This window comes from Hibiscus syriacus, unplaced genomic scaffold (genome assembly GCF_006381635.1).
Source record: "Hibiscus syriacus cultivar Baekdansim isolate YM2019G1 unplaced genomic scaffold, ASM638163v2 tig00000329_pilon, whole genome shotgun sequence".
NCBI lineage: Eukaryota > Viridiplantae > Streptophyta > Magnoliopsida > Malvales > Malvaceae > Hibiscus > Hibiscus syriacus.
In genome coordinates this window covers 1,314,613-1,386,701 of record NW_024061782.1, presented here as the reverse complement: position 1 = coordinate 1,386,701, position 72,089 = coordinate 1,314,613, and the positions used below count along the sequence as shown (strand labels likewise).

At 36.6% G+C, this 72,089-nt stretch overlaps 1 protein-coding gene, 2 long non-coding RNA genes and 3 pseudogenes across 3 annotated transcripts; 2 read left to right on the top strand and 4 right to left on the bottom strand.

Moving 5' to 3' along the window:
* The first annotated feature begins 214 nt into the window (after nt 1-214).
* LOC120170732 lies at nt 215-2,046 on the top strand (annotated as a pseudogene).
* An 854-nt stretch (nt 2,047-2,900) lies between these two features.
* Nucleotides 2,901-3,237, bottom strand: LOC120168084. The gene is made up of 2 exons (XR_005520098.1): nt 3,122-3,237; nt 2,901-2,992 (listed from the first exon to the last, which is right to left on the bottom strand). It is a non-coding gene; the product is annotated as an uncharacterized LOC120168084 (long non-coding RNA).
* A 16,843-nt stretch (nt 3,238-20,080) lies between these two features.
* On the bottom strand, nt 20,081-22,767 carry LOC120170630 (annotated as a pseudogene).
* Nucleotides 22,768-23,368: 601 nt separating this feature from the next.
* On the bottom strand, nt 23,369-23,802 carry LOC120170565. Its single transcript, XR_005520795.1, has 2 exons — nt 23,754-23,802; nt 23,369-23,610 (listed from the first exon to the last, which is right to left on the bottom strand). It is a non-coding gene; the product is annotated as an uncharacterized LOC120170565 (long non-coding RNA).
* A 7,357-nt stretch (nt 23,803-31,159) lies between these two features.
* LOC120170476 lies at nt 31,160-44,014 on the top strand (annotated as a pseudogene).
* Nucleotides 44,015-45,635: 1,621 nt separating this feature from the next.
* Nucleotides 45,636-46,413, bottom strand: LOC120165826 (actin-103-like). Its single transcript, XM_039175296.1, has one exon. The coding sequence runs from the start codon at nt 46,411-46,413 to the stop codon at nt 45,751-45,753; it is 663 nt and encodes a 220-aa protein (XP_039031227.1). The 3' UTR covers nt 45,636-45,750.
* Nucleotides 46,414-72,089: the final 25,676 nt, after the last annotated feature.

The window sequence follows — 72,089 nt, the reverse complement described above, 5'->3', positions numbered from 1 at the left end:
TCCTTTTACTAATTTCGTCCTTAAAATTTGAATCTAATCTTTCTTACTCATCTTAATGATTATTTTTTCACTGTGATAAGCATTTAATGATAATTCATCATAATAATTTGACAAATTTGCGTTTAACCATGATCACCAATTAGGTAGCTTATGAACTGTCATTGTTCAATTGTATACTCAATGAAATATCTTGCTTTTAGAGGCTTCTTCCCCCATGAATTTCCATCTCATTTCATTTCCCAATGGAAAAAACTCTCAACAAAACAGTTTCCATCAACATTTTCATCTTAACTCTTTCACTGATTCTCATCAGCTCAATCACTTTAAGCTTTCTGAAAAGTTCCCATTTGCATTTGCCTCTTCCCAGTATCCCCAGAAGCTCAGACAAGAGTTGTGATGTTTTCAAGGGAAAATGGGTGCCTTATCCACAAGGTCCTCCTTATTACAGCAATGAAACGTGTCGGATGATCATTGACCAGCAGAACTGCATGAAGTTTGGGAGACCAGACACAGAGTTCATGAAGTGGAGATGGAAACCAGATGAGTGCCAGTTGCCTCTGTTTGATGCAGCTCAGTTCTTGGAGATTGTTAAAGGGAAATCAATGGCTTTTGTCGGTGATTCAGTAGGAAGGAACCAGATGGAATCATTGCTCTGCCTCTTAGCTCATGTGAGTTCTAACCAGGAATTTAAATTGCGGTTGTGATTGCTTTTTTGGTTGCGTTTATCCTGATTGTGGTAATAGCAGGACTATTACTGTCTTTATGAATATTTTAATTATAAAAATGATGGTTTTGAATTGTACCCTTCCCGTTATATAACAATAGCTATTCCGATAATGAAATTCTATTTAAATCACTGTTTATAACTCATGTAATTATCAGTGTGCCTCTTAGCTCATGTAAGTTCTAACCAGATAAATAGTCGCGTTTTTATTTGCTTTATGTTTATCGTAGCAGTAATAACGGATGCTATTTCGATCATTATGAGTATCACAATTATGAAATAATGGTTTCGAATGGTACTTTTACCTTTATATAACGGCTGCTATTGACCGTTATTTAAATCCCCGGTTCTAACTAAGAATTGGAAATCGGATTTTGATTTCTTGCTCTTAAAGAAATGGAGAAACTTTGATGTATGCATGTGTTTTATTTCAGGAAGCAGATCCAGAGGATATAACTCAGAACAAATCAGCAGAAAAAAACTACTTCCAGCGTTGGTTCTATGCCGATTACAACTTCACCTTAGCAGCATTTTGGTCACCATTTCTGGTTAAATCTGAGCTGCAGACATCAATGGTCTCATCAACATTTACCTCGATGAAGCCGACGAAGCATGGACAAACGAGATCGAGAAATTCAACTATGTGATCATTTCAGTCGGACAATGGTTCTTCCGGCCACTGTTATTCTACGAGAGCAGTCAGCTCATCGGATGTCATATTTGTAATCAGAACGTTACAAGCATTTCCAAGTACTATGCATACAAGATGGCCTTCAGAACAGCTTTCAAAACTCTTCTAAGCCTTAAAAACTACTCCGGTACCACAATTTTACGGACGTTTTTGGCGTCACATTTCGAGAACGGAGATTGGGATAAAGGAGGAAACTGCGGTAGGACGAGGCCTTTTACAAGCAATGAAATGAAGTTGCAAGAGTTCAACAAGGAGTTTTACTGGGTTCAAGTTAAGGAACTGAGAAGAGCAGAGGAAGAAGGGAAGAAAATGGGGTTAAGATTTGAAGTGGTAAACGCCACTGAAATCATGTGGCAGAGACCAGATGGACATCCAAATGGATATGGACACTCCTTGCATAAGAATGAGACAGTGTATGATTGTGTTCATTGGTGTTTGCCAGGTCCAATTGACACATTGAATGAGTTTCTGTTTTATTTGATGAAGAAGAAGGAAGCCATTCCAAAGTTAAAAGCAAAGTTGATGAGAAATGTTTGATCAAAATTGTTTGAAATATTTGATTTGAGATTTTGTTTGAAATGATGTATGTCAAAGCATGCAATGTACAACAATGAGTTCTATCTATATACAGTATTATATTACAATCGAAAAGAATACATCCTTTTTTTGTATGCGTTTCAATAACAATTAGAGTATTCCAGATGATGTTCTTCAAAACGAGATCCTGATGAAAACCAAGATGTGTAAAGCTAAAATGTAGAGCACGAAAGCCGACCTGCGTAGCATGAGGCTCTGTTGATTCTCATTCCGGCCGCTGGTGGAATAAGAAAGTTTGGGATGATAATCAGCAGAAAAGTCCGAGGAAGATCCTTACCACAAAAACGAAAATGTTAACTTGATGGAGAATACACATTACAGGAAAAGCACCTCAGTTAACATCAGAACACCATTTAAAACAGCTTTTCTTTTGGGCAATGGCAATAGAGAAGTTTAACTTCAATGGAGAACAAGTAAAGAGAAAGATAAGCAGACAGAGTAACATTTTATGCATATAGTCCGGTCCACTTTAAACTTATAGGACAAATCAATTAACTAACTTGTTTTGCAGGTAGTTGCTCAATTAGGCTGTGAAGCTGTTTGTCCAGTGCTTTCTCTCTTTGTGCTGCATGACAGGAATAGATTAATGAAAACCTATGTTACTCGAAGTTGTGAATATGAAACGTATGTTCAATTTTTTCTAAGTTTTTACTTTTCTTGCATGAACACAAGGACACCAGAAAAACAATTTTTGCAACTTCATTTTTTTTCTTTGTCTTACTTCAGATGTCTAATCAAAGATCTGATTTTAATTTTCACAAGGAACATCAAAGCTTTATCCTTTTAAGAACAATTGGAAGCGGGGAAGGAAATAATAACAGAAAAGAAAGACCATATTTGTCAACGAGTGACTGTGAGCTCATAAAACAAGCACTAAAAGACAGCATACTGTGGGTACGAGGAGAAGGCTGCTCCAATGCTTTATTCTGAATATTTTCCCATTTATTCTCTAAATCATTAACTGACTCTTCAATTGAGCTCTGAGAATATAAAGATATTTCATCAGCAAAATAAAAAGCCACAGCAGCAGCAAGTCGACTAATTTTGAGAGAAGAATATATATATATATATAATGCATAACATGAAATCAGAAGAGAGATAAAAAGGACCAATTCTTTTGACTTCTTCTCTACCTTGTCTAGTAAGGCAGATTTTTTTGAAGCTACTCCGGTGGATTCATCTTCAACAATTATTGTGGATTCAACCACAGCATTTTTCGAATGGCCGACATCCAAGGCAGTCTTTGCATTTTCCTGTTCAGCTCTCAGATTTCTCCTGATTTCATCCATCTCCTATAAAAAAATGCAAAGAAGATCCAAATATCTCATAAGAAAATAAACGGATGGAGGATTTAAGTGTAAGGTTTTATGCTCATATTCCGGTATTCTTCATCTTACTGGAATTTTAGGTTTAGTTATCGGTAGATATCAATGTTATTTTAGTTTTAAGGGGGCTTGGAATTATAAATTATGGTTTTCTTGGACACTTCACACTTGAGTATTTGTTATTGATGTTTGAGAATTTGAATTATTTTTAGTGTTTTTAAGTTTTAAACTATTTGCTCTACATTACTCGCGAGTCATGACCATGGCTTCATTTTCATCAATAATTAGTTGTAAAGCCATGTAATAACTAGGGAAACTTTATAAACTAAAGATACTTTAGCATAACTAATCCTACAATATTGTTAAAAAAGGTGTCGAGTATAATTTGAAGAATGAAACAGCAGTCACGAAAGAAGCATGAAGAACAAGTTTTGGGACCTTGGACTTCAAATGAAGCATATTTGCTTCTTGCACTTTTTCATGTACAGAGAATGACATATGCATAGTTCATGGATGTCAGACACCAGTATCCGGGAAGAATCTAAAATACAATTTATTAATGTAAGATTAAAAAGAAAGTCATAAATCAATTGTAATTGAAAATGTTATCAAAATGTTATTTCTCTTTCTAACATTTTCACTTACAATCGAAAATGTTATAAATTTATATAATTTTTCCGAATATAAACTCTATTTTCTTAAACTATCGAATGTAAAATCTAAAACTACGGTAATGTAACACTTCAATTATAACAAAAAATGTTATAAATTTATATAACATTTTAAGCTGAACAAACAACATGGACAGCAAATGCAATTAAAAATACCTCAAAGAATCACAACCTAAGGCTTAATACATAAATACGAGTTCAAATTATAACTTGAAAAACGTTTGTGTCTAAATTTTTTTTCGTTAAAATAGGTGTCTAACATTTTTTTCATCTATATTTTTAGATGTATGCCGTTATATTTTTTATTTCTTTTATTTTTATGAATAAAAATATTTTTTAAAAAAACTTAATTTATTTATAAAAAACCTTTTTTTTAATTTATGTCACGAATGGAGGATAGGGGTTAGGGTTAGAAGGTGATGAATTGTGAATTGGTTATAATAAATTACGAATTGTTGATGTCGGAACCGTCTTTCAGTTGGGCCCCGAATTGGGCTTCGATGTGAATTAATTGGGTTAGAGTCGCCACCGACCATTTAAAACGAATTTAGGTAGGCCGGACACCATCTTACTTGATCTGCGTTGTACCAGAAACGTGTCGGGTTCGGGAGTCGGTTACGGTTAAGGAAGGATTAGCACCCTTGAACTGCCCTTTCGGTACCAATTAATTCATCGGTTGTCTTAATCGCAAAAATTAAAATTTAAATTAAAATTTAAAAATTCAATTCGAATCAATTATTTTGATCGATTGAAAGTATCCCTAAAAAGTCAAAAGTGTTGGATTGTAAAAATGAAAATAAACATGAGAAAAGAATAATAAAAATATTAATATAATAATATTAATAAAAAATGAAAAAAATAAATGTATATATATATAAAACAATGTAAAAAGAACATAAAATATTAAAATTAGGAGAAAATGAAAAATATATAAAGTAAATAAATAAAAAATGAAATAAAAAGAATAAGTTAAAAGTTGTTACATCTTCTATGTTTTGCGTGTAGAGAAACTGGATTTGCAATGAAAATGCTCTGCCACTCCTCGTGCTTTTAGATACTGGCTTTGGATCATCAACGCTTATTTTTTTCATTTTCTTCCCTCAGTTTTTCAAATCGTTGTCCATTCCTCTGATTTTGGTTCCACGTTTTTCTCTGTGTCCTTTCCTCTTGATGCATGAGTCTATTTATAGTCTAAAGAAACCTATTTTTAGCTCAGATTTAGAGTCCTACTTGGACTCAAAATGCTTCGGTTTTAGTGTTTTAATAGGACTCAAATACGTTGGTTTTAGTGTTTCAATAGGACTCAAATACGTTGATTTATTTTCTGAATCTCACTAAATCGAGGTTGTTGAGTGTGGGGCCTGCAAAAATAATAAAATAAAAATATAATAATAATAATATATATATAATATAATAAAATATTTTTGTAGACCCGGACAAAAACATGTGTCTACAGCTGCCCCTCTTTGCACATTTTTGTGTTAATAAGAATAGGGCAAAGATGAAAAAGACAACCCATTTTTGTCTGGTTCTCTTTGATTTGAGACTTGATAGTGTTTGTTGTGACACTAAGTCTATCCATTGGGCACGATATCCTTCTTCTTGAAGTTGAAATAGTGGGGAATCGAAAAGTGACTCTTTGTTGCTAATCTTGGTCGACATTGGTCTTCTTCTCGATTTAGAGACCTAGGTGTAAAAATTTGATCGAAAAGTAGTTCCTTGCTTATGCAACGCGGTTGATACGCCCTCGAGCTGAATGGAATCAAACTCTAAGGTCTTTGGCAGATAACTCTTCTTGCCTTAAGCTATGCTGCAAATGATGTGCCTTGGATCTGAGCGTAGTCGAACTCGAAGGTCTTTGGTTGGTAGATAACCCTTCTTGACTTAAGTTATGCTGCAAATGATATGCCTTGGAGCTGAGTGTAGTCGAACTCGAATGTCTTTTGGTCACAGATAACCCTTCTAGCCTTGAGTTATGCTGTAAATGATGTGCCCTCGAAGCTGAGTGTAATCAAACTCGAGGGTCTTTGACAGATAGCCCTTCTCAACTTAAGTTATGCTGAAAATGATGTGCCTTGGAGTCGAGCGTAATCGAACTCGAAGGTCTTTGGTTGGCAGATAACCTTTCTCGACTTAAGTTATGTTGCAAATGATATGCCTTGAGTTAAGCGTAGTCGAACTCAAAGGTCTTTTGGTCACAGATAACCCTTTTAGCCTTGAGTTATGCTGTAAATGATGTGCCCTCGAAGCTGAGTGTAATCGAACTTAAGGGTCTTTGGAAGATAGCCCTTCTCGACTTAAGCTATGCTGCAAATGATGTGCCTTAGAGATGAGCGTAGTCGAACTCAAAGGTCTTTGGTTGACAGATAACCCTTCTCGACTTATGTTATGCTGCAAATGATATGCCTTGAGTTAAGCGTAGTCTAACTCGAAGGTCTTTTGGTTACAGATAACCCTTTAGCCTTGAGTTATGTTGTAAATGATGTGCCCTCGAAGCTGAGTGTAATCGAACTAGAGGGTCTTTGCCAGATAGCCCTTCTCGACTTAAGCTATGCTGCAAATGATGTGCCTTGGAGCTGAGCGTAGTCGAACTCGAAGGTCTTTGGTTGGCAGATAACCCTTCTCAACTTAAGTTATGCTGTAAATGATATGCCTTGGAGTTGAGTGTAGTCAAACTCGAAGGTCTTTTGGTCACAGATAACCCTTCTAGCCTTGAGTTATGTTGTAAATGATGTGCCCTCGAAGCTGAGTGTAATCGAACTCGAGGGTCTTCGATTAGCAGATAACCCTTCTTGACTTAAGTTATGCTGCAAATGATGTGCCTTAGAGTTGAGCGTAGTCGAACTCGAAGGCCTTTGGTGGGCATGATTCCCTTCATCGTGAAGTTGAAACCGTGGATGGCCCCTTCGTTGTGAAGTTGAGCCTAGAATTGGATATCCTTCGTCATGAAGTTGAAATCCAAATATTTGTGTTGTTTCAAGGCTAATATCCTTCGCCGTGAAGTTTAAATTGACTCTGAAACTGAAAAGTTGTTTGTTGACAGCCAGCCGCCCATTCGTTGTGAAGTTGAGCTTGTATTGTCTCGAGTCCAATATCTTTCACTGTGAAGTTGAAATTGACTCTGAATGAAACTGAAAAGTTGTTTGTTAATAGTCAGTCGCCCCTTCGCTGTGAAGTTGAGCTTGTGTTGTCTCGAGTCTAATATCCTTCACTGTGAAGTTGGAATTGACTCTGAATGAAACTAAAAAGTTGTTTGTTGACAGTCAGTCGCCCCTTCGCTGTGAAGTTGTGCTTGTGTTGTCTCGAGTCCAATATCCTTCGCTGTGAAATTGAAATTGACTCTGAATGAAACTAAAAAGTTATTTGTTGACAGTCAGTCGCCCCTTCGCTTTGAAGTTGAGCTTGTGTTATCTCGAGTCCAATATCCTTCGCTGTGAAGTTGAAATTGACTCTGAATGAAACTGAAAAGTTATTTGTTGACAGTCAATCGCCCCTTCACTGTGAAGTTGAGATTGTGTTGTCTCGAGTCCAATATCATTCGTTGTGAAGTTGAAATTGACTCTGAATGAAACTGAAAAGTTGTTTGTTGACCGTCAGTTGCCCCTTCGCTGTGAAGTTGAGCAACCACCATAAATTTCCGAATGCACTTTTTGAATCGATTATCTTTCATCTTGAAGTTGAAATTTGACTCTAAAAGCTATAAAAAAAAATATGTGTGCTAAAAATGATAAATGTGATGCTCTTAAGTGTGTCTAATATGCATGTAACTGAATTAATTCCGTTTTGTCTCTTGGATGGAGCCTCATTTTTTTCTACTGGTCTTGTCGTTGGAATCGACCATGCCCCATTTCAAGCTTTGACTTTACAGACCTTTCATATTTGAGATTGTCCTGTTTGAAAATGTTTTTCTCCTTTTTCTTGTTTTAGGAGGAAAAAGAATAACAATTTTGTAAAATATTGTTCGCAATTGAATCAAATTATAAACATGAGTTCAAAGTATATCAAAGGAGTCAATAGCTCTTTTAATGCTTTCAGAGTTACAGTTCTTTGATAAATGTTCAAATTGATGAGTTGGCTTTAGGATGACCTAATGTTTCAGCTATAAAAAGGTCATTTTTTTTTGTTATTGCAACGTGCTTTTTTTTGGTTTGACATTTTAATTGGGTGCGAACAAAATGACGCAACTAGCATGATCAATTACTAGACCTTTTATTTCAGTCCTCTGAAATCTTCCATTTGTTCAAGCCTCGTAAGCTCCTTTAACAAAGGTAGTGTAGAAATATCGGTCTAAAAATGAAATTCCTGAGTGCTCGTGTGAAGTTGACTATAACAGATATTCCTTAACTCCCTCAGTCCATCATTACCGAAAATTTCTTGATTAGATAAATTTGATTTAATTTGTCGTTATCTGGCTAGCTGAATCCAGAAAACCGGGGCGTTTAACCAATTGCTTTAGAGGGACAACTTAACATTATAATCAGTTTTATCAAGTTAACTAAAGGGTTCATCTCATCACAAAGTCTTCGGTCGGACAATAGCAGTGGAGCAAACACCGAATTGCCAAGTGTTCAAGCAATGTCATGGTTTAAATGTAATCTATTCATAAGGCCAGGGCTTTTAAGTTTCCTCTATAACCAATTGCCTTAGTGGAATAGCTCAGCTTTACGGATTTAATTTCTTAAGTTTGTCAAGAAGAACCTGTTATAGTCTAGGTGTTATTGAAAGTCAATGAATCTCATTTTTAGAGTTCAATTTCCAAGCAACTGACCTAAACTAGATTTACCTACTCGACTATTCCATCTGTAAAGATAATGATCATCATTGAACGTCTTAAATAAAAAGTATAGTAATGTCATATTCAAAAGGATGTCCCATGTTGTCTGTACCTTATGAAAGGAAAATGTTATATTGGTTTATTACAGGAGCAGGGTATGGTATTTGAGTGTATATTCTGGGTAAAGTCAAATTCCTTGTTTTAAATCATGTTACTTCGTCAAAGATCTGTAACTTTGAACCAGTTACAGAGTTTTCTTAATTCAGATGATATTCAAAGAATTGCAAGTTTGCAAATGTGATTCATTGCTTAACATCTTTAAAGTAATATAAATTTATTTAAAAGTCCTTACAAAAACTTGAGAAAAAAATGAAAAACAAATTCAAACAGAATGTCTCAAATGATGAAATGATCTTCCTCACTTGGATGCCCCCAAGTTGTTAAAGTCAATCCAGTTATGGTTACGCGTCTTCTGCACGACTCTCTTGAATGCGTAATAATTCTCAATTGTGTGCTCTAAGACACCGCTGTGATATTCAAAATGAGCATTCTCGTCATACCACTTGGGGTATGGGGACTTCATGGTTTCCACCAGGTATGGTGACATTACATGGGTGTCAAGAAGTTGCTGGTAAAGCTCTTTGTAGGTCCTGGGAATAGAATCATAATGTTCCCATTTTTGATGAGACATGTGAATGTAATAAAAAAGAAAAATAATGTGAAATATGCAGGAATGCATGATGCATGCAATGTTCGAGGCATTGATAAAAACATGTGTCTATTATTAGAAATAATCCTTATTGGAGGCAAAAGTGTTTTATATTTTAAGAGACAAAAATATCCTGACAGCTTCTGACATGTTGATTAGTCTTCTGCCTTCGTCTGTCACCGATTGAATAACATGTCAAACCGTTCTGGCTTCTCTGGATGAACCGTGAAAATGTTGAGTTGTTTTTTTGTACTGGCCCAAAAAGTCTCGAATGACTGCATCTCTGGCATTTATCTTTTGTTGAACCTATTCCCAACGAATACATCATTGGAGCCCTTAATTGATAGGAACTATGTGAAGTTCATTTGTCTGTTTCTTGAATTCATCAACAAGGGTCTCCAATTTCAGTTATCGTTTTGCCATTGTTATCTTACAACCTCTGTCAGTCAGTTATTCAAATATATACTTTCATTGTGTTCGATGTAGACCCATTCATTCTGAGTCCTTTATAATGTAGCAGAGTGATACACTCTTCAATTATGGGCACCACGTCTTCTGGATTGAATGCGACACATAGTCACCTTGTAGACTGTCCTCTGTATTTTCATCTCTTGTATTACAACCCCTTTGTCCATTAATGCAGATTATTCATGTTTAACAAACACAGTTTTTGTGGATCAACACCTGTTTTAAATGATGCAAGTGATGAAAATAAAATAAAATAAAATAAAAATGAAAAGAGTTAGTGAAGTGAAAATAATAAAATATAATTGTGAAAAATAAAAGTGCTACCCTACATGATGTTTACCCCACATGCTTTAATTCCTACCCGGACATGATCTCTATCCCACATGCTAATTTCAAACAAATTCTAACCGCATATTTGTCTAATTCGCATGCTTTGAATAGAAAGTAAAGCAAAAAATAAAATCAAAGCAGCCTAGGGTTTGGAATGAGGTTTTGGGGTGGGCTCTAATTCCTTGTAATCTCCCGATTTAGGTTCTAAAAAAGTACCCGAGTTCTCCTTGTTGGTGCCCCCTTGGGCTTGACAGACCCTTAGTCCTAAGCCCATTACAAGCTTGTGTGGACTAAGTTAAACTCGAGATGAAACATTCCCTTATGTCCGCACGGTGAATAAATTCACACGAAGACATAAGGTATATGAATCTCGAAGGCTACTTGCTAGGCCTGTGTTGTGAATAAATTCACACTAAGGTGTCGCTTTCACCCCCACTTAACTAGGGTTTGGAACTCGGGTTTAGAGCCTTAAGTGAGAAAAAAGCTTTGAAGGCTGAAATCATTAGAAAACGGTTAGTACAACTATTTACTCGAAAATATAATCAAAAGTAAGCAATAAAGATCGAAATGCTACCTTAAAATTTAAACTTACCCTTTTCGTTAAAAAAACAACTTGAAATTACCTTAGCATGACTCACTTACCGATCCCCAGCGGAGTCGCCAAGCTGTCGGAATCGTCTTTCGGCTAGGCCCCGAATTGGGCTTTGACGTGAATTGATTGGGTTAGAGTCGCCACCAACCATTTAAAACGAATTTAGGTAGGTCGGACACCATCTTACCTAATCTGCGTTGTACTAGAAACGTGTCGGGTTCGAGAGTCAGTTACCGTCAAGGAAGGATTAGCACCCTTGAACCACCCTTTCAGTACCAATTAATTCATCGGTTGTCTTAATCGCGAAAATCAAAATTTAAATCGAAATTTAAAAATTCAATTCGAATTAATTATCTTTGATCGATTGAAAGTATCCCTAAAAAATCAAAAGTGTTAGATTATAAAAATGAAAATAAACATGAAAAAAGAATAAAAAAATATAATAATATAATAATATATATATATAAAATATATATATATATATATATATATATATATATATATATATATATAACAATGTAAAAAGAAATAAAAATATAAAAATTAGGAGAAAATAAAAAATATATATAAAGTAAATAAATAAATAAATGAAATAAAAAGAATAAGTCAAAAGTTGTTATATCTTCCATGTTTTGCACTGGATTTGCAATGAAAATATTCTGCTACTCCTCGTGCTTTTAGATATTGGCTTTGGATCTTCCACGCTTATTTTTTGTCCTTTTCTTCCCTCGGTTTTTCCAAATCGTTGTCCCTTCCTCTAATTTTAGTGCCACGTTTTTCTATGTGTCATTTTCTCTTGATTCATGAGTCTATTTATAGTCTAAAGAAACCTATTTTTAGCTCAGATTTAGAGTCTTACTTGGACTCAAAATGTTTCGGTTTTAGTGTTTTAATAGGACTCAAATACATTGGTTTTAGTGTTTCAATAAGACTAAAAAACGGATGTCTACAGTTGAGAAAAGGGAATTAAATTAGGAATTTCATTTGGTAAAATAGGATTAATGGGTTAGAGGCAGATAAGGTGAGTGAGTTTGGGTTCCGAGGTAAACCTGCAAATGACCATTACAATTAGTTACAATAAGGACAACCAGTTGTAGAATCATCTAGTTGAATAGTACCGTGTAAACAAACAAAACGAAGATACTGGGTATATAGAGAATCATCTGAATATTGAATGAAATTGAAATCTCTCTTCCTTCTCTAAGTCTTCTTCTCTTAACCTCTACTTTTATTTTCTTTGATCATCGTTCTTATATTCTCCTAGGTTCATAACAAATTGATAATCAGAACTGCACCGATTTCATCCAAACAGGAAGGCACAAAGAATTTTCAAAGATAATTGCCAACGGGTGAGAGGCAACAATGGATAAATAGAGTCTAAGCTTATAGAACAAAACAAGTGCCTCGCTAAAATTTAGGATATTTTATTGCAAAAGGGAGTTAGATCTTCCTACCCAGATGTTGATTATGTGATTCAAGCTCAAACAAAAATCAACATTGTTCATCCTGCATCTATACAACAGAAACAAACCACAGAAGATGACACAAAGACAGTTATGATGGATGATAATTATGGTAAGAACAACTACACTGTCTGTACACTTGAAGAAACTAGTCTTTTGTCCAAGATTAACTTAGAGAGCAATGACCAATCACCTAGATCAGCACATGGTGACTCCACCAATGAATTTACAGCCAATGGTATTATGATTCTTCGCAACAAAGGGCATAAATTGTTTGAGAAAATGTCGAAGCTAAAGATTCAGAACTGGGCAGATCATAACAGTGATGATAAACTGTTACAAAATATTCACTTGTGGTGCTGATAAGTTCATCAAATGTGAGTTCAATGTCAAGGGGATAGGAATCTACTGGTTAAACCAATATCAAAGGATGAAGTTTTACCTTTACATTGATGGAAAAAAATATTGTATGAGTTGAATTTTGGACAGGGACTTCTACTTTAAAATCAAATGAAGATTCTAGAAGAATTGAGAAAGTGAACCGCCATTTATTATGATATGGGATGGAGGGTGGACCATTATCAATTGAGCAATGCAAGTCTTGGATTAATTTTGTTTCATCAAATGCATATTCAAGACATTCACCATATCATCTGCAGAATTGATGGTCATTATCCTCAAATGCTCTTAATTAAGATCAAAGATCTAAGTAAAAAAAATTGTCAGATTGTATAACTTGGAGTGGAGCTAACTTTTGCACTTTTATTTGTGAAATTTAATGAAATTAATGAGAATATTCACGGTAGAAATCTAGTCATTGGTGAACGTGAGACTATGAGACAATTTTTTTGCATTGAATATTCTTGTTACTAGAATACAAGATCTTGAACTTGAGATTACAAAATATTTAGTTCTTATGAGTGTCAAGCATGTGACCTTGCATGAGGAAAGAGGTGGGAAGTTGTGAGAATTCTTTAAAAACCTTATGTTTTGCAAGGGTGATGGAAAATCAACAAAGTGAAAAAGTGTAAAATTAGAATCATTTATTCTAATTGTTTTGAAATGTTCAGAAATTCAAGAAGTTGAAGCGGTAAAGAAGTGCAGTGGAAAAATAGCAAGCAAATCATTTTAGTTCTATGAATGTGAATGGAATAGTAGACAAATTAAGTATTTTGAATCTTCTCTAGAGGATTGGGAAACCTACACTCACCGTGTAACAAGTAATTCGAATGATGCCAACAAACGAGGGTTGAAATTAGGACAAACTTTCTCACAGTGTGTGTTTGATCATTGGGAACATGTCTATTGTGGTTTTGAACAAACTTCATTAGAGATTTATAAAGACTTAGAGAATAATGGTTTTCTAATTAAGTATGCACTTGCACCCTTTATTGATGGCAAAACTTTCAAAAGTTTTAACTATAATACTTTGGCTGCAAGCATTGCTTTTGCTCTTAAGGATACTGATTTTATATCCATTTACCAGATGCAAAAAGGGAGGACAAATCATGATGCTAAAATAACTGGTCTTGACGAGCTTTATATCAAGTACGGAAAACCTATTAAAGTCTTACTTGAGGAGGTAAGAACTACAAATAAACAAGGTTGTACATTCGGCATAGATGATAACCTTTTGTGGTGGAAGATAACAAGCTTATGTGATTACGGTGTGAAATACGGTGCGTTTGGTTCACGAAATATAAGATTACCAATGGGAATAGGTTTACCGTAATGTAACATTACCTAAACCATAAATTATTTATATAAAAATTCATCGATAATATATTTAAATAAAAATTATTTATATAAAAATTCATCGATAATATATTTAAATAAAAAATATTTATATAAAAATTCATCGATAATATATTATTTTATTATTTAAATATACATGTATTATTTTTATTTTAATTAATATTAAATTTTACATAATTTATTTAAAAATATATTAAAATTTTACTTCAACATTTAACTAAATGTTCGGATTTTTAACTTTCACTATGATATTGAATTGACCATGACAATGATTCCGTTGGGTAATGTTTTACACACAACATAGCTATTACCATTAAAAATAAGTTTTCCATTCTTGTTGTCGAGGATTTATTAGATGAATTATTAGGGGTTAAATATTTTTCAAAAATCGATTTAAGGTCTGACTATTAGCAGATCCAAATCAAGGAGGATGATATACAAAAAAACTGCTTTTAGAACTCACCATACCCATTTTGAATTCAAAGTCATGCCAATTGGTCTTACAAATGCCCAACCACATTTCAATCTCTAATGAATGAGCTTTTTGGACCATATTTGAGGAGGTTTGTTTTGGTTTTCTTTGATGATATATTAATTTACTCTGACAGTTAGGACTTACATTTACAACACTTAGAAATAGTATTACAATTACTACAAACTAACTTATTATTTGTCAAAAAGAGTATTTTTTTTAACACGAAACGGTTGAATGTATGGGACACATTATTTTTGTCAAAGGAGTTGCAATGGATCCTAGAAAACACTGTCTGAGTACCAGCCAAACACTGTCTGAATCCATCCTTTTTATCTTGATGCTATTTTAACAAGTCATGGTTCTACTAGAGAAAGTATCAACTCCGCTCCCCTTCCCTTTTTCATGTATCAAGCTGAAACACTGTCCGAATCCAGCAATTTAGGCAGTTGAATTTTACGATTACAATAGTTAGCCAAAAGGAATATGAATGTTTTATTCATGGTCCAAAGAAACTCGGGAATTCAGATTTAAAACACACCAATGAAATTGAATCAATAGCACCCACAAGAGCAGAAGTTAGCCACAAAGCAAACAAGGTACCACTTCCATATAATATGATTGAATATGCATCTTCATTGTCAAGCTACAGGTGTTTAGTATTCCAATCATCAGAATTGATTCAGAAACCATTACAAATGGAAAGTACTTGTAAGAAAAGAAGCAAACTATAAATAAAGCTCTCAAAGTATGATGAATTGAATGTGAGCAAACTTACAACACCGTTTGAAATTGAATTCTTTTTAAATTAACTATAGAAACAGGGATAAAGAGGGACAAACAAAACAATATGATCGGCCAAAATTAAGGGGAAAGCTATCTATAAGAATTGAAGAAAGAAGAAAATGAATTGGAACTAATCATCACAGCAACCAAATTGCAAATTCATTAAAGAAGTTAACTAATACATAACGAACAAAATCTAAGCAAGCCAAAGAACAGAAAAGAAATTACTTGCCAATGCTAATTACTTGCCAACGCTAATCACAGCAACCAAATTGCAAATTCATTAAAGAAGCATTTCATGTATCAAATGGACTCCGGAATGGATAGCATTTTTGTACTTACATGATGCTACAGGAAATTCGTTGAAAACTACGGAGCTATAAGTCGACCATTACTAATATGCTGAAGATTGACAGCTTCAAATGGACTCCGGAATCGATAGCAGTTTTTGTCAGTTTGAAATCAACTATGTGTAAAGCACCGGTTTTGGCGCTACCAAATTTTTCACAATTTTTTTGCCTAAAAATATATGCAAGCTCGAGAGGTATTTGGGTTCTGCTGTCCCAAGGAGAAAGACCTATAGCCTTTTTAAGCAACACCCTCAGTTCTAAACATTCTAATTTATCCATCTACGAACGGGAGTATCTAGCCATTTTAATGGCTTTCACAAAGTGGAGACATTATTTGGAGGGGGCGTATTCGTTATCATGACAGACCATTAATCTTTAAAACACCTACTGAAACAAAAAAATTACTACTGTAATACAGAATAAAAAAAACTAATAAAATTGTTGGGTTTAGATTACGTTATTCAATATAAGAAAGGGAAGAGTAATTTGACTGCTGATGCATTATCGAGATAAATTGAAATCGAGTCAGAATTCTCCCAACTTGCAATGACATCTATCACCCCATTTTGGGTTCAGGAAGTGAAGAAAAGCTATATAGGGGACGAATAGGTTAAGAAAAAGATTATTAGTGTATCATTGAAGAATGATGAGGATGGAAAGTGAGCTTTTGGTGAGGAATATTGAGATACAGAAAACAAGTTTACATTGGAACAAATAATAATCTACGACAACAAATAGTGATTCTTCTCTATGATTCTTTAGTAGGAGGGCATTCAGGGTTGCAAGCGACTTACTACATGGTCAAACAATACTTTTATTGGCAAGGAATAAAAACAACAACAAAAGATCATATTATGCAATGTGATACGTGTCAGAAGACGAAATCAAAACACATTTCTAAGCCATGATTACTACACTCGATCCCAACTCCAACTAATGCGTGGGAAATTATATGTATGGATTTCATAGAAGGTCTTCCCTCTTCAAACAAGTTTGATTGCATACTTATTATCTAGACAAGTACACAAAGTATGGACATTTTATTCCCTTAGCTCATCCTTACACTGTTAAAGAGGTTGCTAAGGCTTACTTAAAACAAGTTTTCAAATTACATGGAACGCCTAAAAGAGCTATTTCAGACAGGGATAAAGTATTCACAAGCCTTTTCTGGAAGAAACTCATGAAGTAAATGGGAGCTGAAAACTTATATAGTATCCTGAAACGGACGGACAAATCGAGCGGTTAAACCGATGTTTAAAGTAACATTTGAGAAGCATTTGCTTTCTCAAGGCCACTACTTAGGTGAAATGGTTGCCCCAAGCCAAATGGTGGTACAACATAAATTTTTATACCGTTTTAGGAAAAACATCGTTTGAGGCCTTTATGATTATAAACCATAACTTCTAGCATGAAGAGAGGAATCAACAGTACTGAGTGTGACAAAATTAATGTCTAATTGTGATTAGTTGTACAAATTATTACAAGATCAATTATAGAAGGCACAAGCTCAGATGAAGAAGTATATAGATAAAAATAGAAAGGAGAGAGAGTTCCAAGTGAGAGATGAGGTTTAATTTAAGCTTCAACCATATCGACAGAGTTTCATTGCCTTGAGAAAACATCTCAAGCTGGCTACACGTTACTACGGTCCTTACAAAATCATCAAACGTATAGGGTCAGTGGCTTATCTAGTTGTCTGAATCTTCTAAAATTCATCTGATTTTTCATGTAAGCCTTTTAAAGAAAAAGGTCGGGGAAAAAGTGTGTTTTTTTTCAATCGATCATTCAGAACTCGATCAGGATGGGAGCTTAAAAATTTACCTTGAATAAATGCTTGACAAACACATGGTGAAGAGAAATAACCAAGTGATAACTATTGATACAGTGGACAAACATGGTGCCTTGATTCCAATCCCAATTATCGGTAATGCATAAATTAAGTTTGTTTCACCACCAAACATAAAAGATAAAATAAATTATAGCAGAAAATTTCATAAAATAGTTAAAAAAAGTACCCATCAAAACCATCAATTATAGCTAAGTTCAAGCAAAATAACATGCGTCAAGCAAGAAACAAAACCCAGACCAGCAAATCAACTAAGGATGAAGATAAACAAGTAAAAAAGAAAAATATAGAGAGCAAAACAATTGATCATCAATAAGGGGGGAAAACCCAGGAACAAAACTGAATGATAATCAGAAAATGAACAGATATTGGGGAAGATGACTTGACCTGCAAAGGCTAGACATATGCAGAAGGAATTGTCGGAGAGAACAATTAAGAAGAGAGGGAGAGAGCTCAAAGTACATGGAAGAAGGTGAGAGTATTATGCTTCTTTATTTGTGTTAGGTGTAGGTTGTTGCCCAAAATTGACTCGTCAAGTCATGATTTTTTTTGGTTAATTCATTTACGATTTCATTAATGGAAAGAGTTTCAACGATTACCTTTTTCCTTAAAATTTTCAAGTATGAAACAGAGAAGAATCATCAAAGAAATTGAAGATTAAACAAAGGAAAAGTAGATATGTAAACTCACATCCTTGCTTGATCGCTTTCAGCTTTTCAGAGAATCAGTTTTTCAGGGGAGCAGCGACGAAAGGCGGACGAAAATCACGCACGACGGAAATTTCACATAATCAGCCAGAACGAAATTTCACATAATCAGCCAGAACGAAGGGAAAAGGCTATATTAGACAAGGAGGACGGGAATAATGAAATACCTAAAGGAGACGAGGGATAGATATTCCGGGAAAACAGTAAAAAAAATTACTGTTGGTATTACTTTTTAACTAACACTTGGTAATGTGCCCCTATCCAAATGTGGATATATTCATCCGATAAAAAAATATTTCTCCCATAAATGATTATACCCTGAACCAAATGGGGCCTTAGTTACAGCAAGGACAACCAACTATAGGATCATCTAGCTGAATAGTCCCGTGTAAGCAAATAAAACAAGGGTACCGGGCATGTAGAAAATCATTTCAATATTGAATGAGGTTGCTCTTTTCTGAAATTTCTCTTCCTTCTCTAAATCTTCTTTTCTCATTCTTTACTTCTATTTTCTTCGATCATCGTTCTTCGATTCTCTTAAGTTCATAACAACTTAAAAAATAACCCAGGTTGAGTTTTCACCGAAGCTTTGACGACTTCCTCTACGGAAACGACGACGCTATTCGACAAGGGGACGGTTGAGTTTTTCTCAGCGTGAGACGACGCTCTCATTGGTGGAAGTGATGACGGTCACGACTGACCAGAGAAGGGTTCTATGGTGAGGGGAAACAAACAATTTCTTATTGTTTTGTGATGATCAACGGTCGATTTGGGTGATTGATGATCGAGGTTGGGGTCGTGAGGCACCAATGAAACTGTTGGTAGTGGCAGTGTACGCCACCAGCTGGTGGTGGTGGCGGCATCGGAGAAGGGGGAAGGGAGAAGGGAGGGGAAATTTGTTTTCAAAAAAAGATTTTTTTTAAAAATAATATATATATTTTTTAATAAAATAAATATTTTTAAATAAATATTTAAAAGTATTAGAACGACATGTGTTACTTAACGGAGATTTTAACGGCAGTTAACGTTTGAACATCTAAAAATATAACGTTGGAAAACATTATATATCTAATTCTTACGAAAAAATTTTAAATACTAAAATGTTTTTAAAGACAAAATTGAATCATTTATTTTTGTATTAATCCGTCAAAAAAATAGTTGCTCACGAGTAGAAGAGTAAGCGTTGAGTAGATTTTAAATTAACACCCAAACAACACCGATTCAGAAATGATAGTGTTTTTTACCATCCTTAAAATATAAAGATTAAACTTTTCCACATTGAAAAATATTACTTATAGTTTTCTTCTTAACAACCTTATCATAAATTATTTTTATTTTTATTTTAATATCGTATAATGAAAATGATTCTTATACATTAATAGTTAAATCATTCATCATTAATGAAAAATTCAATATCATATTCTATTTTTATAAATTATACAATGCCATTAAAAGAATAAGTTTTACTTTATAATTGATCTATAATCTAATATCTATAAATATATGAGTTATATATCTAACGTATCAATCACCAACTTACTACCTTAAAACAATCTGTTCTTAGTAATTACACATGTCACATGTCACATTTCACATTCGATCAAAATGCATGTAACATATTAGACACACAGTACAAGCAGCATTTTGATTGAAATTATTGATTGTAAATGTGTTAAATCTTATTAATAATTAAATAAACAAAATAATAATTAACAATATAATCAACAACGGGTATTTGATCAAATAAAAAAAAAGAAACCACATTCGTAAAATATAATGAAATAAATAAACCGAAGCCAAAGTTGTTCATTAAACATCTGTAATATGGAAGCAATAATTGGAATAAAACTATATGAGTTGCAAAACATCCGATCCGCAAAGCTAAGCAAAGATTATCAAATTCTCTACAATAAGCAGTAGTGTTAAATAATTCCCAGAAACACAAACAAAAACATTATTATCAGTCTAAAAATTAGAGATTAAACCAAATGCAATGTCTGTCACAGATCTTGAAAGTGTTCCTTTGCCATGTTTTTCAAGGTACAATGACAAATAGAGGCTGCAAAATTCAGAAATATAAAGGAGATTTCAGACAAATATAATGAAAAGAATACGAGAGACTTGATAGAGAAAACAGGGTTTTACCATGTCCACACTAACTGGCTTCCCATCCTCTGCCAGTATCTCGGTTATGGTTCCGGATTGGTCCGCCTGATTCAAAACCGAATGTTACGAATCAAAAACGAATAGCAAGACATTCGAGAAGAAAGGGCAATGAAGAACCATTCATTTTTTATATATGAAGAATATTCTCTCATTGTCTGAGCGCTAAATTAAGTAGGAAAGGGTATGAACATACTTCGATTTCGTTCATCAGTTTCATTGCCTCGATGATGCAGATAACTTGGCCCTTCTGTACTTTATCACCCACCTAAAAAAAGAGGAACAACCCCCATTTGAATGAGTATCTGATTATCATTTGAGGAAAAATTCCGATTAAGTTGCAAGCAAGCTGCGAGCACTTACCTTGACGAATGGTGGTTCACCTGGTGCTGGACTCTTGTAGAAGGTTCCAGCCATGGGGCATTTGAGGGGAGGATGGGATGAATTGCCAGTTTTAGCAGGGGGAGCAGAGGGCGGTGGTAGTGCAGGAGGGGCAGGGTTTGAAGGAGCTGGAACAGCTGCTGGGGCTGCTGCCGGGGGTGGAGTTTGAAACATCGCATGAGGCATGTATTGTGGCATGAAAACAGGGGACGCTGGTTCCAGTGGCTGTAAAGCTTCCTTCTTTCTTATTACAAGCTCACAATCCGATGCTTCAGTTGCAACTCCGTAATATCTCTCGAATCAACAAGTCTATCCATGAAACATAACACCAACATCGCTTACTGATCCTTTGTGTAACGAAGACTTTTATGTAATTGTACTCTAAAGATAAAGAAGCTTCTTCAACTTACTTAACAAGGTCCGATACTTGTGTCATGAATGCTGAGATTGCAGCAACATTCGGTATCGCCTTCTTGGCAGATTTGTCATCTTCCTTTGGCAATGTAGTTTTATGCTTCTTGTCAACTACCGGTACAGAATTCGATGATTTCTCTACAGCAATCTAAAAGTTTACAAAATTCATTTAGTAGAACATCAATACAATCTCATTTAATCAAGGCAAAATTATAACTTTGACATGAAAACACACCTCGTTAAGCTTTGCCTGCGTTCTGAAGGCCATAGTCTTCTTCCCATTATCCCACTGCAAATCACAGCCAGATCAAGAAACAATATAAACAAATTTAAACATTTATGAAGATGAACAATTTTGTCCCTGCACATCACAAAACTGTCTCAGAGCAATGAATACGAAACCGACATCCCACTCATGCATACATGATTTTCCTATTCGGGATATCAAATCTATTCAGGGTTTCAAATTGTGGTCCGAAAACGTGTTAGCGCCCACGAAATAGCGGTAGCGCCGCCGTCCGAATTACCCGCTACACCCGCAATAGCACCCGTTACGGCCACAATAGCGGTAAACACGAAATGACCGAAATCGCGACTGCCATTTGAAACCCTGAATCTATTGACAAGTATGTGTTATAGAAACCTTCAATATTCAACCATGTTGATGGAACGCGGGTATGAATGCTAAACACATACGGGATTTAAATTATGGTTGCAATCGCATTTTCGGCTGCGTTTACTGCAACTGTAGCAATAACATGTGCTATTGCAGTCATTGCGGCTATCACAGTTGTGCAATAATGGTTTCAAACGGAACCTTTACCGCTATTCAAATCCCTGGACACAGGTATGTTGCTAACTCAACAATGCTTTCATATGGCTAAAAACAATAATTTCCAAAATTAAACTACAAATTAAACACTTGAAACCCAAAATGATAAGCAATCCATTCATTCTTATTAAAATTAAATAAAAAGAAGGATCTCCAGCTACAATCATTAACCATATAATTAAAAACCCACATCCTAAAACCCATAATTTTCCAAACGGAACAAAAGATTCAGCTTTAAATGACCAAATTAAAAGAAAAAGAGAAAAGAAAGTAACCTGGAATCCAGAAAATGCAGGCACTTGGATTGAAGATCCAACTGAGAGGCAAGATTTGGAGGTAAACTTTGAACAACATTGAGGAAGAGTAGAAGAGATGTTTGGAAATTGGGTTTGTTGCAGCTTTGGTTTCACAAAAGGAGAGATCTTGGGGCATGGAACTGAGATTGAAAATGTCATTTCTAATGAGTTTTAAAGCAAACCCAGAGCTGCTTTTAGCTTTATATATAAAAACAAACAACGAGAAAGGAAGAAAGAAAGGAGGAAGGCAAATGTCGGCGATGAGATTTAAGAGAAATCTTTGGGAAAACCCAAAATGGGTTTAAAACTGAAGAATTAAGAGAGAGAAATTTTCAATTATTTAATATTATATTTTTGAAATTCGATAGTTACGATGAACAGAGTTCCATGGTCTTAACTAACCTCAACTACTCAACACCTCCCCTGTTTTCCTTTCTTTTCTAAATAATTTCCGATTTCCATGAATATAAATTCAGTTTTTTTATTTTAATTTAATCATTCTTAATTCTTTTATTCTTTTATCAGTGTAGAAATTAAATTGATACATTCAGACCCAACATGTATTTTCATCTTATTGTGAACCGCACCAAATAAATATTGGTTACAATCTCGTACATGGTAATGCTCTTCTCCAATCTGCAAACACTAACTAATAGAAGTGTCCAATCGATATGTTATGTAAATAATCGAACCAAATTATCAGGAATTGAATTAATCAAACCCTAAACATTTTTACTCATTCTCTGTTCGAATACTTGGCAGCTTATTTGCATCATCCGAAACACGGTGATATTAACGAGAGACTTGGAGGTAGTTGAACAACTAATCTGAATGAAAATGATGTCCAACCATGACCCAATATTTTCAGCCGACGTAAACGGCATTTAGAGCATCCACAAATGCAACAAGCATCGTACACGAGTATGTGTATGTATCCAACACTGATGTATTCAGTTTTTTCGATCAAAATAAAGTCAGAATACCATGGTTTCGATCAAAGAATTTCTTGTGGTTCTTGCCTGGAAACACGAAGACAGGCATGCTTATTAAAGAACCAAGAAGACACCAAAATGAATAGGAACGTTACCCTTGGTTGTTTCCCAGAAACTCAGCTTGTACAAAAGTGCCAAAATGTATTTTGCGGTGTGATCCATTGATAAAGAAAAACCAAAATAATCTAAAAACGGTTCCAGTAAGTCCGGCGTCTAAACCAGTTGTAGTCGGGCAAACCCTGGATGGGGCCCATGGCAGCAATCGCGATGTCCTGTGAAAACCAAACATAAACGGCATTAAAAACATTACATTGTTCAGTTTCAATGTCTCATCTCACCAAAATTTATAGTCTTGACCCTATTTCATTCAAAGCAGAAAGTGTAGGTAAGGGCTAGGTTTGGTAGCAGTTCCCACCCTATCATAAATAAATCGGGTTGCCACACGTTTAATGGTGGTTGGGTCAACAGCATCAATCCTAGCAAATAATTCATTAAACGGGATTATATGTATTCTGCGATTGTAATTATATTAAAATTTTAAATTACTTTTACTTCAATTAAAATTAAACATTTTAAAATTATATATAGTTCAATTATATATTAACTTTGAGATAAATTTATTATTTTATTTAGAGTTTAAACTCCTTCTTCGATTGTAATTAGAATTTTTTTTTTCATTTTTTAAAGTATAAATTTAATTATTTTAAGCAATTAATTTTTATGAAAATATTATTTAAAAACTACTTTGCCTCTATTCTTCTTTTGAACTAGAGAAAGTCGTGAATATAGATTTAAATTAAAAGTAATAAAGGATTATTAATTGGATTTGCATATGATTATTCGAGATCGGAAGGGTCGTTATGGTGGTGTCATTAATTGGATTTGCAAATGTTATCGGGTGGTGCCGGGAAGATGCTCGTTGTTTCTGTTTTGAGTTGTATGTTGATTACCCTTATGGTAGTGTCTAAGCTTTTGTTATTTTGGCATATCCAATTCCATGGCCGTGTGTTGATTGTTGTAAACCATTTGCTGCGGTTTGCTTTGGCCATGGGATTCTTTTGTTGGATTTGTTGTAGCAAAATGGTTTATAGCGGCGTTTTTTGAAAAAACATCGGTAACTTTATTGTTACCACGGCGTTTTTAGAATAAACGCCACAAATAACAATTTTTGCGGCGTTTTTTTATTAAAACGCCGCTAAAGATTCGTAATTTAGTAGCGTTTTTATAAAAACGCCGCTATAAACTAATACTTTAGTGGCGTTTTTATGCGAACGCTGCTATAGACTCGTAATTTAGTGTCGTGCAAGTTTAAAGTTTCTAAGTCCGGATTCCCTTTAACCGTTTTTTATTTTTTCCCCTTCACCTATTTTTTCACTCCCGCCGTTTAACCAAACCCATATGATGCTTCAATTCGAAGCTTGGCACCTGAAACAATGACATCGTCAGCGAAGAAATTTGCAAGCTCTACTTTCCTTTGGTTAACATTTCTGGTCACTCTCATGGCGTTTCTCCTTAAGTTTAAATCTTCATAGGACTTCGCTTCCCTTCCATCCCAGTTTTCCATTTTTTTTCTTTTTTGTTTTGTTTGGAAACTTGAAATATTCTCTTTTTTTAATGCAAAAATTATTTACTGCTGAAGAATTGACACTATATAATGGAACTGATGTATCATTATGATGCAGGGGGATCCGAGACAGATGATGCTGAGCTGTCAGATTGCACATTGATGGCGCTGAGATACCATGAGTTGGCAGATCAGCGCAAAGGCGGGAATTGATTGTGACATGTTCCTCATTGGTGTCGTTTTGAGTATGTTTCAGTCTTTTGGCCATAACTTTGGCTACAGGTGTCAGAATCGCGCATAAGACCCCAATCCGAAAAGCTCTTTTCGACGCGCACGCTCTCTACATTGAGCTACGCTCCATGTGACCTTTTTTTCAACCTCAAATTCTGCCATGTGACCTTACATGACTTTTCTTGGTTTTGTTGTGACTTTTTACCGCCGATTCATTAGAAATTTCAGTACTCTGATCGCCCCTATCACAGAGTGCCTCAAGGGGCGTGATTTCCAGTGGTCTGAGGAGGCAGGGCCAGTTTTCAACTGGTCAAGCAGAAGATGACCGAGGCTCCAGTTTTGGCACTTCCAGATTTTGACAAAGTGTTCGAGGTAAATTGTGATGCATCTGGCATTGGCATTGGTGGTGTTCTGAGTCAGGCAGGTCGTCCGGTTGCTTTTTTCAATGAGAAGCTATCGGGATCAAAGAAAAATTATTCCACTTATGATCTGGAGTTCTATGCCATAGTTCAGTCCCTGAAGCATTGGCATCACTACCTAGTACAGAAGGAGTTTATTCTGTTTACCGATCATGAGGCCTTGAAGTACATCAATGGCCAACACAAGCTGAGTAGACGTCATGCCAAGTGGGTAGCATACTTGCAAGAATTCACTTTTACGCTGAGGCACCAAGCAGGGAGTTTGAACCACGTCGCAGATGCCCTGAGCCGTCGTACCTTACTTCTCACCACCATGAGTACTAAAGTTGCAGGATTTGAGACATTCACAGATATGTATGCAACTGATCCTTCCTTTGGAAGGATATTTCAGGAGGTAACTGAGGGTCACCGTCATGATTTTGTTTGGCATAATGGGTATCTGTTTCGTGGATTACAGTTGTACATTCCAGATTGTTCATTGAGGCAGCAAATTATAAGTGAACTCCATAATGAGGGACACTTTGGCTGAGATAAGACATTGGCCCTTATCTCTTCTGAATTTTATTGGCCCAAGTTGACTAGTGATGTGGCCCATTATGTGGACCGTTGTTATGTGTGCCAGCGGTCTAAGGGAGTTCTCACCAATGCGGGATTGTACACTCCCTTACATGTTCCTGAAGCTCCTTGGTTCGATGTCAGCATGGATTTTGTACTAGGCTTACCCCACACCCAAAGGGCCTCTGATTCTATCTTTGTTGTGGTTGACAGGTTTTCCAAGATGGCTCATTTTGTAGCTTGCAGAAAGACTATGGATGCTGACCGGATTGCCCATCTCTATTTCAAGGAGATTGTGCGTTTACATGGTGTTCCTCGATCCATCACTTCAGATCGTGATACTATGTTCATCAGTCATTTCTGGAAGAGCCTGTGGGGGAAACTGGGAACGCAGTTGAATTTCAATAGCGCCTACCACCCCCGGACGGATGGCCAGACCGAGGTGGTGAACCGAAGTTTGGGAAACCTTTTGAGGTGTTTGGCAGGAACGAAGCCGAAGCAGTGGGATTTGGCATTGCCTCAGGCAGAATTTGCCTACAACAGATCAAAAAATAGAACCACATGTTTAAGCCCATTTGAGATTTTCTATGGTCAGAACCCATCCGGGGTGTTGGACTTAGCCCCTATTCCACGTATAGGACGTTTCAGTCCTAAAGCAGATGAGATGGAAAAGTATCTTCGGGGTATCCATGAGCAGGTGAAACAGACCATTCATGAGAGCAATACCAAGTACAAGACTCGGGTCGACAATCATCGTCGTCAGGTACTTTTTGATGTTGGTGATTTTGTTTGGGTTGTATTAACTCGTGATCGTTTTCCTGTTAGTGAGTATAATAAGCTTAAGGATCGAAAGATTGGACCTTGTGAGGTCGTGCAGAAGATCAATGATAATGCTTACAGGTTGTGACTTCCCAGTCACTTGAAGACTTCTGATGTCTTTAATGTGAAGCACCTGAGTCATTGTTTTGTGGATCCTGATGACACTACTCTGAACTCGAGGACGAGTTCTTTCCAACCCGGGGTGACTGATGCAGGGGGATCTGAGACAGATGATGCTGAGCTGTCAGATTGCACGTTGATGGCGCTGAGATACCATGAGTTGGCAGATCAGCGCAAAGGCGGGAATTGATTGTGACATGTTCCTCATTGGTGTCGTTTTGAGTATGGTTCAGTCTTTTGGCCATAACTTTGGCTACAGGTGTCAGAATCGCGCATAAGACCCCAATCCGGAAAGCTCTTTTCGACGCGCACGCTCTCTATATTGAGCTATGCTCCATGTGACCTTTTTTTCAACCTCAAATTCTTCCGTTTTCCCCTCCGGATCACTAGATTTAGTTATTTTTTACTATTTATGGTAATATTTCGATTGTTAATTAGGAAGTCAATTTAAATCCGATTTAGGCCGGATTTTTGGGAGATTGCTTATTTTATTTCGAATTTCAATTTAGAGTGATTTTCGGGATTTTGCTATTTTTGGCAAAATTCGAATAAAGACGATTTTTGGCTATAACAGTCCGGCTTGTGGACTGTTTTTTGGCATTGTTTGATTTTATAATATTTTATTAAACCTTAAAGACTTTTTTCTCTGGTTTTTGGGCGAATTTTCTCTTGTGAATCGTCTGTCGGAGCTAGCCTACAGGATAATCACTATTCTGTCTGGCGTCACATTACCCATACTCTTAGGAATTCTGGGGTACTTTCTTTTGCCTTATTCCTCATATGATATTGTATACAAATATTCTAAAATGTACTTTCTTTTGCCTTATTCTTCATATGATAGTGTATACAAATGTTCTAAAATGTACTTTCTTTTGCCTTATTCTTCATATGATTATTGTATACAAATGTTCCAAAATGTTAATCCAGATTGAATTCTCTGTGATTAGATCCGTATTTGATGTTACAAAGGGAAAGTCTCACTATGGTGTTGGAGTGCTTACCATCATTTTGCCGGAAGGTTGGTTTGTTTTCTTTTATTGGAAATTGGGATATTCAAGTAGTTTATGTTAATTATCTGTATTTGTTTCTTTTAAGATGCATTTTTGCACAGTTATCTTCTGATTCTTTGCTATTACTTTTGCAAATTTAAGTGGGTTTTTCATTGCTGGTCTCTAGAAAAATTGGGAAATTAATTAGGTACCTATATTGACAAAATAAACAAATTGTGTACGAAGTAATTTTCTTTTATAAATGTTACAGATCTAATAGATGCTATAGAAGATTTGTTTTTTTAGCTGTATAAATATATTTTCTCTCTTGTTTCTCCATTTTCCAAACAGGAGATGGACTTACAGATTCTCTGTGAGATTTATCCAGCACTTTGAATGTGCTTAATAGGAAAGAAAATGAGAGGATTGTCATTTTTCATCCTCATGTAAAAATGAATTATTCGGAATGATGAGAAGACATAACACGTGAGAGAGATACTAGTTAGTTTACACACATCATACCAATAGTATAATTTTATTTTGTGTTTCATTTATCACGACACACTTAATTTTGAGTCAAGACAAAAATTAGATTTTTCGTAATTTATTTGATAATTATTTGATATATTGGTTGTGAGTTTTAGTTTGTTGTGATATGTTCTTAATTGTGAAATTAAATGTAATGCTTATGTTTAGTTGCTTACTTTCTCTATAATATTTATAAAGATTTATTGTCTCTGTCGAATGAGAGGCTTTATGAAATAATAAAGGATTGGAGAGAGAATCAAATTATTTGGTAGGCTGCTTCGCTATACAATTTTGATTATATTGGTAAACAACATTTTACCAAAGAAAATATCTAACAATATTTGACTACCAACAAACCAATCATAAAACAAATGTCATGAGAGTCTTTGCATGAGCACCGAAATGACTATAAATATATGCGAAAAATGTACCAAAAGCCATACAGATCGTCTTACAAGAACAAAGAAAACACGTGCCACAAGAACAGATAAAATACGTGTCACAAAAATAGAAAAAATATATTTTTATTCAAAATTGAAAAAAAATAAAGAAAATAAAATAAAATAAAAGACATGATACAAAAATAAATGGAGAGTAACAATCAACATTAAAATTAATACGGTTCGCAGGTTAAAAGAAATGATAAAAAAGAAGAAAAATAAAATTAAGAGAAAGCCTATGTTAAAAATAAATAAATCATGCCTTTCCAAACTTCATTTCATTTTCTATGTAATATAATACATAATTATCAAAGTTGTATCGTTTTGGCTGAATTTACGAGATAATGTTGTGAGAAAAAAAATTCACGAGATAACGCGTTCCAACAATTAATTGTTGAGATATGGTGTTTGCTACAGTTCGAATATAGATCGCCAGGTGATCTGGATGGTCGCCAGGTGGTCTGGGCGACCAATGCTGGGCGTCATGCGTTTGGGGGTTTGGGTTGTTTCAAAAACAAAATGTAGTGTTCTCATCTTAGTCAAACACTAGTTGTTTGGGTTAAATGCAAATTTGGTCCTCACAACTTTACACTCTCATACGTGTGTTTTAATATTTAGGGGATAATAGCATTTTCGGTCCCCTATGCTTTGTAATCTATTTGTTTAATCATTTAGTGATATTTTTAATGTTTTGTTTCATGCATGTATATTTTAATAATTATATTTTAGTCACTAGTTGTTTATTCTGTCAAGTTTGTGTATGCTTCATTTTGATCATAATATTTTTAGTTATTTCATTTTAATCACTGATTTCATGTGTTTTATATATTTTCCTTAATTTTCGAAATTGGCCATGAAATTTGTAAACATATTATTTTAGCCACTGTTTAGTATTTATGTTTAATTATAATTTAGTAATACATGTTTCTTGTTTATCCTATTTAGTATGTATTTATTTCTCCCTACCAACGATATTATTTCGCAAATTTTTCCAATATAAAATAAAACTAAATAAAACTAAAAATAGTGAAAAATACTCGAAATAAATAAACGTAGAACAAATAAAAATTATTGAATACAAAACAAGATATCCCAATAATCAATTTTAAAATAAATACATACTAAATACAAAACAAGATATCCCAATAATCAATTTTAAAATAAATACATACTAAAATAGGATAAACAAGAAACATGTATGACTAAATTATAATTGTTTGTGACTAAAATAAATACATGTATGAGAGTGCAAAGTTATGAGGACCAAATTTTCATTTAACCCAAACAATTATTGTTTGATTGTTTCTCCCAAACTCAACCACCCGACGACCTTCATTGGTCGCCCAGACCACCCGACGACCTTCATTCGACCTGTAGCAAACACCCTATCTCAACAATTAATTGTTGGAAAGCGTTACCTCGTGAATTTTTTTTTCTCACAACATTATCTCGTAAATTCAACCGTTTCTTCTGATCAACTGAATTTAAATCATTGACAAAAAGACATTATCCAAAGATTTATCGATATTATCATAGGAGGAGTTAGAAAATTTATTTTGAGGTTTTAAAATTAAAAATTATATAAAGAAATATTTTTTAAGTGAATGAAAATAAATCATGAATGTACTAATATTCTTTTAAAATTTATTTATTTATTTTATTTTTAAATATTTTATATTAAATTTATTAAAAAAAATTCAAAAAATTTTAGATATTATTTGCACCCCTCACATTAGGCTGGCTCCGGTGCTATTGATGGTACAGTTGATATTGGGGTGTACACAGACATCATTTCAACTCTCGACATGATCCAATAAATGGTTACAAGTGGACGTTACAAGTGAACGGAGCAGAGCTACATGGCTCCCTTCTTTCCTTCTCATTCGCTTTTGTCTTTTTCCCGCGGGAGAAAATGTAAAAATATCTCACACTCCTCTTCCCCCTTTACCCAAATTAGAAAGCTTAACCCCACCATTCAGATCACGCCACGTCACCAAAATCCCAAAGGAACCAAATAACAGAGTCAGGTCTACGGTGGCGAAGCGAGAAAAAATGTTGTGATTTTACTTGATCGGAACTCCGTCAGCAGTTATATTAACGTTAAACATATTTTCCACGTGGACCCATGAAATGTGTCCAGGTGGGAATCAAGTGAAACGAGAAATGATTTGAATTGCAGGTGATCGGAACTCCATGCATATTATATAATTCTCGTGAATCAGTCATTTTCTGTACTGACACTTGAGATTGGTGATCTTTGATCTCCTCCGGTTTACTTAAAGTTCCAAGGACAGATGGCTACGTGGCAATACTCTGCGATGCCGAGTGGAACGGAGGCAGTTTCCGGTTGCAATGCGGTGGCGAGATTCGTCGATATTAGCAATATACTTAGAAGCTTTCTGAAGATGAAGTTGTTATAATAACTAAGGTTGTTAGCAAGTTAGTTTTGATTAGTTGTTCAGTTAAGGTGGTTGTATTAGCAGCTAATACAGCTAAGAGTAGTAGTATATAAGGAGCACCAATCTTGTACTCAAATACACGTTTTACATAATAGCAATATTCAGATTATATTCCTCTGTTATTCACATTTCCAATATGGTATCTTTCACTAAGGTTTTGGGCATTTTATTTTCACGCTTTTAGTTTTTCTTCTTTTTGTTTTTTCACTCATGGAGTAGAATCAGTCCAAGAGACCAAGAGCATGAAGAACGATAAGAAAAAGAAACAGAAGAAAGAGGTGCAAGTCTCCATCACCAAGAAGCATGAGGAGATGGTTCAGTTCATGCAAAAGTTGGTCCTCGGCTCAACTCCGTCCGGCAATCTAACCGTCGAGGAAAGGAACGGAATCGGACTCACGGAACGCTTAACTGACATATTCGTTGGGGAAAACGATGGAGATTTGCTGATTCAACAAAGCGGTCGAGAGGATAGGATTTTGCAATGGTTACAAGCTTTGGATGTGCAAGTAATTGGCGCCTGTCGGATCGATGAAAGGTTAAAGCCCTTGTTGAAAGTCAGTGTCTCAAACGGCAACGTCGAGGATCGATTGTTAGCTCATTTGAGACAGCACTTTGAGCCATCGGAAGTTGGTATGCTGGCGAGGTGTTTTTGCATACCTTTGGTTTCAATTCGAGTGGGGAAGATCAACAAACAAGGGAATCATTTTCAGCCTACTGCTTTAAGAGGAAACTTGAGTCTTGCACTCTTGCCATCATCAGACTTGCGCCTTTCGTTTGTTGGGGATGATGGTCAAACAGAGAGATTGTTTACCTTAAGTGACAAACATCAGTGTGCTGCTATTTCCATCAATGAAATTCCAGCAGACAGTTCTGGACGATCTTTCCTTGTGAAAGTGCCAGATGGCAAAGGTTTTTACTATTGGTGCTCGGAGAAGTCAAAGCTCTTGGGGTATGAATTGGTTTCAAAGATGAAGGATCTAATCAAGAGAAAACCATCTATAGCTGAATTATCTGGAATCAACGAGTTACGACTTGGCTGTTTTGTAACTCCGCTCCGTGCTTTTCTCCTAGAAACAACAGTTAAGGTACAAGCACATTCTGGTTTACCTTCACCCAGTACCGCGCGTGATGCCATTGATGAGCACTGTGGGTAATCTTCATCCACTGCATCACCTGTTTTTTTTTTCTTTCAATTTGGTAAAGCAAAATGAATATATTACTTGGGGTGAATTTGTAATAAGTATGATAATATAGTCCTTTAGATAAAAAATATGTCAAGGAACCTTGTAAAAGAGGGTGAAGAAGAAAGAAATGAAGGTGAATAAGAAGAACGAAAGGAAACATTAGCACTTTCGATTCAAAGTGGATGGAAGGAAGCATCGGCACTTTCGATTCAAGAAGAACGAAATGAAGCATCGTCACTTTCGATTCAAGTGAACGGAAGGAAGCGTCATCACTTTCGATTCGATTGTTCATATTTTCAGTTGTTCAACTTTTGAAATGTTTCGTGACTATTGGTTTTTGGCAAAAGTCCCACATTGGTTGTGTATAAGGAGGAGGGGAAATTCTTTTGTTATAAATAAAGCCCTCCTCCTCCTTAGTTAATCATCCCACAAATATAAGCATTCTTCTATTTTAAAGGCTATTTGTATTTTCTCTCTCTTTGTAATATTTCCTCTATTAGTGAAATATTTTGGTGTTCTCTTTTATGTCTATTTAATAGCTATTGTCGGGTATAGTTGTTGTCAATTATTGTCCTATTAAAATTACTTGTCTTGGTAGTTCTGTCTAAGGAAAGTGGGTTTTAAGAGGGACCATTGTGACCCCTCCTCTTTCCTGGGAATCTACCTTGGGGTGATTTTTAGTACAATCGTTTTCACACTAGTCACCTAGATAATAGTTTTCAAGGTGAATTGTTATTGGTAGAAATTAACCCAAATTTCACAACAATTGGTATCAGCGCTCTTGGTTTATTTTAGTATGCTCTGTGGTTGCGGCTTAGGCTGATCTTCCACATCAGAAAAATTTCCTTGGGATAATTGACATTCCGCATTGGCAGCTATTAAATAGAATTTGTAGCAGAAATGGCAGACGCTTCTTCATCTTCAATTTTGGCAAGAAATGCTGTGACAAATGTTAGATTTGCAGTGGAGATTTTTGATGGCACCGGTCATTTCGGCAAGTGGCAAAGCGAGGTTCTAGATGCCCTATTTCAGCAGGGTCTAGACATTGCTATTGAAGGAGAGAAACCAGATGATGTTGAGGAGAAAGAATGGAAGATGATCAATAGAATGACATGTGGTACTATTCGATAGTGTCTTTCTAGAGAGCAGAAGTATGCATTTTCTAAGGAAACTTCTGCAAGTAAATTATGGAAGGCACTGGAGGAGAAATTTTTGAAGAAAAGCGGTCAGAACAAACTCTACATGAAAAAAAGATTGTTCCACTTCAACTATGTACCAGGTACCACTATGAATGATCACAGTACTAGCTTTAATCAGCTGGTGACTGATCTGATGAATATGGACGTGACTTTTGAAGACGAAGATCTGGCTCTGATGTTGATGGGATCACTTCCTGATGAGTTTGAGTATCTTGAAACTACTCTACTTCATGGGAAGGTTGATGTGTCTCTCAGTGAAGTAACTGCTGCCTTGTATAGTTATGAATTGAGAAAGAAAGACAAACAAGAAAACACAAGTGTCGAAGCAGAAGCTCTTGTTGTTAGAGGCCGTTCCAAGAGTCAGAATAAAGGAAGCAGAGGGAGATCGAAGTCAAAGTCCAGATTGAGCAAAGATGAATGTGCCTTTTATCGAGAAAAAGGGCAATGGAAGAAAGAATGTCCCAGGCTAAAGAATAAAGGCAAACCTGAAAGGGGGAAGGCTGTCTCAGAATCAAATGTGGTCGAGTATGATGATGGAGATTCAGATTTCGCATTCGCTGCTACGCCATCAACCAGCTGTTCCAGTTCATGGTTGTTAGATTCAGCTTGTAGCCACCATATGACCCCAATAGAGAATGGTTCTTTGATTTTAAAGAACTAAAAGGTGGAATTGTCTACACAGCAAATAATTCCCCTCTTGACACACTTGAGATTGGTTCAATTCGCTTGAGGAATCAGGATGGATCAATCAGAACCTTAACAGGTGTCCATTATGTACCAGATTTAATGAGAAATCTCATCTCTGTGGGAACCTTAGAGTCAAAAGGTTTAGAAGTGAGGGCAAAATATGGGATTATGAGGATTATCTCTGGTGCACTGGTGATAATGAAGGGAATCCGAAAAAGAAACAATGTGTATTACTTTCTGGGTAGTACAATTGTTGGGACAGCAACAGTGGCAGCTTCTACTGATGAACAGGAGTCAGAAGCAACCAGGTTATGGCATATGCGCTTGGGGCATGTTGGTGAAAAATCCTTGAAATTACTGATAGATCAAGGATTATTGAAGGGTGCTCGGGCTTGCAAATTAGCTTTTTGTGAGCATTGCATCAAAGGGAAGAAGACGAGGGTGAAATTTGGAACAGCAATCCATGATACTAAAGGTATTTTGGATTATGTTCATTCAGATGTATGGGGGCCTTCCAAGACAACTTCATTGGGAGGAACACACTATTATGTCACCTTTGCTGATGATTTTTCCCGGAGAGTTTGGGTGTATCCAATGAAGACAAAGGATGAGGTGCTAGGATTTTTCCTTAAATGGAAAAAGATGATGGAGACTCAAACAGGTAGAAAAATCAAACGTCTCCGTACAGACAATGGTGGAGAGTACAAAAATGATCCATTTCTGAAAGTCTGTGAAGAGGAAGGTATTGTTAGGCACTTCACTGTCAGAGGTACACCACAACAGAATGGGGTGGCAGATCGTATGAATCGGACATTAGTGGAGAAGGTTCGGTGTATGTTGTCTAATGCTGAGTAAGGCAAAGAATTTTGGGCTGAGGCTTTGGTCTATGCTTGTCACCTTGTCAACCGCTTACCATCGACTGCTATTGGTGGTAAAACACCATTAGAGAAATGGTTTGGAGTACCTGCTACAGATTATGATTCCTTACATGTGTTTGGTTCCACTGCATACTACCATGTTAAGGAGTCAAAGCTGGATCCAAGAGCAAAGAAGGCGATCTTTATGGGGATCACCTCTGGTGTGAAAGGCTATCGTCTTTGGTGTCCAGAAACAAAGAAAATAATCTTCAGCAGGGATGTTACCTTTGATGAATCTACCATGTTAAGAAAGGTGACTTCAGAAAAATTGGAGCAGACAAATGAAACTCCCAAACAGGTGGAGTTTGAAGGAAGCAAATTTGTCCCAACCAGTAAAGAAACTGATGTTGACTCTCCTATGGTAGAAGAAGAGTCAGATGAAGAAGAGGTTCAGACCCAAGAACCTCCACAGCAACATAAATCAATTGCACTCAGAAAGGGAAAGAGGACCATTAGACAACCTGCTCGTTATGCTGATATGGTCTCTTTTGCATCACCAATTGCAATTGATGACGTTCCTGCCACTTTTAATGAAGCAGTTCAAAGTTCAGAACATGAAAATTGGAGGATCGCCATGAATGAAGAAATGCAATCCCTTCAAAAGAATCAGACGTGGAAACTAGCTAGTCTTCCGAAGGGAAAGAAGGAAATTGGGTGCAAGTGGGTATATGCAAAGAAAGATGGATTTCCTGACAAGAATAACATCTGCTACAAAGCAAGATTGGTGGCTAAAGGCTACGCTCAAACGGAGGGAGTTGATTATAATGAAGTATTTTCTCCAGTTGTAAAACATTCCTCCATCAGAATTTTGTTAGCTTTGGTAGCGCAGTTGGATTTGGAACTAGTTCAGATGGATGTAAAAACTGCATTTTTACATGGAGACTTGGATGAGGAAATCTACATGACTCATCCAGATGGATTCAAAGTTGTTGAAAAAGAAGAGATGGTGTGCAAATTAGAAAAATCGCTGTACGGATTGAAGCAATCTCCAAGGAAGTGGTACAAGCGATTTGACAAGTTTATGATAGGGAAGAAGTACACAAGAAGCAAATATGATCATTGTGTGTATTTACGCGAGCTAGAAGTCGGATCCTATATATATCTTCTTCTTTATGTTGATGATATGCTGATAGCTTCCAGGAGTCAGACAGAAATTGTGAAACTAAAGACTCAATTGAACAGGGAGTTTGAGATGAAAGATCTTGGTGAAGCGAAGAAGATTCTAGGCATGGAGATATCAAGGGATAAGAAATTGGGGAGGCTTTGTTTGTCTCAGAAAGAATATCTGAGGAAGGTACTAAAACGTTTTGGCATAAATGAGATGTCAAAACCAGTTAGTACACCTCTTACTCCTCATTTCAAGCTCGGTGCATCCATGTCACCTAAGGATGATGTAGAACGGGAATACATGTCAAAGGTTCCGTATGTAAGTGCTGTTGGTAGCTTGATGTATGCAATGGTGTGTACGAGACCCGATATTTCACAGGCAATTGGGGTTGTGAGCAGGTATATGCATGATCCTGGAAAGGAGCATTGGCTAGCTGTGAAATGGATTCTGCGGTATATTCTGAACACCGTAGATGTTGGTTTGGTCTTTCAGCAGGACAAAAAAGATGGTCAGTGTGTATTTGGGTATTGTGATTCAGACTATGCAGGTGATTTGGACAAGCGTCGATCAACTACTGGTTATGTGTTTACATTTGCAAAGGCACCAGTCAGTTGGAAGTCCACCTTACAGTCAACAGTGGCTTTGTCTACTACAGAGGCAGAGTATATGGCAGTTACAGAGGCTGTGAAGGAGGCAATTTGGCTTCAAGGGTTGCTTGGTGAATTGTGAATGGAACAAAAGCACATCAAAGTGCACTGTGACAGTCAGAGTGCTATTCATTTAGCAAAGAACCAGGTTTACCATGCAAGGTCGAAGCACATCGATGTTCGATATCACTTTGTACGAGAGATTCTAGAAGAAGGTGGAGTCATAATCCAGAAGATTCGGACCACTGAGAATCCTGCTGATATGTTGACAAAAGTGGTAACTGCGGTCAAGTTTAAACATTGTTTAGACTTGGTCAATATTGTTACAAATTAAAAGATTGTTTTTTTTAGAGATGTGTGTGGAATTTGCCAAGGTGGAGATTTGTTGGTTTTTGGCAAAAGCCCCACATTGGTTGTGTATAAGGAGGAGGAAATTTTTTTTGTTATAAATAAAACCCTCCTCCTCCTTAGTTAATCATCCCACAAATATAAACATTCTTCTATTTTAAAGGCTATTTGTATTCTTTCTCTCTTTGTAATATTTCCTCTATTAGTGAAATATTTTGGTGTTCTCTTTTTTTGTCCTATTAAAATTACTTGTCTTGGTAGTTTTGTCTAAGGAAAGTGGGTTTTAAGAGGGACCATTGTGACCCCTCCTCTTTCCTGGGAATCTACCTTGGGATGATTTTTAGTACAATCGTTTTCACACTAGTCACCTAGATAATAATTTTCAAGATGAATTGTTATTGGTGGAAATTAACTCAAATTTCACAACAGTGACAAGATTGGAGTGCAAGTCTGTTCACGATCAGAAGAGGAGAAGAAGAAGTAGAGAGAATGTTAGCAATATACTTAGAAACTTCCTGAAGATGAAGTTGTTATAATAACTAAGGTTATTAACAAGTTAATTTTGATTAGTTGTTCAATTAAGGTGATTGTATTAGCAGCTGATACAGCTAAGAGTAGTAGTATATAAGGAGCACCAATCTTATACTCAAATACACGTTTTGCATAATAACAATATTCAGATTATATTCCTCTGTTATTCACATTTCCAATAGTCGACTTCAACCGTGGAAGAAATGGTGGCGGTGGCGGAGGTAGAAGAGGAATCAAGGTGGATCGGCTGATTTTGATGAGGAAGTGGCAGCTTAGGCCGATGAAGAGGTCGTTCTCGGTGAGGAATGTGTCGAGTGAGCACCAACAGAAGGTCAAAGATCCGCTAACACAGCAAGAAGGTTGATCTCCTCCTGTAATGACTGTACGCAAATGAAGATCCTCTTTTTTTACTTCTTATTTTTCATGTTTATTTGTTTGGTTAATTGGAAACTTGCGGATTTTGTGTGTGTTAATTGTATGTATATATTGCCTTTCTACTTTTCTTTAAGTATTACTATGTCCTTAGCTTTCCACTTTTCCCTTTTCATTTTGACTTTTTTTTTTTTTTCATTTGATGCAGAATCTCCTGGTAGTCGTCATCCTTTTCCTCCAGATGCTTCATCTATTGCTTCTAGTATCAAATACCATGCCGCGTTCACCCCATTGTTTTCCCCTGAGAAGTTCGAGCTTCCTAAGGCTTACTTTGCAACTGCACAAAGCATTCGCGACGCTCTCATCATAAACTGGAATGCCACATATGATTATTATGAAAGATTGAATGTAAAACAACCTTACTATTTGTCAATGGAATTTCTACAGGTTTGCACTTTTTCGGCGTTCAATTCTTCAGTTTTGTAAATCACTTTGAAAATGTTACTATTTCAGCCTTTTTTTAATTTCTTCTATAGGGTCGGGCTCTATTGAACGCAATTGGTAATTTAGGGTTTACTGGAGCTTATGCAGAGGCTTTGAACAAGCTTGGACACAACCTAGAAAAAGTATCTACCCAGGTTGGTTGGTGTATATAAGTTTTTTTATTCTTTTGCGCGCCGTACTTTACATCACATTCTGACAGTAATGAATAATTGGAAAGGACAAAAGACTCTCAAGACTGCTCTAGAACTAAACTATTGGTGTTTACCCTTGAATTGAACTATGTATATTAATTGACTTGGTTATTGATAAATTTTCTGTTTTATTATAGCAACTGGCCATCATTTGAATCCTTTACCAGCTAGCTACAACAGTGCCATTGTAGAAATATTGAACTTTTCCCTTTGGTTCTTTCTAAAATTCTGCCCTTTCGGATTTATTTTTTTTTGTTAAAAAGAAATGCAGGAAGAGTGTCTATATGATTGCAAACACATTATTCTGTCACGAGAGCTACATTCTTTGATTGATTTATAGGAGCCAGATGCTGCCCTAGGGAATGGAGGCCTTGGTCGACTTGCCTCCTGCTTTCTTGATTCATTGGCAACATTAAATTATCCAGCATGGGGTTATGGGCTTAGATATAAGTATGGCTTATTTAAACAGCGTATTACAAAGGACGGGCAGGAAGAAGTTGCTGAAGATTGGCTTGAGGTATACATGTTTTTTGTTCTCTCTCCTTTGAAGCAATCATTGTAGAAATAAATGTACACATATGTCTATAGGACATCTGCATAATGAATACTAATGTTTTTTTCCCTCTCTGAACTGACCAACTTCTTATCCATCTTGATTATGGTTTCTCTTTTAGATGAGCAATCCTTGGGAAATTGTTAGAAATGATGTCACATATCCTATCAAGTTTTACGGCAAGGTTCTTACAGATTCAGATGGAAAGAAGCACTGGATTGGAGGAGAGGATATAAAGGCTGTTGCTTATGATGTCCCGATACCAGAGTATGAAACTAAAACCACAGTCAGCCTAAGACTCTGGTCAACAAAAGCTTCGTCGGGAGAGTTTGATCTAACTATGTTTAACTCCGGAAAACATACCGAAGCAGCTGGGGCCCTATATAATGCTGAAAAGGTCTGTTCTTATTTCTTTTCAATATCTATATTTGCTTCTGAGAATATATCTTCTTAGCTCTTCATAAGTCAACCTATTTGTTGGGACACTTCTTCATAGTTTCATCAGAAATCTGACTTCCCGGAGCTATGTCAGGAGGAGAGTCTGAACCAAGGTTCTTTACTAAAGTAATACAACAAAATTTCTAGAATCGTTATTGGTCTTAGACAGAGTATACATGTCAACAGTTTTGGCAATTGTTCTGCGGTTGTCCTCTTTCAGAAATATCAAGAATTTTAACTGCAATCTGATTTGTTTCTGCATCATTTATGCCCATAATAACATCTAGATAATGTTTGTCATTTTTAGTGTTGTTTTTTCATGCACAAGGTTGATCCAAGTGGTATGTTGAGGATGACTTATAATATATATTTGATTGTTAGATTTGCTATGTACTCTACCCCGGGGATGAATCACTTGAAGGAAAAACCCTTCGATTAAAGCAGCAATATACCTTGTGCTCAGCATCTCTACAAGATATCATTGCACGTTTCGAGAGAAGATCAGGACCGAAGTTCAAATGGGATGAGTTTCCTGAAAAGGTTGCTGTACAAATGAATGATACGCACCCCACTCTTTGCATTCCAGAGCTTATGAGAATTTTGATCGATGTGAAAGGTCTAAGCTGGAAGGGGGCCTGGAATATCACCCAAAGGTACTCTTAAGCTATGTTGTTTTCACTTCATGCGGAACAGATCCTTTATTTTCCTTTTCAAATATGTTTGCTACAAGAGGTTATTAAGAATCTCAAGCCATACTCTATATTCACAGTAATGCCCTTTTTCAGAACTGTGGCATACACAAACCATACGGTTCTGCCTGAGGCTTTGGAGAAATGGAGTTTAGAACTGATGCAGAAACTGTTGCCTCGACACGTGGAGATTATAGAAATGATAGATGAGGAGGTCAGATGGAACAAATACATAAGACAAAACCTCCATTTTCTTTTTTGGAATTTCTATTCTTATTCGATTTGCTTCCTATTTATACCATTTGCAGCTTATTCTTATTGGAGAAGAAGCGCAGATGAGGATTTTAGAAAATGTTGAGCTGCCAGCTGCGTTCTCTGATTTACTAGTTAAACCCAAGGCAAGTCCTGTTGCTGTTTCCACTGATGAACTTGGCGAATCTGAGGAGGAGGAAGAAGATGATGAAGAAGATCTTGAGCCTGCTGGTGGGAAAACTAAATCTGTAAAAGGAGGCATTCAAGGGAAGAAAAAGAAGATCCCGGAACCAGTACCAGAGCCCCCTAAGTTGGATTGTATGGCTAACCTATGCGTCGTAGGTGGTCATGCAGTGAATGGAGTTGCTGAGATACATAGCGAGATAGTAAAAGATGAAGTTTTTAATGATTTTTTTAAGGTAAATGCAATTTACAAAACCTCTTTCTTTAATTGCAAAAGGTGTGCAACTTAATAATAAAACTGAGTTCTTCAGTTTGTTACTAGGAAAATTGTTATTGATCTCTGTGCTCAAATTTTGACAGTTGTGGCCTGAGAAATTTCAAAATAAAACAAATGGGGTCACGCCAAGAAGATGGATTCGTTTCTGCAATCCAGACTTGAGTAAAATTATAACGAGGACAGGCTCAGAAGATTGGGTTTTAAATACTGAAAAGTTATCTGAACTTAGAAAGGTAATATGCCATATCTAAGACTTTTCCTTTTCTTGTAAAACTTCTTGTACAGTCATTATGTATGTTTCATAGAAGTGAAACTTAATTACACCCTGTGAATGAACGGTGATGATAATGACTCGGCAACTTTCACGAGCAACAAACTAGCGGTATCTAAAATGCTTCTATCACAACAAAAGAAAACTGCCTGATTGCCTTGTGTAGAATCTAGTCCCGTTTTTCTTGCCAATTATGTACACGCCTATATCTAATATGTGTTGTTATATCACAGATTAGGCATTTTTTATGGTTAATTCAAATTTATTTACATAAGAGAAAACATTTGAATCCTTCAGCTATTACAATAGACCTTAATCAGTGTTGTAGCGCATGTTCATAGTTTGCAGATAATGAGGATCTTCAAGCCCAGTGGAGGGCCGCAAAAAGGAACAACAAATTAAAGGTTGCATCTCTTATTAAAGAAAAGAGGCTATACAGTAAGCCCCGATTCAATGTTTGACATCCAGGTAATTTCTCTTGTCAACTTTGCTTTCCTAAAAAGTAATCAAAGAACTGTACATATCATCAGATAGGCTAAAACAGTAATCATGTAAGCAAGGAGAACACAATCTACATTGAATTTCAGGTAAAGCGCATCCATGAATACAAGCGTCAGCTGCTGAACATTTTGGGTATTGTTTACCGGTACAAGATGATGAAAGAAATGAGTGCTTCAGAAAGAAAGAAAAAGTTTGTTCCACGTGTTTGCATATTCGGGGGAAAAGCATTTGCCACTTACGTTCAAGCCAAGAGAATTGTGAAATTCATTACTGATGTTGGGGCTACAGTTACTCATGATCCTGATATTGGTGATTTGCTGAAGGTATGTTTTGACTTCATAATATCATATACATAAACCTAATAAGGTGTTCTTCCCTGCGATCACCATAAAAATTCCATTCTGTGAAATTTTTGTATTAATAATTTTTGTATTATGTTCCAATTTTAGGTTATTTTTGTTCCCGACTACAATGTGAGTGTGGCTGAATTGCTTATCCCTGCAAGTGAGCTATCACAACATATCAGGTATTTCAATTTTATTCATTGAATGGATAATTCTTTACATATCTGATGCATATTCAGACATGGGAATCAGGATATAACCCTTAAATTCTTGAAACTACTTTAAAATGTTGATTATAGCTGTGCTGGACCCGGACATAAACTCGTGCCTTGCAGGTCTTAGTCTAAGGAACATAGGAAGCGAGAAAGTTTCCTAGCTCCCACTTGTTAAAGAATATAGCTTGGGGAAGCCTATGCTCAGTCTGTTTGATGAAGTTCTATGCATTAGTTATTTTATATTTAATTGGCTTAATTTCAATGCGTGAAGGCTGAAGCTTAATCGAGCTCAAGCTCTTGTGGTTTTGACATAAAAATGAATCTCATGCTTTCTCAGATTTCCAATGAGCTCGATACATGCCTTTAGATCCTTATATCACAATTTGATCACAGTGTTGACACTGGAGCATCTGAATTTCTATCCTTCCTTTTATATTGTTTTCCCTTTATGCAGTACTGCTGGGATGGAAGCAAGTGGAACCAGCAATATGAAGTTCGCAATGAACGGTTGCATTCTGATTGGGACACTGGATGGTGCCAACGTCGAAATACGAGAAGAAGGTGGAGAAAACAACTTTTTCCTCTTCGGGGCTAGAGCTAATGAGATTGCTGGGCTTCGGAAAGAAAGAGCCGAGGGGAAGGTATGCTTTGCATGGTCACATTACTGGTTTTCCTTATCTCCCTTTGTTATTTTTTCTCTCCATTGACGTAGTTGACATCTTCCCGCAGTTCATCCCAGATCCTCGGTTTGAAGAAGTTAAAAAGTTTGTGAGAAGCGGTGTGTTCGGTTCCTCCAGCTATGATGAACTGTTGGGATCATTAGAAGGAAACGAAGGCTTCGGACGGGCAGACTATTTCCTTGTGGGCAAAGACTTCCCTAGTTATATAGATTGCCAAGCAAAGGTCGATGAAGCATATAAAGACCAAAAAGTTAGTAACCTTGTTCTTTTTCTTTCTTGCTTTCATTACATTACAAATCCTGAATGTGTGTTTTATTGGGATGTGGCAGAGATAGACAAGAATGTCCATCATGAATACTGCAGGTTCTTACAAATTCAGCAGTGATAGAACAATCCATGAATACGCCCGGGAGATCTGGAACATAAAGCCTGTGGAATTACCATAGTTTGGACAACACTTTCTCAACCATGAGAGCTGTCCTGTTAATAAAGTGCTATCATTGTTATTACCATATTTTAATTGAATATGAACCCATTTATATTAGCATCAAAACATGTTTTATATTATTAACGGTAAACTACGCTAATGGTCACTTGTGTTTGGGTTAATGTTCGTTTTCACTACTGATGTTTTAAAAGTCACAAATTGATCACTAATGTTATCTTTTTGTTACATATTGGTCACTTGATGTTAACAACAATATTGAAAATCAATGTTGGACCGTTATCTGTTAACTTGGATTGCCATGTGTCTCTTCTTGTTCTTCTTTTCTATCCTCTCCGTCTCTCTCTCTTGTCTATCTGTTTCTAAACTATCATCTCCATCTCTTTACCCAGTTCATGTTAATATAAATTTATTCAATTAACTCAATATTCATTAATATTTTAATATTAATTTAACTAATCCTTCAAGTTGAGAGATGAATAGATTGTCATAGGTTTTGATTTGTTTCTTTTGATGATCATCTTTACTCTTCAGCTTAAAACTCCTTATGTTACAAAGATTCCAGGCAACAAGCCAACACCCAACACATTATTATTATCAAAGATTTTGCTTTAGATTATTCATTGGAGGCAATAATTAGGAGTTGTACCACTCGTTAATGCTAATCACTAGGTTTTTGTTTCAGTACAAAAACAACCCAAACGCCTGTGCTTTGTTTATACTGATTTATGGGCTTTGAATGAGTTTTTTTCTCATGGTGTTTCTTGAGACAAGTTTAGTCTCATGCAACTGGTTTACATTAAAAACTCACTGTTGTTATCAGTTTAATCTGTCAAAGGTAAGTTCTTTGTAGAACATGTATTCTCATACTTTCTATTATTTATGATGGTAAATTAGGGTTGAAAAGATTGCAGGAAATGTTTGAAATTGTAAATTATTTTAATAAAGGGTGGCTGAGATCAAGATTTCAAAGTTTTTTCATTAGAAACCAGTGGTTTAATAGAATCGAGAGGACGAGAGAAGGAAATGTGATGCTAAGCTCTAAGCTCTTTTAACAGGAAACATGAATTGTAGGTTAAAGACAGAGGCTCTTGTTGAGTATCTAGTGAAGAAACACATAATACTTGTATATTGAATAGAGAATGAATACAATACATGGTTTGCAACCCCTCTTCTGTTTATATACAACTCCCATAGTTGTTATAGTCCTAACAGACTCTGTAACTAATCGTTAACAACCTTAACTGCTGCTAACAACTTTCTTGATGCTCACTGGCTCATTATGTTAACATTCCCTCTACTTCTTCTTCTTCTGTTCTTCTGACCTTGAACACACTATTACAGCAAGCTCTAAAAACTAATTACAACTAATTTCTAACATTCAACCTTCTTGATAAAAAGATGAATAATTGAATCGAAAGTGTTGATGCTTCCTTCCGTTCACTTGAATCAAAAGTACTGATTCTTCCTTTTGTTCTTCGTGAATCGAAAGTGCCGATACTTCCTTTCGTTATTCTTATTCACCTTCATTTATTTATTCTTCATCCTCTTTTACAAGGTTCCTTGAAATATATTTTTTTCATGGAGACTTGGTTGTGAAGCTTTCAAGTCCCATGACACTTTGAGATAGAAACAACAAAATGCACTTAAAACTTAGAAGCAATTCCTGTGGACAATGGATGGACCAAACTCGTCATACTCACCCTTGGAAATCCACATCTGCTGGAAGGTGCTGAGTGAAGCCAAAATGGATCATTCGATCCAGACACTGTATTTTCTCTCTGGTTGTGCGATGACCTTAATCTTCATACTACTTGGAGCAAGGGCAGCGATCTCCTTGCTCATACGGTCTGCAATACCAGGGAACATAGTTGAACTACTACTAAGAACAATATTACCATAGAGATCCTTCCTGATATGTACATCACACTTCATGATAGAGTTGTAGGTAGTTTCATGGATTCCAGCTGCTTCCATCCCTATGAAAGATGGCTGGAAGAGGACCTCAGGACAACGGAATCTCTTAACTCTGATAGTAATGACTTGTCCATCAGGCAACTCAAAGTTCTTCTCAACAGAAGAGCTGCTCTTGGCAGTCTCCAGTTCCTGCTCATAGTCCAGGGCAATATAAGCAAGCTTCTCCTTCATGTCACAGACAATTTCCCGTTCAGCAGTGGTGGTGAACATATAACCTCTCTCGGTAAGGATCTTTATGAAAGCATCAGTGAGATCACAACCAGCAAGGTCAAGACAGAGAATGGCATATGGAAGGGCATATCCTTCATAGATTGGCACAATATGAAAAACACCATCGCCAGAATCCAGCACAATACCTGTAGTACGACCACTAGCATACAAGGAAAGAACAACTTGGATGGCAATGTACATGGAAGGTACATTGAAGATCTCGAACATAATATGCTGCTCGAGACGGAAATGCAGTCACAATAGAGCCAACGGACTCTATGCAGCGGAAGCTGTTGAATATATTCCAAAACACTTGGAGAAGCAGTTTGAATTGAACTGGTCTGAGTGGCTCGGTCAGGCAATTCAACAAACAGATGATATGCGCAAGCGAGAAGAAATATTCACACAGTAAACATAAACCAATTTGAGCAACACAACACTAACGACGATGACAGAATAAGGCCAAGCAAACAAAAATATTGCTAGCTATGACGAACGGAGACCAGACCAAGCAAGAATGTAGAAGAACCTCATAACAGTACATCAGAGGAAGTACTAGGCATAGATGACTTAACATAACAGCTATGTCAGAACATCCGAACAACCGTAACAATGATTTAGAGTAGAGAGATTCAAACTAACAGACCATTGATGTTGATGGAGAAAGAGAAAATCGACAATTGAGAAGAAGAGCGGCGAAGATCCATATTTAGATCAGCAACCACATCCGTTAATCAAATAGAAACACCATACTAGAACCACTGAGCAACCATCTTCTATGCCAACAAGCACGATGAACTAACAAGAACGCCCTGAGTTACGCAACAAGAAAACAAGAGGCTCCAGGAACTTATGGAGATTGATACCATGTTGAGTATCTAGTGTAGAAACACATAATACTTGTATATTGAATAGAGAATGAATACAATACATGGTCTACAACCTCTCTCCTATTTATAAACAGCTCCTATAGTTGTTATAGTCCGAACAGACTCTGTAACTAATCGTTAACAGCCTTAACTGCTACTAACAACCTTCTTGATGCTCACTAACTCATTATGCTAATAGTCTGCACTTGCTTTTGCTTCGACCTCGCTTCACTGGGAAACCTAGTTTGGGGTTAATAGATGTGAGATTTGTACTTGAGCAAGAGTTGTTTTCAAGCACGAATATTAGGGTGGAGATATGGAGAGCAGAGATAGATACTAGGGTGTGGAGAGTAGAGATAGAAGAAGAAGAAGTGGTACGTGGCAATCCAAGTTAGCAGGTAACGGTTAGTAGTGAGTGACCATTTTGTAACAAACGATGACATTGGGGATTGATTTGTGACTTTTGAAACATTAATGGTGAAAACGAACACTAACCCAAACATGAGTGATCATTGATGTAGTTTACCCTATAATTAATTAAGCTTAAGTTCTTCCAAACAATCTGCTTTTAGCTCGTGACTTTCTTTTCAAAATTATATGTAATTTGTTTTGCATCTCAATTGTGGTATTATATGTTGTAATTTGAATTTTGTTTTAATTCGGATTGAGAAGGTGGAAGAAATAAATTTAAAGGAAAAAAATGTGAATTTACAATGGATGCGGAGAGCTTCAGTCTGCCCTTGTAGTATGGATTTTGTTCAACTTATGGTGGGTATAAAGGTATATTTCTTTTATTAGTGTTTAATTATGAATGATAATTTATAATACTTCTTGTAATCTAAAATTTCTTTCTCATTAAATAATTAACTTATAAATATGTAATAGCGATTAAAATTATTTATTAAATCAACTCCTACGATTGTTAGTCAATATGTTCTTCCTAAAAGTTATTTGGGTAATTTAGAGGGTTATTTGTCCAATGAATAGTTGGGGTGACAGCCAATAACACTGTCTCTTCTATCAATTGTTGGTCGTCACTCTAATGATCCTCTCTTGAAGCTACCTTTGGTACTGTTAAGGTGAGCATCTATGGCAACAACACTCGTTGCTCCTTGACCAACATGTTTAGCAGGTCTTGGGATTGGTGATTTGGGTAAGTAAATCATATCACTTTATCATCCTTATGATGTGTCCCGCACATATTTTTTTATATGATTTGTTCCACACTCATCGAACTATTTTTTGATGAAAATAAATAGATCAAGATGACTATACATAGTTCATCTCTTTTGATTTGAAAGGAGAATCATAATGTTGATCGATATTAAAATCTTCTATATCTATAATGATGTAGAATAAAAACGAGTGAGAAAAAAATTAATTTCATCTTTTCTCTCTGTCTTGATTGAGATGTTTTAAAATGATCTATGGAATTTGACAAACATAGACTCGTTATGGCTACTTGTAGACTAATAGGCTAAGTGGATATGATCAGTTAACATTAGATTTGATTCTGATAAATTACGCGGACCTATTAGAGGTTATCTCAAGTTATTGAGATTTCTCAAGATATGTTAGACATTCGAGATCTTTTTCCTAGAGATATTATTTTCATATATATATATATATATTAAATTCTCAAGGTTCAAGAGAGGCTGAAGATTTAAAGATGTTTCAAGATCTTATGTAGATCTTAAAGTGTGGAGAAAATTCACGAAGGTATAACAAGCACTATAGAAGATCATTATATATGCCATCACTGTTGATTTTTTGGCAAAGTCCCACATTGGTTGTGTATAAGGAGGAGGGGAAATTCTTTTGTTATAAATAGAACCATCCTCCTCCTTAGTTAAGAATCCCATAAATATAAGTCTTCTTCTATATTAAAGGCTATTTGTATTCTTTCTTTCTCTTTATAATATTTCCTCTATTAGTGAAATATTATTTTAGTAGTGTTCGAGGAGGTAGGCATAATTTTGGCCTAACCTCGTTAAATTTTGGTGTTCTCTTTATGTCTATTTAATAGCTATTGTTGGGTATAGTTGTTGTTAATTATTGTCCTATTAAAATTACTTGTCTTGGTAGTTCTGTCTAAGGAAAGTGGGTTTTAAGAGGGACCATTGTGACCCCTCCTCTTTCCTGGGAATCTACCTTGGTGTGATTTTTAGTACAATCGTTTTCACACTAGTCACCTAGATAATAGCTTGAAAGGTGAATTTGTTATTATTGGTGGAAATTAACCCGGATTCCACAATAATTGGTATCAGTGCTCTTGGTTTATTTTAGTATGCTCTGTGGTTGCGGCTTAGGCTGATCTTCCACATCAGAAAAAATTTCCTTGGGATAATTGGCATTACGCATTGACAGCTATTAAATAGAATTTATAGCAGAAATGGCAGACGCAACAAAAACATCCACATCGTCGTCAACAGCTGTGACAAATGTTAGATTTGTAGTGGAGATTTTTGATGGCACCGATCATTTCGACATGTGGCGAAATGAGGTTCTAGATGCCCTATTTCAGCAGGGTCTAGACATTGCTATTGAAGGAGAGAAACCAGATGATGTTGAGGAGAAAGAATGGAAGAGGATCAATAGATTGGCATGTTGTACTATTCGATCGTGTCTTTCTAGAGAGCAGAAGTATGCATTTTCTAAAGAAACTTCTGCAAGTAAATTGTGGAAGGCACTGGAGGAGAAATTTTTGAAGAAAAGCGGTCAGAACAAGCTCTACATGAAAAAGAGATTGTTCCGCTTCAACTATGTATCAGGTACCACTATGAATGATCACATTACTAGCTTTAATCAGCTGGTGACTGATCTGATGAATATGGACGTGACTTTTGAAGACGAAGATCTGGCTCTGATGTTGATGGGATCACTTCCTGATGAGTTTGAGTATCTTGAAACTACTCTACTTCATGGGAAAGTTGATGTGTCTCTCAGTGAAGTAACTGTTGCCTTGTATAGTTATGAATTGATAAATAAAGACAAACAAGAAAACACAAGTGTCGAAGAAAAAGCTCTTGTTGTTAGAGACCGTTCGAAGAGTCAGAATAAAGGAAGGAGAGGGAGATCAAAGTCAAAGTCCAGATTGAGCAAAGATGAATGTGCCTTTTGTCGAGAAAAAAGGCACTGGAAGAAAGAATGTCCCAGGCTAAAGAACAAAGGCAAACCTAAAACGGGAAAGGCTGTCTCAGAATCAAATGTGGTCGAGTATGATGATGTAGATTCAGATTTCGCATTCGCTGCTACGTCATCAACCAACTGTTCCAGTTCATAGCTGTTAGATTCAGCTTATAGCCACCATATGACCCCCAATAGAGAATGGTTCTTTGATTTTAAAGAACTAAAAGGTGGAATTGTCTACACAGCAAATAATTCCCCTCTTGACACACTTGGGATTGGTTCAATTCGCTTGAGGAATCAGGATGGATCAATCAGAACCTTAACATGTGTCCATTATGTACCAGATTTAATGAGAAATCTCATCTCTGTGGGAACCTTAGAGTCAAAAGGTTTAGAAGTGAGGGCAAAAGATGGGATTATGAGGATTATCTCTGGTGCACTGGTGATAATGAAGGGAATCCGGAAAAGAAACAATGTGTATTACTTTATGGGTAGTACAATTATTGGGACAGCAGCAGTGACAGCTTCTACTGATGAACAGGAGTTAGAAGCAACCAGGTTATGGCATATACGCTTGGGGCATGTTGGTGAAAAATCCTTGAAATTGCTGATAGATCAAGGATTATTGAAGGGTGCTCGGGCTTGCAAATTAGTTTTTGTGAGCATTGCATCAAAGGGAAGAAGACGAGGGTGAAATTTGGAACATCAATCCATGATACTAAATGTATTTTGGATTACGTTTATTCAGATGTATGGGGGCCTTCCAAGATAACTTCATTGGGAGGAACACACTATTATGTCACCTTTGTTGATGATTTTTCCTGGAGAGTTTGGGTGTGTATAATGAAGACAAAGGATGAGGTGCTAGGATTTTTCCTTAAATGGAAAAAGATGGTGGAGACTCAAACAGGTAGAAAAATTAAACGTCTCCGTACAGACAATGGTGGAGAGTACAAAAATGATCCATTTATAAAAGTTTGTGAAGAAGAAGGTATTGTCAGGCACTTCACTGTCAGATCTACACCACAACAAAATGGGGTGGCAGAGCGAATGAAACAGACATTAGTGGAGAAGGTTCGATGTATGTTGTCTAATGCTGGGTTAGACAAAGAATTTTGGGCTGAGGCTTTGGTCTATGCTTGTCACCTTGTCAATCGCTTACCATCGACTGCTATTGGTGGTAAAACACCATTAGAGAAATGGTTTGGAGTACCTGCTACAGATTATGATTCCTTACATGTGTTTGGTTCCACTACATACTACCATGTTAAGGAGTCAAAGTTGGATCCAAGAGCAAATAAGGCGATCTTTATGGGGATTACCTATGGTGTGAAAGGCTATCGTCTTTGGTGTCCAGAAACAAAGAAAATAATCTTCAGCAGTGATGTTAGCTTTGATGAATCTACCATGTTGAGAAAGGTGACTTCAGAAAATTGGAGCAGACAGATGGAACTCCCAAATAGGTGGAGTTTGAAGGAAGAAAAATTGACCCAACCAGTACAGAAACTGATGATGACTCTCCTATGGTAGAAGAAGAGTCAGATGAAGAAGAGGTTTAGACCCAAGAACCTCCACAGCAACATGAATCAATTGCACTCAGAAAGGGAAAGAAGACCATTAGACAACCTGCTCGTTATACTGATATGGTCTCTTTTGCATCACCAATTGCAATTGATGACGTTCCTGCCACTTTTAATGAAGCAGTCCAAAGTTCAGAACATAAAAAGTGGAGGATCGCCATGAATGAAGAAATGCAACCCTTTAAAAGAATCAGACGTGGAAACTAGCTAGTCTTCCGAAGGGAAAGAAGACAATTGGGTGCAAGTGGGTATATGCAAAGAAAGATGGATTTCCTGACAAGAATAACATCCGCTACAAAGCAAGATTGGTGGCTAAAGGCTACGCTCAAACGGAGGGAGTTGATTATAATGAAGTATTTTCTCCAGTTGTAAAACATTCCTCCATCAGAATTTTGTTGGCTTTAGTAACACAGTTGGATTTGGAACTAGTTCAGATGGATGTAAAAACTGCATTTTTACATGGAGACTTGGATGAGGAAATCTACATGACTCAGCCAGATGGATTCAAAGTTGCTGAAAAAGAAGAGATGGTGTGCAAATTAGAAAAATTGCTATACGGATTGAAGCAATCTCCAAGGCAGTGGTACAAGCGATTTGACAAGTTTATGATAGGGAAGAAGTACACAAGAAGCAAATATGATCATTGTGTGTATTTACGCAAGCTACAAGACGGATCCTATATATATCTTCTTCTTTATGTAGATGATATGATGATAGCTTCTAGGAGTCAAACAGAAATTGCGAAACTAAAGACTCAATTGAACAGGGAGTTTGAGATGAAGGATCTTGGTGAAGCAAAGAAGATTCTAGGCATGGAGATATCAAGGGATAAGAAATTGGGGAGGCTTTGTTTGTCTCAGAAAGAATATCTGAGGAAGGTACTAAAATGTTTTGGCATGAATGAGAAGTCAAAACCAGTTAGTACACCTCTTGCTCCTCATTTCAAGCTCGGTGCATCCATGTCACCTAAGGATGATGCTGAACGGGAATACAAGTCAAAGGTTCTGTATGCAAGTGCTGTTGGTAGCTTGATGTATGCAATGGTGTGTACGAGACCCGATATTTCACAGGCAGTTGGGGTTGTGAGCAGGTATATGCATGATCCTGGAAAGGAGCATTGGCAAGATGTGAAATGGATTCTGCGGTATATTCTGAACACCGTAGATGTTGGTTTGGTCTTTCAGCAGGACAAACAAGATGATCAGTGTGTAGTTGGGTATTGTGATTCAGACTATGCAGGTGATTTGGACAAGCATCGATCAACTACTGGTTATGTGTTTACATTTGCAAAGGCAACAGTCAGTTGAAAGTCCACCTTACAGTCAACAGTGGCTTTGTCTACTACAGAGGCAGAGTATATGGCAGTTACAGAGGCTGTGAAGGAGGCAATTTGGCTTCAAGGGTTGCTTGGTGAATTGGGAATGGAATAGAAGCACATCAAAGTGCATTGTGACAGTTAGAGTGCTATTCATTTAGCAAAGAACCAGGTTTACCATGTAAGGACGAAGCACATCGATGTTCGATATCACTTTATACGAGAGATTCTAGAAGAAGGTGAAGTCATAATCCAGAAGATTCAGACCACTGAGAATCCTGCTGATATGTTGACAAAAGTGGTAACTGCGGTCAAGTTTAAACATTGTTTAGACTTGGTCAATATTGTTACAAATTGAAATATTAATTTGCATACACTATTGAAGATTGGATTTTTGAGAGATGTGTGCGGAATTTGCCAAGGTGGAGATTTGTTGGTTTTTTGGCAAAGTCCCACATTAGTTGTGTATAAGGAGGAGGGGAAATTCTTTTGTTATAAATAGAGCCATCCTCCTCCTTAGTTAAGCATCCCATAAATATAAGTCTTCTTCTATATTAAAGGCTATTTATATTCTTTCTTTCTCTTTGTAATATTTCCTCTATTAGTGAAATATTATTTTAGTAGTGTTCTAGGAGGTAGGCATAATTTTGGCCTAACCTCGTTGAATTTTGGTGTTCTCTTTATGTCTATTTAATAGCTATTGTCGGGTATAGTTGTTAATTATTGTCGGGTATAGTTGTTGTTAATTATTGTTCTATTAAAATTACTTGTCTTGGTAGTTATGTCTAATGAAAGTGGGTTTTAAGAGGGACCATTGTGACTCCTCCTCTTTTCTGGGAATCTACCTTGGTGTGATTTTTAGTACAATCGTTTTCACACTAGTCACCTAGATAATAGTTTGAAAGGTGAATTTGTTACTATTGGTGGAAATTAACCCGAATTCCACAATAATTACATCATTTAACCTCGTTAGTTTCATCCGACGCTTTAAAACACAAAAATAAAACATAGAAAATCTATATTCGATATTCAAGGAATTGGGTGTTGTTAGAAAGACCAACAAAAAGGAAAGTTTTAAAAAGGGGATGGATTCGATGGTGGTGGAGTTAGAATTGGGTGTAGCAAAGAGCATAGAGAGGTATTCGGAGACAGTGGAGAAGATTTGTTTAGTTGTAGTTGGGTTGCATATACAAGGATGCAGCTTCAAGTGTCGCTTAACATGAGAGTTATAACCATATCAAATAACAATGTGTTTATTGACTTTATGAAGATCACTGTGGCTGCTACACATATCTCGTATAGAACCCTTTTCCATACCATTCTGATCCTCGCTTTCTTCTTACCTTTTATCTTCATTCTTACCGCCCTCTTTACTCTTGAAGGTGTCGACAAGTGCTCCTCATTTGGTACCCTTTTTAAGTTCTATGGTTTTGCTTTTCTTTACTATTTGTCTACAACATTTTCATTGGATTTGATCTCAATTCCTTTTTGTTATGCATTTAGTGGGGTGAGACTTGAGAGCTACTTTGATATTAGTTTAATTATTGGCATTTCTTGGAATCTAAGTAATCCTAATTATCACTTCCTTAATGTATATTTTTTGTTGCCCTTTGATTTTGTTAGGAACTGCCATATTTTGGAGTTGTAGTCAAACAATTAGAGGACTAGAAACAAAGAGAGACTTGGAAAACACGCCGTTCCATTGTGGCTCGAAACTTATCTCGAGATCTATTTGAGAGGTGAGTCCCTGTTAATCCACCTACTATAAGAGGTGAGCAATTTCGTCCATGTATGTTTAATTTTCAAGTAAAGAATGCTTGGCTTGACGTTTTTATTTTTATATATGTCAAGCCAACACTTTTTTATTGTTCGATTGTACTATCGGTTAAAATTTTACCTATTTGTTTCAAAATCAAATGTATGAAGGCTGAATTGCTCAGTTTTACTTATAAATCTATAGTACAAGGAGCCGCAAGATCTTTGTCATAGCAATTTGTAGGGAGTAGCATAGGCGTGGAATTCCATTCTTTCACTCTGTATCATATAGATCATTGTTATATGTTTAAGAAAGGAATAATGCTAAAATTAGCCCCCAATGTTTACTAAAATAGTTATTTGACTTTTATTTTTAGTATCTTCTCTTTCAATGTTTCATTTTGGGCAAAAGACCCTTAACGTTTAACTAAATAGTCAGTTTGATCTTATTCTTTTTTTTTTTGAAATATTTTGGCCCCAACATTTTATTTTAGGGGTAAAAATATCTATATTTTAGAGTTTTAATCGTTTGTTAACTAATAGTTTCATCCATAGAAGAGTCTTTTTGCCCCAAAATGAAACGTTAGGGGCCAAACTGGTCTAAAATATAATAGGGCCTAAAGCAACTATTTAATCAAACGTTAGCGTCATTTTAATACTATGCCTTTTGGAAACCCGTATTGATCTTTCTTGCTCAATTTTCCCCATGATTTTTAATGTCTGAGTAGATTATGGAGATTGCTTTGTTAGAACTCCCATGATTTCGAATTGTATATTTCAATAAGGTGAACTTGTTGAACAAGGTAAATGTAGAGAAGCAGCTTGATGTTCGATTGCAACTTTCGACTGCATTGTAAAATATAAATTGCGGTTTAAACTATGGTCGTAAATGCGTTGAGCTTGAGTTCGAATATTGTTAAATTTAACTAAACTAGAAAAATTTAAAGCTGAACGTGATTAAAAAATTTATGAATTTAAAATTAAAAATTTGATTCGAACTCAAAATCAAAACTTAAATCTCAAGTTCAAAATACCCAAATTCAAACTCGTAACTATAATTCACATTTTAAAGGAATAAATTTTATCCAAAGTGTGAATCCATGAACAGTACAAATGATAATCATGGCGACAAAGCTTGTACAATTTAACTATGTTCCATCACGTATACATGTTTTAATATACAAACAAACCTAACTCTTGCATTTCCTTCTTTACGTTAATAGTGAAGACACCAAATTTTATCATTTAAAATATTTACATTACAAATTATTTATTTTATTACACATATATTATACACATATTTACATATTTTTTTTATTCATTTGATATTGTGTCAGGCCGGAATCAGTAGAAACTACATTGGCCCAAACACACAACTAACCCACGACCCAACAACAAAACCCTAGGACAAATTAGGGTTGTTGTTATTCCAACAATTGTTCAACGGCGTCGCAACAGTCAACCACGTCTCCTCATGCCACACACAGCCAAAAATCTCGACAACCACCTCGCATGCATAATCAACAAATAGCCGAGTTAGAGTTCTAACATGGATTAAACACTAAAATAGTAGTTTAGTCCAAATCGGACTCTAGAAATAGCCAAATTTGAGGCTATAAATAACATGTAATCATCCATTGTATTTGACACGGTTGATACGAAATAAAAAACCAAAAATTACAAGCAAGCTAGGAGGGTATTCAAAGCATTAATTTTCTTTTCGAAAGCAAAGTAAAGGTAAAAAGATCTCACCTTTTCGTCTGTGATGCTTGCATGTGGGACTGATATTTTCTCATCTGACGTTTTGGTTCGAATACAATTTTTTTTTTAGTTTTCTTTTTCAGATCTACACTTCCCCGAATATTTTTTGAAAAATTCGTTTTGATTTTTGGAGAAGGGATACAAAAAGCTTTTTAAAAAAACGACAAAAAAAAGTTTTGCCGCCGATGAACGGTAGCCGGCGAGGCGACAACGGTGGTCGGAATCTAGAATTTATGGCGGCGGTCATGTGTTCATCAAGAACACAAGAACAAACCAGAGAAAACAAAGGAAGGGGGGCTCTTGCTCTCAAATGAAACAAGTGGAAATTTCAATTTGTTTTTTAAGTTATATAGTTGGCCCGCGTGTTTTTGTTGTAGGGGGTAAATCACTTTTTGGTCCTTTCAGTTTTAAAATAATTCTTTTTCGACCCTAAATTGGATCTCAAACCCAAACTTCATTTCAAATTGACCCCTATTTTTTGTTTGTTTGTTACATATACATATATTTTTTGTAATATTTCATTTACATACCTATTATTAATATATATATATATTTTAATTATTTTTTTATTTACGTACTATAGCTTATAATTGTGTATATATATATATATATATATATATATATATTCTATTTATTCTTTTTATTTTATTCTTTTGGTTTTTTATTACTATTATAATATCTTATAATTTTATATATATATTTCTATTTATATTTTTTCGGTTCTTTATTACAATTATATTATATTTTTTTTTTTTTTTTACTCTTGTCTTTATTATCATTTATATTAGTATATATATATATATATATATATATATATATATTATTATATATATCTAACCTAACATTTGAAATATCATTACATGGCCCCCTTTTGTTCTCATCTATGCAAATTTTCTTCCCCCACTTTCGGTGAGGGGAAAGTTGTGTAAAAATATATATATATATATATATATATATATATATATATATATATATATATATTTATTAATACTTTGATGTGGGTTTTTTTCTTTTTAAACATTGCTATATATATATTATTTATTTACTACTATTCTTTTTTATCTTATTTATTTTATTTATTCATTACACTTCTCTTTGTTTTGTTTTATTTTCTTTATTTTCATTTATTTATTCATGGTTATTTATTTATTCATTTATTTATTTATTTATCCTTTTTTACATATTCTTTTTTTACTCTATTTTCTTTATCTCGTTTTCTTTTCTTCATTTTTTCTTTATTTTATTTTATTTTATTTGTTTTCTTTACCTTTTTTGTTTCTAACACATTATCAACTTTTAAAGGGTACACTTTTTAAATCAATCGAAGGTAAGTAATTTTAAATCGTAACATTACCTTTTAAGTTAAACTTACAATTTTCTTACTTAATGACAACTGGGAATTAAGTAGTACCGAAAGGGCAGTTCAAGGGTGCTAACCCTTCCTTGACTGTAACCGACTCCCGAATCCGACATATCACTGGTAAGACGTAGATCAGGTAAAAGGTAAGGTATCCGGTCAACCCATTTTTAATAAAATAAATTATCGGTGGCGGCTCCAATTCATTTAATCTAAGTCGAAGCCCAATTCTGGGGCCCAACCGAAAGACGGTTCCAACAGCTTGGCAACTCCGCTGGGGACACAGGTAAGTGAGTCAGGCTAAGGTAAATTCCAGTTGTCTTTTTAATGAAAAGGTAAGTTTAAATTTTAAGGTAACATTTCGATCCTTTTTACTTACTTTTGATTATATTTTCGAATAAATAGTTGTACTAATCATTTTCTAATGATTTCAGCCATCAAAGTTCATTTTTCACTCAAGGCTCTAAACTCGAGCCCCGAACCCATTTTAAGTGGGGGTTAAAGCGACGCATTCGTGTGAATTTATTCACATCATATGCCTAGCAAGTAGCCTTCGGGATTCATATACCTTATGTCTTCGTGTGAATTTATTCTTCGCATAGACATAAGGGAATGTGTCCTCTCGAGTTTAACTTAGTCCACACAAGCCTGTTATGGGTTTAGGACTAAGGGTCTAGTAAGCCCAAGGGGCCACCGACAAGGAGAACTCAGGTACCGTTTTTTAGAACCTAAACTGGGAGACTATGGAGAATTAGAGCCTACCCCGAAACCACATTCCTAAACCTAGGATATTTTTACCTTAACCATATTTCTTTTTTGTTTTTTCCCTTTCGTCATTTTATATTTATTTATGTATTTTTATTGTACTAACTTTTTGCTTGTGTTTGTTTTTTTAGCATTTGCATTATAACAAGAGTCCATTGATCCCTAAAAAGTATTTATTACACACAAAATAATCTGAACAAATGGACAAAGATGTTGTAATACAAGATATTAAAAACCCTGAGGTACGACTATGGTCCGAGAAGACTCAGAAGGAAAAGGGAGACATTCTTCAAGGAAGCTATGTGTCAGAGTTGGCCAGCTATGCCTCTATCAGCCTAAAGAAAAATGACGTGCAAGAGCTCCGAGATATCTGGGACAGTTGGAAGAATGATCAGAAACAGAAGTTCAGCCAATGGTACGGTGACATTGCACTTTTGCTTCATATCAAGACCGATGAGCCCTTAATCAGAGCCTTGGTTCAATTCTGGAACCCGGGATACAGTTGCTTTACTTTTAATCAGGAGGACATGGTGCCCACCATTGAAGAATACACTACACTATTACACTGTGAAAGTATCAGACTAGAGAGGGCCTACCTTAATCATATCAAAAGCCAGCCTTTCAAGAATGCACTAGCCAATGTTGTCGGGGTTGACGAAAAATGGGTAACTGACCGGGCTTGATGTAAAAGCAGTGGGGAAGACATTGCTTGGCTTCATATCAAGCAACTGATGAAGAACCATCCCGATGAGTGGAAGGCAATAGACCTGTTTGCACTAGGTCTGTATGGTCTGATTATATTCCCGAGGACTTTGGGTTACATTGATGCTACTGTAGTAGAGCTGCTTGAACAACTCCCGAAGCGGGTCAACCCAACACCGGCCATCTTAGCCGAAACCTTTCGATCTCTCAACCATTACAGAAGAACTGGTGGAGGAAGGTTCGCTGGGTGTACTCAACTCCTTCAAGTCTAGATTCATAGCCACTTTTGGAAGACTAATGGGGTGGCATATCGCCGATTCAGCACTACCTATTCACCTTTGGGGGAATTCATCACTAGGAAATGGCATGAAGGTGCTTCAAAAGAAAAGTGGATGAAAGTCTTTACACATCTTCAGGATCGAGATATTACCTAGAGAGCCCCTTGGTTGTTCTTCGGTGACGTTCTTTTCCGGTGTGGGGATTCTGACACTATGACCTTACTTAGACTTTGGGGCGCAGTTGGGTATGCTCCATTGCTAACACTTAGACAATATGGGGCACGTCAGTTTGTCCTAGCAACAAGCGGACTAGTTAGATCAGAGTTTGCGTATCACGGTAACAACTATAAGAAAATGATCAAAGAAGCAGCCGATTCATGAAAGAAAGTATTCAAGATAGATGTTGTAGCTGCCAGAGACATGCTTATTCCAGATTATGTGGAGTGGTGAAGATTAAGGAAAATGATAACATTCTGGTGCCAGACTGTGAAGACACTCGGACTATGGAGAAATATCTCAGGCCTGTCCCTTCTGGACTTGAGATAGCCAAGACAGAATTTAAAGCTGTGAATAACGAGCTAAAACAGAGGATTAAGGAACTTGAAGCTGAACGTTATCAATGGAAGCTCGATGCCGATTCTCAGAAAGGTAAAGCAGACAAACTGGAAAGGGAACAGAAAATAGTCTGTTTTGAGCTTGAAGACTTGAGAAAGGGCTATCAAGATAAAGTCAAGGATAACTCCAAGTTAAAAGTAACCTTTGAATACTGGAAAGACGAAGCTCACAGTCTGAAAAGAAAGTTCGAGGGGCTTGATGAAAGAGCTTGGAAGGAACAGCTGAAGACTACTCAAAGACGCTTAGCAGATAATCAACATCAGAACCAACGCTTGAGAATTCGGGTGGTTGACTTAGAGAAACAACATGAAAAGAATGGAAATGCAATAGCTGAGTTAGACTCTATTGTAGATGGCTTCAAGAGGTAAGCGAACGAGCTTCAGATAGTGCCCTTTGATGGAGGTTTATAGTGGTGTTTCCATTGGGAGCAAGCACAATGAAGGGTGAGGGCTAGAGACACAACCATCCGAGATTTCCTAGATCAAGTACAGAAGGTGGCTTGTCATCTTCACGGCCTGGCAAGAGAAGCAGGAGTGGTTCGATAAGGTATTTAACCAGTGACAGATGAAGGCAGAAGACTTTTCAACCTACTAGAAGCTGTCAGGGGTCTAGAGGATTTAGTCCAAATGTACCTTTAATTTGTTTTTATGTCTCTTAAAAGATAAAACATTTTTGTCTGAATAAGGATTATTTATAATAATGGACACTTTTTTTGGATCAATGCCTTCAAATTGCATACATCATATATTGTATATTTTGCATTTTATATTTTATGTTTGTTTTTTTATTTTATATTTTCCATGTTTTTACATTCGCATTAACTAACAGAACATGTCTCAGACACAAAGCTTACCAGCGCAAGCATTAGATACGTATCACCCGCACAATACTCGAGCAAAAAAGAGACAAATGAGGCCAGAATGGAGAAGATCGAAGAGAACATGGCAAGACTACAGAAGGAATTGGAGGACAAAATGGCTCAGAACAGTCAAAGTACCATGAAGTCCATCAAGAAAAGCCAGAAATCTTTAGTTGATCAAATCGTGGCTAAGTTGTCTGGTTTACAACCACAAGAAAGTGCACCCATTGTGGGTGCTTCTGAGGGGGTAACCATTTCTCTGACCCCACAAGTGGTTGTCTCATCCGAGATCTTACCCGGGCTGCAAGGTGACTCATCTGCCGCCAAAGGGAAAGCTGTATCGGTGGTAAATTTACAGACTTCTACGGTAAATCCTGACAATCATCCGGATGACTGCTCTATCCCGGATTTTGACGAGGAGGATAAGTCAAAGAAGATGGAAGAGAATATCAAAATGCTCGAAGATCAGATGAAGATGGTCCAAGGAGGCCACGATTATTATAGAGTGGATGCCTTAGAGCTGAGCCTAGTCCCAAATTTGGTGCTTCTACCAAAGTTTAAAATCCCGGAGTTCGAGAAGTTTGACGGGAACAGCTGCCCTTCAGCCCATATCACTATGTTATGTCGAAAGATGACAGGATACGGGGGAAATGACCAACTCATGATCCATTACTTTCAGGAGAGCCTGTCCGGTTCAGCTATCCGGTGGTACAACCAGCTTAGCCGAACTCATATCAAGACGTGGAAAGACTTAGCCAAGTCTTTCTTAGAGCAGTACAAGCATATCAATGATATGAGACCAGAATGAGTTATACTGTAGAGCATGGAGAAGAAGCATAATGAGAGTTTCTGACAGTACGCACAGAGATGGAGGGATTTATCTGTGTAAGTGCATCCACCATTGGATAAAAAGGAAACTAGAAAGTTGTTTGTACGGACCCTGAAGGTACCTTACTTCGGGCACCTAGTGACAATCACATCAGAAAGTTTCTCAGATTTGGTTATGGCTGGCGAAATGATTAAACTGGCCATAAAGTAAGGAAAGATTGACGGAGGTGACTCTGATAAAAAACCTCCCGTGAAGAACAAGGACCGCAAGATCAACAATGTCCACACCTACAATGCTAACAAAGGTGTTACGGTCTCGAGTTCAAAAACCACTACAGTTGTACCATCTGGTACTTCTAATCAAACCCATAGAGAATCAATGAGAGAAAGAGAGCAGTTTGATCCCATTCCCATGACGTATAAAGAGTTATATCAACAACTCTTCGACACTCACGTGGTATCACCCTACCCAATGGATCTGATAAAGCCCCCATATCCGAAATGGTTTGACGAAATCGCCCACTGCGAATATCATGGAGGTGTGTAGGGGAATTCAATTGAAAACTGTCTCGCATTCAAGAGGCTTGTACAACGAATGCGGAACAAGAATTGGATCCATTTTAACTCCGGAGAACCGAACGTCACCCAGAACCCCTTGCTTAATCATCCAGAGACTGGAATCAACGCAATCACCACCGAGAATGGCAAGAGAGTCAAAACTTGTATTTCGAAAGTTAAAGCTCCTTTGGCTTGGATAAGGAGCCAAATGGTAAAAGCGGGGCTTCTTACACCTCATTCATGTGCAACAATGATTGAAGATGGTAACCATTATTGTTACTACAACGAAGAGGGGCATAACGTGCAAGACTGCCCATAATTCAGATCGATAGTCCAGCTCATGATGGACCAAAAAGAGCTGGAATTTTACGAAGAAATTCAAGATTCTTTGGAAGCAGATGTTTGTGCCACTGGAGAATCATCAGACAGAATATTTGGTAGGGGTAGTCCTTTGATAATTACCCCTAAGGCAAATATGACAGTAAGAACACCAGCCAAGGTGGTGATCACAACACCTCGACCTTTTCAATACAAGGACAATCGGTAAGTGCCATGGAAGTACGAATGCCAGGTGAGTACTTCCAAAGGATGTGATAGCAAAGTGGGGCAAAGACCACTTGAGCCATTCAAAGAAGATGTTCTAGTTGTCAATGAACCTATAAAGGAGGAAGAAGCTAAAGAGTTCCTCAAAATCTTGAAGCACAATGAGTACAACATTGTAGAACAGCTCTACAGCTTACCTACGCGTACTTCAATGCTAGCACTATTTTTAAACTCGGAGGCACATCGAGAAGCACTGTTGAAGGTCCTTAATCAAACGTTCGTGCCACAAGACATACCAGTCAGCAAGATAGATCGAATGGTGAACAATATTCAAGCTGATAATCTCATCTTGTTTTCAGATGATAAGATTCTATCCGGAGGAAGAGGCCGAACAAAGGCATTGCATATTATTACGTATTGTAAGGGGCACGCTTTACCGAGTGTATTGATTGACAACGGCTCAGCCCTGAATGTGATACGTTTAGTGACATTGAAGAGGCTTTCAATAGATACCTCTCACATAAGAGTCTGTCAGAACGTGGTCTGAGTATTTGACGGGACCAAAAGAGAGGTACTCGGTAAGATCGAGGTACCGTTGACCATCAGACCAGCCACCTATGATGTTTAGTTCCTTGTGATGGATATCATATCGTCCCATAGCTATCTTATGGGAAGGCCATGGATTCATCAAGCAGGTGCAGTACCCTCCACGTTGCATCAAAAAGTTAAATTTATTATTGACAGAGCCGTAGTAATTATCAATGCTGAGGAAGATATCATGGCAAGTGTGACCATGGAGGCCCCGTATATCGAAGTAGATGAGGAAGTAGTGGAATGCTTCTTCCGCTCCCTAGAGTTTGTGAATGCCACATTCGTGACAGAAGGAAGAAGAATCCCTAAGCCCCGACTTTCCAAGTACACCAGAATGGAGATCGTGCATACTTTAGGAAGAGGCGCCAGGACCGGGAGAGGTTTTGGGAAATATTTGCAATGAAGGATTAGTCCAGTCCTTCCTATTTCAAAATTAGACCAGTTTGGGCTCGGTTTTTAGCCCAATTATCATGAAAAGATGAAGGAAGTCCAGAAGAACCGGGATAGAAGGATAGCCAGGTTGACTGGAAATGAAATTCATGGAAGCGTATGACATTCCCGCCTCTTTACCATACATTCAAGTCAGGTGGTTATGTGTTTGAGACCACCTCATCCGATTTAGAAGTGGCTCTGGAAGATCTGAACATTAATGATGTGACCACAGAAAATGTTGACAATGAAGACAGATCTGAGATATGCCCCCTGCCACCTGGGTTCGTGCCTAGCAGTTGGTCGGTGGAAGAACTACATGTGGTTTACAAAAACCTTTCAGAGTAATATTCGAACTATCCATATTTGCCCATACCCGGGGCAATAGGTGATCTTTTGTAAGGGTGAATAAACATTTGGTTTAATTTCAATAAAAGATGTATTTTTTCCTATGTCCATGGCAAACAAATTTTATTTCTTTTTGGATTCATTGTCTATTTTCTATATTTCAACACTTCATTTCCATTTTTCTTTCGAATTTGATTCTTGACTGTTCCTTGTGGGATATTTCATCTCACACACACATATATTCTTTGTTCCTTCAGGACCCCAGATAACGATAATGTAGGCATTGATGATCTTGATCCGAAAGTGGATTTTAAATCGACCATTTGTCTCAGGGAATTTGATGAATGCGACACTGAAGAGGAGTGTAACTTACCTACCGAATTATTGAGAATGGTAGAAAGAGAAAAGAAGCAAATACTACCACATGAGGAGGCGATCAAAATCCTGAATTTGGGCACGAAATATGACAGAAAGGAGGTTAAAATCGGCACAACTCTCTCGGCTGAAGTAAGACAAAACCTGATAGTCTTACTTCATGAGTATAGAGATGTGTTCGTCTGGTCATACCAAGACATGCCGGGACTAGACACAGATATGGTAGTTTATAAACTGCCAATTAAGCCATAATGCAAACTCGTGCAACAGAAATTGAGACGGATGCGACCAAAAATGCTCCTTAATATCAAAGAATTAGTCAAAAAGCAATTTGATGCCGGTTTTCTTCAAGTGGCCAAGTATCCAAAGTGGGTGGCCAACGTAGTGCCAGTTTCGAAGAAATACGAGAAGTCTCGCATGTGCGTCGATTATTGGGACCTTAACAAGGCGAGCCCTAAAGAAAACTTTCCTCTGCCTCACATTGACACGTTGGTAGACAATACAGCCGGGAATGCTTTCTTTTCATTCATGGATGGATTTTCGGGATATAATCAGATCAAGATGCATACCGAAGACATGGAGAAGACCACGTTCGTCATGATGTGGGGAACATTCTGCTACAGAGTAATTCCCTTCGAATTGAAGAATACCGGGGCAAAATATCAGAGAGCTATGGTGACCCTATTCCACGACATGATGCACAAAGAGATCGAAGTTTATGTCGATAACATGATTGTCAAGGCACAAATCGAGGATGAATATGTCGAAAATCTGAGGAAACTCTCCCAGATATTGAGGAAGTTCCAACTGAGATTGAACCCTAGCAAGTGTACCTTTGGGGTAACATCCGGGAAGCTATTAGGCTTCGTGGTCAGCAAAAAAGGTATCAAGGCCGATCCCGATAAAATTAAGGCTATTCAAAGTCTACCTCCACCACGAACACAAAAAGAGGTCAGAGGTTTTCTGGGCAGACTGAACTATATAGCACGGTTCAAATCTCAATTAACCGACAAATATGACCCCATTTTCTATCTTCTCCGTAAGAACAACCCTGGAACGTGGGACGAAAAATGCCAGAGTGCATTCGAGAAAGTAAATGAGTATTTGTCTCACTCTCCTGTCCTGATGTCCCCTATCCCTAGTAAACCTCTATTCTTGTATCTTTCTATATTCGAGAACTCTATGGGGTATGTCATAGGTCAACATGATAAATCCGGGAAGAAAAAAGAGCCATCTACTACTTAAGCAAGAAGTTCACCGATTGCGAGGTCAGATATCCTCCTATCGAGAAGGTTTGATGTGCTTTAGTCTGGGCTACAAAAAGACTCCGAAATACATGTTGTACCACACTACTTGGCTGATTTCCAAGTTATATCCCCTAAAGTACATGATGGGTGTATTTGCTCTATCTGGAAGATTAGCCCGATGACAGATACTCTTGTCTGAATTTGACATCAAGTACGTGAGCCAAAAAACAATCAAAGGAAGTGCCATATCGGAGTTCTTGGCTAGTAAAACCGATGAGAATTACGAACCATTAGACTTTGATTTTCTAGATGAAGAATTGATGGCCATATCCTTAGAAGAAACAAGTACTTCAACGAACAGTTCTTGGAGAATGCATTTCGATGGTGCATAAAATGCATTAGGACATGACGTCGGGGTAATTTTGATCTCTCAAGAAGGGAATAACTACCCATTTACTAGCATACTGAACTTCGATTGCACCAATAACATGGCAGAGTATGAAGCATGTGTCTTGGGAATTCGAGCTGCACTGGGGCAAAACATAAAGACCTTGCGGATATATGGAGATTCAACATTAGTAATCTATCAGCTTCGCGGAGAATAAGAGACCAAGGATACAAAGCTGATTGAATACTGGAAGCTAATACTGGATCTTCTTGAAGAATTCGATGAAGTCACATTCCACTACGTGCCTAGGGAAGAAAATCAAATGGTTGACGCTTTAACCACCTTGGCAGCCGCATTCAAGGCTGGCGGAGAGTCTGAAATGATGCCAATTAATATGCAGTTGTATGAGTACCCGGCTCATTGTTACCAAATTGAAGAAGTGAAAGACACTAAGCCTTGGTACTACTACATTCTACAGTATATCAAGCATCGGAGTTATCTAGAAGAAGCCACCGAAACCGATAAGAGAACCCTTAGAAAGATGACAGATGGATACGTCCTGGCCTTTCAAGTCCTGTTGAGGTGCGTCGATGCTGAAGAGGCAAAAATGATAGTGGAAGAAGTACATAATGGAGTTTGTGGAGCACATGCAAATAGACATATGATGTCAAGACAAATAATGAGATGCAGATATTTTTGGTCCACACTCGAAAGTGATTGAATCAACTATGCTAGAAGATGTCATAAATGTCATATTTATAGAGATAAAATCAATATTCCACTTCGTCCACTCCATGTAATGACGTCACCTTGGCATTTCTCTGTGTGGGGCATGGATGTTATCGGGAAAATCCATCCAAAGGCTTCGAATGGTCACCGTTTTATCCTCATGGCAATTGATTACTTCACGAAATGGGTAGAGGCGGTATCATATGCCAGTGTCACTCAGTCTACTATTTACAAGTTTCTAAAAAAAGAGATTATATGTCGGTATGGTCTACCTGAAAGGATCATTACTGATAATGCTACAAACTTGAACAACAAGATGATGAGTGCTGCTTGTGAACAGTTCAACATAAAACATCACAATTCCACTACTTTCAAACCAAAGATGAACGAAGCAGTAGAAGCAGCAACAAAAACATTAAGAAGATAGTGGAGAAAACAACTGAAACTTACAAAGACTGGCATGAGAAGTTACCTTTTGCTTTGTTCGCTTATCGAACCTCGGTACAAACCTCGACTGGGGTAATTCTATTTTGACTAGCTTATGGAATGGAAGCAATGCTACCTATTGAAGTAGAGATTCCTTCACTTTGGGTCTTGACAGAGGTCAAACTGGATGACGCAGAATGGGTACAATCCAGATATGATCAGCTTAATCTGATAGATGAAAAGAGACTGAAAGTCATTCATCATGGTCAAATCTATCAGAAACGAATGATCCGAGAACATGACAAAAAGGTGCGCCCGAGATTATTCCGCAAAGGAGATCTGGTACTAAAAAGAATTTGACCAATCCAGAAAGATTTTCGAGAAAAATGGACGCCAAATTGGGAAGGACCTTATATCGTGAAAAAGGCCTTCTCCGGAGGAGCCCTTGTCTTGGCTGAAATAGACGGACCTGAACTACCACATCACATCAACTCGGATGCAGTCAAAAAGTACTTCGCTTAGGATGAAAACCCGAGAGGGCGTCCTAAGTTGAAAAAAGAGAGAAAAAGAAAAAACAAAAAAGAGAAAAACGTTTAGGGTGAAAACCCGAAAGGGCACCCTAAATTGAAAAAAGAAAAAGAAAAAAGAGAAAAAGAACAAAAGAAAAAGAAAAGAAAAATAAGGTGAGTTCAAGATGAAAACCCGCAAAGGGCGTCTTGCAACCAAGGATGGGTCCAAGTTGAAAACCCGAAAGGGCGATTTGGATATCAGTTCAAGAAATCCAGACAGTGGAAGCATCCCGACATCTGAATCTTCTACAGACCCAATGAGTCGGAGAAAGGTTGCACTCTCCAGAATGTTGTCACATTTTCAAAGATCCCTTGGCAAAGGTTGTGTTCAAGGTCACCAAACGGCTTTTTCATCTCAGAAGTGCCCACATTATCGAAATCTAAGACATTCATTTACACCTCATCATGTATTCATTTTCCGGAATGTTTGTCATGTACTATTTGTTCTTTTTTTTCCTCATGAATAAAAGACAATCTTTTTCTCTAAACCAATTCCTTTTGAGCATCTTGGATTGAGCTTAAACTTAATGATTTATTTACTTATGCAAAAGATAATCGTATATTATTGTACAAAGATTCATTGAAAAGTACAGGTACTCGAAAGCTGATCAAGGCTCATGCACATACTTGAGATGGTCGAGAAGCATTTCCCAGATCAAGAAACCAATAGAATATGCACATCAGATTTGAACATTTGAAGAATTCAAGATCAATGATCAAAACTTCAAGATTTCAAAATCAAGAGTCAACAACGACAGGCCACCGGAGATCGAGATTTCTTTCTAGAGCCCAGAATAACAAATGTTGCATATGCATTTTAGGCATACCTAAGAGCATTGCATCCATAAAATCGCATATATGCATATCTTTGCAGGTTTTATCTAGAGCCAATTTCGACTTCGCAACGAAGGATATTGGACTTGAAACAACACAATTTGTTAGAGAGTAGATTTCAACTTCACGATGAATGATATCTAGCTCGAAGCCAAACTTCACAATAAAGGGGTCATCCATGGTTTCAACTTCACGATGAAGGGAATCATGTCCACCTGCAACATACAATACTTGGATTTCAACTTCACGGCGAAGGATATTCAAGTCAAGGCTCAACTTCACGACGAAGGGGCCATCCGCGATTTCAACTCCACGACGGAGGATATCGTACCCACACATCCACGATTTAAACTCCACGACGGAAGATATCGTGCCATTCAGGGCTCAACTTCACGACGAAGGGGCTTCCCAATTTCATAGCCAATTTCAACTTCACAGCGAAGGATATTGGACCCAAGACAACACAAGCTCAACTTCGCGACGAAGGGGCGGCTGATTGTCAAATTCATTCAGAGTCAATTTCAACTTCACGACGAATGATATTAGACTCAAGACAGCACAAGCTCAACTTCACAGCGAAGAGGCGGCTGACTGTCAACAAACAATTTCCCAGTTCCAGAACCAATTTCAACTTCACGGCGGAGGATATTGGACTCGGAGCAATACAACTTACTTGGATTTCAACTTCACGACGAATGGGCCACCCGCGATTTCAACTACATGACGAAGGGAATCATACACACAAGCATTATCAATCTCTAGATTGGATTTCAACTTCACAACGAAGGATATCCAACTCAAAGAATGAGTGATTGTCAATAAACTTTCCAGTTTCAGAGTTAATTTCAACTTCACGGCGGAGGATATTGGCCTCGAAACAACGTAAATTACATTGTATTTCAACTTCATGACGAAGGATATCCAATTCCCATGCTCAACTTCACGACGAAGGGGCCATACAATTCCAACTTCCCAACGAAATATATCGTACCCTGACAGGTTGACCCAACTTCACGACGAAGGAGTCATCTTTAACACAGCCATACCGAAACCTCCGGGTCAAGCTTCACCTTCACGATGAAGTATCTTGAGCCAGAAGATGATCCAAGAGCTACTGGTCAAAGCTTTGAGTTCGATTTCAACTTCATGATGAAGGATTTCGTTCTCAGAAATTTTTAGTTTCGACTCAACCTCACGACGAGGTAGTTATTTTATGATTTAAATTGACAAACCAGTCTTAATGTCGGATCTCAACTCTACGACGAAAGATATTCGATATTGTTAAAATTTGTGTCTTTTAATCTTTGCTCCATTTTCGTTACACGATAATGAGCAAAGAGGGGCAGCTGAAGACACCAAATTTGATCATTTTATATATTTACATTATAAATTATTTATTTTATTACACATATATTATACACATATTTACATATTTTTTTATTCATTTGACATTGTGTCAGGCCCGGAACCAGCAGAAACTACATTGGCCCAAACACACAGCCAACCCATAACCCAATAACAAAACCCTAGGGCAAATTAGGGTTTTTGTTATTCCAACAGCTGTTCAGCGGCACCGCAACAGTCAACCACGTCTCCTCACGCCATACGCAGCCGGAAATCTCAGCAACCACCTCGCATGCATAACCAATAAACAGTCGAGTTAGAGTTCTAACAGGGATTAAACACTAAAATAGGAGTAGTTTAGTCCAAATCGGACTATAGAAATAGCCAAATTTGAGGCTATAAATAACATGTAATCATCCATTGTATTTGACACGGTATTTGACACGGTTGATACGAAATAAAAAGCCAGAAATTACAAGCAAGCTAGGAGGGTATTCAAAGCATTAATTTTCTTTTCGAAAGAAAAGTAAAGGTAAAAAGATCTCACCTTTTCGTTTGTGATGCTTGCATGTGGGACTGATATTTGCTCATCTGACGTTTTGGTTCGAATACACTTTTTTTGAGTTTTTTTTTTCAGATCTACACTTCCCCGAATATTTTTTGAAAAAACCATTTTGATTTTTGAAGAGGGGATACGAAAAGTTTTTTAAAAAAATGAAAAAAATAAGTTTTGCCACCGATGAACGACGGCCGACGCCGTTCAACGGTGGTCGGAATCTGGAATTTACGGCGGCGCTCATGTGTTCATCAAGAACACAAGAACAAACTAGAGAAAACAAAGGAAAGGGGAGGGGGGCTCTTGCTCTCAAATGAAACAAGTGGAAATTTCAATTTGTTTTTTAAGTTATATAGTTGGCCCATCAGACCGTGACCCGACCTGTTTAATCCCTCAGGCCCGCGTGTTTTTGTTGTAGGGGGTAAATCACTTTTTGGTCCCTTCGATTTTAAAATAATTCTTTTTCGACCCTAAATTGGATCCCAAACCCAAACTTCATTTCAAATTGACCCCTATTTTTTGTTTTTTTGTTACATATACATATATTTTTTGTAATATTTCATTTACATACCTATTATTAATATATATATTTTTTAATTATTTTTTTATTTACGTACTATAGCTTATAATTGTGTGTATATATATATATATATATTTCTATTTATTTTTTTAATTTTTTTATTTTTGGTTTTTATTACTATTATAATATCTTATAATTTTTTATATATATATTTTCTATTTATATTTTGTCGGTTCTTTATTACAATTATATTATATTATTTTTATTTTTTATTTTTACTCTTTTCTTTATTATCATTTATATTAGTATATATATATATATATTATTATTATTATATATATCTAACCTAACCTTTGAAATATCATTACCTACCCCCTTTTGTTCTCATCTATGCAAATTTTCTTCCCCACTTTCGGTGAAGGGAAAGTTGTGTAAATATTATTATTATATATATATATTATTTTATTTTATTAATACTTTGATGTGGGTTTTTTTTAACTTTTTAAACATTGCTATATATATATTATTTATTTACTACTATTCTTTCTTTATCTTATGTATTTTATTTATTCATTACACTTCTCTTTGTTTTATTTTATTTTTATTTTCTTTATTTTCATTTATTTATTCATGG

Excerpts from the sequence above, each read along its gene's own strand:
- LOC120165826 (XM_039175296.1), bottom strand. The coding sequence starts at position 46,413 with ATGTTCGAGATCTTCAATGTACCTTCCATGTACATTGCCATCCAAGTT.